This window comes from Macrobrachium rosenbergii, chromosome 6 (genome assembly GCF_040412425.1).
Source record: "Macrobrachium rosenbergii isolate ZJJX-2024 chromosome 6, ASM4041242v1, whole genome shotgun sequence".
NCBI lineage: Eukaryota > Metazoa > Arthropoda > Malacostraca > Decapoda > Palaemonidae > Macrobrachium > Macrobrachium rosenbergii.
Genome location: NC_089746.1, coordinates 17,129,325 through 17,201,413, shown reverse-complemented (window position 1 = coordinate 17,201,413; position 72,089 = coordinate 17,129,325). Strand labels below are relative to the sequence as shown.

At 39.9% G+C, this 72,089-nt stretch overlaps 2 protein-coding genes across 3 annotated transcripts in view; both read left to right on the top strand.

Annotated features, from left to right (window-relative positions):
- LOC136839240 (uncharacterized) overlaps window positions 1-15,112 on the top strand; it is a 59,290-nt gene extending 44,178 nt beyond the window's left edge. Inside the window, exons 5-7 of the mRNA XM_067104998.1 lie at window positions 839-988; window positions 5,533-5,637; window positions 11,444-15,112. Of these exons, the coding sequence (XP_066961099.1) occupies window positions 839-988; window positions 5,533-5,637; window positions 11,444-11,704 (516 nt within the window). The 3' untranslated portion in view covers window positions 11,705-15,112. The remainder of the gene's footprint in view (window positions 1-838; window positions 989-5,532; window positions 5,638-11,443) is intronic.
- Window positions 15,113-34,284: 19,172 nt separating this feature from the next.
- Window positions 34,285-67,539, top strand: LOC136839238 (PX domain-containing protein kinase-like protein). 2 transcript variants are annotated; one of them, XM_067104996.1, is made up of 13 exons: window positions 34,309-34,523; window positions 48,437-48,628; window positions 50,075-50,171; window positions 50,664-50,890; window positions 51,802-51,879; window positions 52,175-52,337; window positions 53,193-53,435; window positions 53,970-54,061; window positions 61,333-61,446; window positions 62,308-62,382; window positions 62,516-62,567; window positions 62,788-62,815; window positions 65,724-67,539. In XM_067104996.1, exons 1-13 carry the CDS (start codon window positions 34,422-34,424, stop codon window positions 65,725-65,727), a joined length of 1,467 nt encoding a protein of 488 aa, XP_066961097.1. In that variant the 5' UTR covers window positions 34,309-34,421; the 3' UTR covers window positions 65,728-67,539. The 2 variants fall into 2 exon arrangements, with proteins under 2 accessions (XP_066961096.1, XP_066961097.1); XM_067104995.1 differs by lacking the exon at window positions 62,788-62,815 and having other exon boundaries at window positions 34,285-34,523.
- Window positions 67,540-72,089: the final 4,550 nt, after the last annotated feature.

Here is a 72,089-nt window from a genome sequence, read left to right as displayed (position 1 = left end):
CTCTGTAGTTTCATTTTACATTTTATTTCTCTGTCATTTTCTGTTACCTCGTATTTATTTATTTATCACGCGTTCCTATAATTTTTATCTCTCTGAAGGCTGATTTCCCTTTGGAGCCATCTTGGGTTTTCAGTCTGTTGACTCTACCAAAGAGGATTTTTTTTCAGCTGAAGATTTGAAGAAAGAAAGAGAGAAAGTTGTCTTCGAACTATATTTGTTATTTGATTAAAACATTTTAATATTCAATTCAGTATTTGATCTTTAGTTTAGTTTAGTTTAGTTCCAGATGTATCTGTTCCTTCCAGATATATCTGTGTTCCTTACAGATATATCTGTGTTTCTTCCAGATATATCTGTGTTCCTTATAGATATATCTGCGTTCCTTACAAATATATCTGCGTTCCTTCCAGATATATCTGCGTTCCTTCCAGATATATCTGTGTTCCTTCCAGATATATCTGTGTTTCTTCCAGATATATCTACGTTCACTCATAAAATCAACATAGATTTAACGTCAATATGTACTTCATAGGCCGTAGGTTCATGGTCTCGATTAACTTCCAAACAAAAGATGATTAGCTGAAGCATTATTCATTGACCTCAATATTTCACCTGGTACATTCGAATGGAATGGGATACAGAGTTTAGGCCAAAGGCCAAGCACTGGGACCTATGAGGCCAATCAGGGCTGGAGAGGAAACTGAGAGCAGGCAGGTTTGAAAGGTGTAGCAGGAGGAAGGCCTTGCAATTACGCTAAGAAATAATTGTTAGGAGAGGGTGGATAGCAAGAAGGAAGAAAGATAAGTGAGAATGAGTCAATACCTCCACATTCCCGTAGGTCAGGGGCGGCGAGGTCTACAGCCCGAGAGAGATCCTTCGTGACCTGCAGGACTGCACCGCCAGACAGGTGACCCTCTTGGTCGACGCGTCGTACGCCGGAGAAATTGTCAAAGCTTTCGCGGCTTCCAAGAAGCACAAGAATGTCCAGGTAAGTTGGGCTTTAAGGTGTTTCCGAATGGAATGACTCCCAGCTGTCAGGGAATGTTTTCAGTGTCGGTTCGAAAGTTGTTGATGATGGCAAGTACTGCTTCCTAAATTTTGGTTATAAAATTATTTCGGTTGTTATTATTCCATAGAATGTTCCCGTTTATATTATTATTATTATTATTATTATTATTATTATTATTATTATTATTGTTGTTGTTGTTGTTGTTGTTGCTGGAAAAATAAGGAAATGTATGTTTGATACAAATAAATAAAAAATGAAATACTTTAAACAACAACAACAACAACTAATAATAATAATAATAATAATAATAATAATAATAATAATAATAATAATAATAATAATTGTTATTATTTTTATCCATTATTATTATTTCTAAGTAGCAGTAGCGGCATTGTCAAAAACATTTTAAATAAATTTCGTTTGTAAAAATACAAATAAACAACAAATGAAATTTAAAGACACGTCCATGCAGAGCCGAATTCCTTCAGGCCACAAAATTCCTGTCGTCGCATGTTACGCTATCCTGGTCCTCACACCCCTTACAACTGCGCCCATTCATAAATCGGTCATTACGTCAGTGGCGATTACTATGCGCCCAGCTTGTGACGTCATACTTACAAGATTTTCGAGACGTCGATTGTACAGTTTGTAGCTCACCTCAATTTTCTTTTCGTGCCAATAGAAGTGTTTTGCTTTTTTTTCTTATAAATTAAGAATTTAAGCTGAACTGTAAAAAACTTTTGGTTTGATTCCGAAATCCAGTTCTTAAGTAAATTTTCTACTTCGAATTCACCACAGTTTGTTGATTAGTTATCTCAACTTATTCATAATAATAATAATAATAATAATAATAATAATAATAATAATAATAATAATAATAATAATAATAATAATAATAATAAATTTATTATTATTAGTTTTTTTTTATTATTATTAATATACTGGAACACGGATTTTGCTTTTATTGCTGCAACGCCAGATTATTTTAAACAGGTCAATCAAAGATCGATTATAGTAAGAAGCCATAGGCGTCTCTGAATGTATCGTCTCATTGCCAGAAACTTCCACAATTTCAACAGCATTGTTTTATTAACTGGAATTTCTGGCGTCCTACTCTCACTCTGCGCTGTGGAAAACCGTAATCCTCTTAGGAGTACACAGCTCAGTGACTTGTTAGCTTTCTGTAAAAGAAAACCATTGTGCCGGCTTTGTCTGTCCGTCCGCACTTTATTCTGTCCACACTTTTTTCTGTGCGCCCTCAGATCTTAAAAACTACTGAGGCTAGAGGGCTGCAAATTGGTATGTTGATCACCACCCTCCAATCATCAAACATATCAAATTGCAGCCCTTTAGCCTCAGTAGCTTTTATTTTACTTAAAGCTAAAGTTAGCCATAATCGTGCCTCTGGCAAAGCTATAGAATAGGCCACCACCCGGCCATGGTTAAAGTTTCATGGACCGCGGCTCATACAGCATTTTACCGAGACCACCGAAAGATCTGTTCTCGGTGGCCTTGATTATACGCTGTAGCGGCTGTACAGAAAACTCGATTGCGCCGAAGAAACTTCGGCGCATTTTTTTCGTTTTTCCTTCTGCTACCAAGCTTTGGAATTCTTCCTGCTTCTGTTTTTCCCGATACATAACTGTTCTTCCTTCGTGGTTAAGCACACCATTCTTCCGTACCTTTTTTATCCTAAGTCCTGGGCTAGGAAAGGGCATTGGAACCTTCATGCAAAAAAAAAAAAAAAGTTGGAACGTCAGATCATATTCTTTAGCATTGCAGAAGTTCGATGACATTTCTCTTACGCAAGTTCGATGCTCGCTCTGACAATCTTTCAGTAATATTCAAGTGTTAAAAATCAATCCGATTAACGTGGATTAACAATTTGAAAAACTAACATCTTTAATATCAGCGGAGAGAGAGAGAGAGAGAGAGAGAGAGAGAGAGAGAGAGAGAGAGAGAGAGAGAGAGAAACCTATTTACTTAAAACACGTGTTCCCCGTACGTTTATGAATGATCCGCATTTTCTTCAATCAACACCGCCCAGAAATAGCGCCATTGACTCTTGCATAACTCCCACATCTTCATTAACACCAGAGAGAGAGAGAGAGAGAGAGAGAGAGAGAGAGAGAGAGAGAAAAAAACAAAAAAAGAGAGAAATAACGAGGCGCGTGAATGAACCTCGCGGGTGCTCGAAGAGAGATTATTAATCAGTTGGGAGGAAATCCGCCGAGAATCTATTTTGGGGATTTGTGGCAGATCCCGTTTTATAAGTTCGTCGCCATTTTCCTTGTCATCATGGTGATTTGTTTTTCCGGGAACCAATGAAAACCCCCGCGTCTTTTGATGTCACCTACGTTTTATAGAAAACCTATACGACGTGTGACTTCGGACGCACGTATTCCCGGAAAACAGCGTATCGGCTAGGCTGCTTTTGTGCTCGTCTTCAAACTGGTTAATAGCCTCGGACAGTTAGGTTTAATAAATAATAATAATAATAATAATAATAATAATAATAATAATAATAATATTATTATTAATAATTATTATTATTATTATTATTATTATTATTATTATTATTATTATTATTATTATTATTATTATCGATATTCGTAATTATTAAATGCATTTTGACTCCATCGATTACGCTTTATAGAATTCCACATAGAACTTGAAAATGACGTTGAGAGAGAGAGAGAGAGAGAGAGAGAGAGAGAGAGAGAGAGAGAGAAGATTATACGAACAGGCTCATTTTATATAATAATCCTTCTCACAGACCTTAGCAATGCTTTTTCTCTGTCTGATTGACCGTTATTTTCCCAACTTCGCTCTAAGCTCGGATAGGGAAGGTTGGAGTCAGCAAGGGCATTCGTTCGTAAAACATCTGCCAAAACCAATTATGAAATGAGCCGTTCGGTGAGCGTTAGAAACACCTGGAAAACTCATCAAAAACAGCGACCCCGTCTTGGGATTAAGCTGGAGAAAAAGAAGACGCGAAGTCTTCACTATTAGATAGATGGTCAGTGTCTGTTGTATGATTCCTATTTCTCACTAACTCTAGCCTCGGTTCTGTGGCAGAGGTAGCGTCGCTTTTGAAGGTATCAGTGCCCCAGTCGCTTTCCCTTTTCAGGGGAGGCATCTCCGTTGCAGATGGATGTACAGCTCTTCGTTGGGAGAGTGGGTTCCGTTCTCAGCTAGCACTCTGCTGGCCGCGAGTTCGAATCTCCGACCGGCCAGCGAAGATAAGAGGAATTTATTTCTGGTAATAGAAATTCATTTCTCGCTATAATGTGGTTCGGATTCCACAATAAGGTGTAGGTCCCGTTGCTATGTAGCCAATTGGTTCTTAGCCACGTAAAATAAATCTAATCCTTCGGGCCAGCCCTAGGAGAGCTGTTAATCAGCTCAGTGGTCTGGTTAAACTAGGATATACTTAACTTAGCTCCTCTACTTTAGCCTCGTTTCGTATACAAAGCACGAATAACTTTCAGATCTTACTTGACCCATGCACTGAAAAGCATGGCACCCAAAAAGATATTTTTAGGGTGTGTTGCTTCAAAAGTAGTATACACCGGTATAGGTATCGCGGTAATTATAAGATGGATCATTAAATCTTACGGAGATCATGGAAACCGATGTCCAAAGGCCGAAGACTTTACATTAAATTTGGGTAGTGATTTTGGTGGAGGAAAACTGTCTCGCACTGAAGAGACTTGAATTTCTTCCGCTGATTAGTTTTTAATTATTAAATTTATTAACATCATTATTACATTGTATTTGCTGTTGTTGGAGACGTTATCAGTTGCCGTCATAATGATAGTGGATATTGACCAAGCATACTTCTAGTAGGGTATTTTTTTTTTAGTAATTTAATTAAAACAAAAAATCATGATGCTGACGTGGATTTATTTATTGCGAAAACATGTATTTCCACAAGAAGAACAGTAAGCTAAATATTATCTGTTTCTTGAAAGTGACGTACCCTACATTGAATGTATCCAATGCAAATTCATGTATATGTGCGATAACCACTCATTAACCCTTTTGTTAAAAGGTGTCATTCTTATGAGTTTTACAGCTAAGTGAATAAGTGAAAAACTTATTACACCGTTCGTATTGAGTTTATGGTTCTCTGAACATTTTATTCAGACTAGATCATTGTTGAATGAAGTGAATATTTTATTTTACAATTATAATGCTCAAATAGAAGATGAAATTGTTAAAAGTACAATCTACACATGAATGAGTATGGGACATGTATGTACTGACTATTAAAAATTGTCTCACTAATTTACATTAACAAAATACCTCTTTGTAAAGGTAAGAAACGAAAAAAATGAAATAAAGAGAAATAAGGAAACAAACAGTAATTCCACAGCCTTGGAAGCTTTCAGAGTAGACCCCCTTTTCAGTGGAAAGACTTTGCACCCGTTCTGTCCGCTGTTATTGTTGCAAATCTGTATTGCATCGGTCAAAAACTGCACACGGCATTTCTCTTTCTGTTTATTCTGTTTCCCCTGCAGGTTTACGCAGCTGGCGGTTCCGAGGACTACTCTTGGGGAAGGGAATTCACTAGCCACTGGGCCCACTACGCACATACGCACTCCTGCACCAAACATGTTCATCAGGTGAGTTGATGCCATTGCATGTCCATCTCTCTCTCTCTCTCTCTCTCTCTCTCTCTCTCTCTCTCTCTCTCTCTCGTATTTCTTTCTCCTTTTTTTTTTATCTAGTTTGGGCATCTCTCTCTCTCTCTCTCTCTCTCTCTCTCTCTCTCTCTCTCTCTCTCTCTCTCTCTCTTCTCTCTCTCTCTCTCGTATTTCTTTTCTCCTTTTTATCTAGTTTGGTCATCTCTCTCTCTCTCTCTCTCTCTCTCTCTCTCTCTCTCTCTCTCTCTCTCTCTTTATCTTTTTATCTAGTTTGGTCATTTCTCTCTCTCTCTCTCTCTCTCTCTCTCTCTCTCTCTCTCTCTCTCTCTCTCTCTCTCTCGTATTTCTTTCTACTTCTTGTCTAGTTTGGTCATCTCTCTATCTCTCTCTCCGTATTTTTTATCTATTTTGGTCATCTCTCTCTCTCTCTCTCTCTCTCTCTCTCTCTCTCTCTCTCTCTCTCTCTCTCTCTCTCTCTCTCTTATTTCTTTCTCATTTTTTTATCTAGTTCAGTCATCTCTCTCTCTCTCTCTCGTATTTCTTTCTACTTTTTATCTAGTTTGGTCATCTCTCTCTCTGTCTGTCTCTCTCTCTCCCTTTTTTTATCTAGTTTGGTCATTTCTCTCTCTCTCTCTCTTATTTCTTTCTCATTTTTTTTATCTAGTTTGGTCATCTCTCTCTCTCTCTCTCTCTCTCTCTCTTTTTTATCTAGTTTGGCCATCTCTCTCTCTCTCTCTCTCTCTCTCTCTCTCTCTCTCTCTCTCTCTCTCTCTCTCGTATTTCTTTCTCCTCTTTTGTCTAGTTTGGTCATTTCTCTCTCTCTCTCTCTCCCTCCCCTTTCTTTTTATCTAGTTTGGTCATTTCTCTCTCTCTCGTATTTCTTTCTCCTCTTTTGTCTAGTTTGGTCATCTCTCTCTCTCTCTCTCTCTCTCTCTCTCTCTCTCTCTCTCTCTCTCTCTCTCTCCTTTCTTTTTATCTAGTTTGGTCATTTCTCTCTCTCTCTCGTATATCTTTCTCCTTTTTAATCTAGTTTGGTCATCTCTCTCTCTCTCTCTCCTTTTTTATCTGGTTAGTTTTGTCCATTTATATTGTTTCAAGGCTTTTGGTAATCCGTTTCTCCTTTTGTCTGTTCTTATTATATATTATTATGTGTATTTTTCCCATTTCATTCCATGTGATACCACTTTCTTTTTCGTGTATTTTCTTCTACTTTTGTTTGGCTATTTCATTTCAATGCCTTGATTATTTTTTTCAAAATTTTCCTTTTTCTTTTCGTTTCGGTTACTCATCTCTTTCTTCAAGTCTTTCGTCATATATTAGTTTACTTGTTTTTGTTTTCTGCTCCATTTCCCTGCACTTTGTCCTATCATTTTCTCTTGTTTAATCCCTAAACTGCCTAGATTTTATGTTTCCTTGTTTACTTATAATTTCTCAATGCGCTCATGGTTTTCATACCTTGATTTTCTCTTATTCCTTCTTTTGTGTTTGCCAATTTTCATTTTTCTCTCTTTATTTCCTAATGTAGGCAATTACCTATTAACTTATATAAGTTACAGTCTTACTTTTTAAAAATCCTTCGATTCATTCATCAGTTTATTCACTGATGTTTGAGATGTCCCTCCAGAAAAATTAGGCTTTATTATTTATTACATTTGTGAAAACCCGTTTGCTTGTTGGTGTATTATCTGATGACCCCGTCATCTTCCTTATTTTTATTTAATTTAATATTTTTCTTTTTCTTGTTTATTTTCCCTTTATTCTTCTTACTCTTAATTGTTATAGTCTCTTTGTTTGTCAGCGTAATAAGTTTTTAAGTTAGTTTTTTCCAGAAAACTATTCTCTTTTATGTGGTAAAATACCAGACTATCCTTAAAACTGATTTTAACACATCCTTGTATTATTCTGCCCTCAAGATTTAAAAAAAAAATTGTCTGAAACTGTATTTTAGAACTCTTCCATAAAAGTATATTTAGAAGAAACTTTCGAGTATATTTGCATCATCTCACGATCAAAATCCTCCATCTAAGAAAATGTGGAAGCTATTGGGAGAGCTTTGGTGTGCTTTGGTCCCACAAGGAAGATTGGAGTATATATGATTCGTAAGCCTCGGCTATAAGAGGGATACTGAGAAACTTGACTACATGAAGTGAAAAATGTCTCAGAAGGTCCTCAATATTCAGGAAGCACGAGAATGTGTACAATATACAGGTCAGCAATGCATTATGTACGGGGAGGTCAACGTGCTAATACTGAGGCTCCTGTGTAAGTATATAGCGTGACTAATGATAGGAAAGCTAACTGGCCTGGGGATTCGGTTTATGTTCGACTCAGCAATTAACTGTCGAACGTAGTAGCGACTGTCACCTTATTTTCCTTGAACCACTCCCATTAGGAGAAATGGCAGTTTGGTGACAAACAGATACATTACATGAATACAACAACTAGTGCTTTTTTGCTATTCTCTGCTAATTAGCTTTGTTCATTTCTCTAACCACTGGAGCCAAGAAAACAGGTATTTCATTGACTCAATGATAACTCAGCCTTTGGCGTGCAGTATACCGTATAACCCGAATGTCTGTGAGGACCCTTTGTCCTGTTCCTGATAACACTGGAGATTCCAGATTCTAGATGACCTTGCATTCGTCTTCTCAGAATGAGAGTTGTTTTAAAAAAGCCAAGGGCCTCACCAAACCAGATTCTTTTTCGTGAATCTGTTATCATTTACATTTAGGTCCTCTGGGGGGCTGTATTGAATGGAGACCGCTCTTCATCTCATCTACCCAAGGATAATTCACTCTCAACATTTTTGCTGGCAGGAAGCATGCATGATCCTGCATCCTCCGACGAAGCAAGAAGCAGAGGCGACAAACCAAACAACAACAAAACCAACGGCAATTCCTTGTTCCTCGCTTGCTCTTTTAAACTCTCAAACAATTTTCAAAGACAAGGAGGTCCTTTACTTGAGAGCGCCTACCCTTGAGCTACGATTGTGTCTACAGATGAGATCTGCTAACAAAAAACTCGTCAATTTTTTTTTAAGGATGTATTGAAGGGCTTCAAACTTTATTTTTAGCTGCGTTGCGATTAGATAACCGTGACGTTTTCATTTTCAGATTTGTAGAACATAACGTTTAATGCCTCAGGTGGGACAAGGCGTAAGATACTAGTAGTGAAAGATATTTTACACTAAAGAGATTTCACGGGTGAATTCAGCGGCGTAGGTTATATCTATTTCTTCTCCTGTGCCCATGAAAGTTAGTCGTATCTCTCGTACATTAATAAACGCCATTGTTGTCCGCATTCGTAAATCAGTGGTAGCCAACGTTGGGTCTCCCGGACCACCCAAAGTAGTCCTCCCCCTCCTTCCCCTCCCTTCGTCCCCTTTCCACAGAAAACGACAAAGTGGCTCTCTCATCCAGCACTCAAGGACTCCTAATTAACCCGGGGAGGAAAAAAACTCTAGCCACTCACACCCAAGTGAACAACACTTCCTCGAGATTTTTTCGTTTTGCTTTATCTAATTATTCCATGGAATTCCACCCGCCCTTTACGTCTGTTTCTACAGGTCTTCCTTCCTCGGGCTGGCGCTAAGATTCTCAGTGCGGCCTCTTCTTTTTTTCTCTCCTTTTCTCGCTTTCTCGTAAGGTCAGACGGTTTATATTAATTTTGTAGATAGCTTTTACTCTCTTTGTCACTGTTTATTGTGGCTATTTTCATGACATTTATTTCCGTTTTAGAACTAGGCACGCTGAGTTTGAGTAAACGCCAACTGGGCATAAGTGATTTATATATTCAGCTGAACGATTCCTTTCACATTTCAGTTTTGTAGTGGCTATGTATTAGGAGTACTTTAGCTGTTCATTCTTCAAGAATATTTGGAGACAAATGTTTGATGAACGTGTTGACGAAAGAATTAAATGAAAATAAAACTAATATGGTAAAAGATCAGTTGCTGATAAACCTGGTTGAGAAACAAACAAACAGGTGAGAAATTGCAAAGGAAAACAACCAAACACACATCCAGCGTCCGGAGGAACCGATGGCTACCTTCCATGAATGTTATGTTCGGTTCTTTTTTAATTGTGTCGTGACCTGGACCGATGATTCTTGATCAGGAATCATACTGGAACAGCGATCTTCATGATTTACACCTGAGCATGCTGGAATAACATTGAGAAATAAGAACGCGTTCAAAATTTGGCGTGTGGTGACTTTTTTGTCAGATTGTCACAATACTTTTTATGAATGAATGCTTCACTAATAAAATCAACGTCACATTTGTAGTAAATCGATCTCAGACTTAAACTGCAGTTCACCTTTGCATTTTGCAAGCACCTCTGTTTTTTCCTGCTTGCTATGGCGTTTTTATTATATATTATATCCCTCTATTATCTTATTACTTCCTAAGTCTCCCTTTACTTTGCCCCTCCGATTTTCTTTATATGACTAAGCCATCCTGTCTCACTCCTCATTCAGTGCAAGCACATTTAATCTCGACAGCTTCCGTCCAGGTGGGTAGAGCTCTCGGCTAGCACGCTGTTGGCCCAGCGTTCGACTCTCCGACCGGCCAATGAAGAATTAGAGGAATTTATTTCTGGTGATAGAAATTCATTTGTCATAATGTGGTTCGCATTCCACAATAAGCTGTAGGTCCCGTTGCTAGGTAACCAGTTGGTTCTTAGCCAAGTAAAATAAGTCTAATCCTTCGGGCCAGCCCTAGGAGAGCTGTTAATCAGCTCAGTGGTCTGGTTAAACTAAGGTATACTTTTTTAAAATTTCAGTTATACATTCCAACCCTTTGCTTCTATTCCACATCTTTTGCAAACCTCCACCTTCCTTCTTTTGTTACTAATATAAGATTGACTTTTCTCACGCTCATGTGAGGGGATCCCCAGTTCGATCCCGACTTGTAGTAAAACTTTATTATCGTATATAGTATTCACTCCTCCGGCATACTACTTTAGTTGCACATTTTCTCCAAGGCTTCTACAACAGTTATTACCTTCGTAACTTTAAACACATATCGTCACTCGCTCCCCAGTCAAATTTTCTCACATATATTTATGAGAATTGATCTCTTCCCATCTTACAGCATCCCCTCACTAACATTCAGCCTTCTCACCAACAATCCCTTCCACCTCCCTCCACCTTTTCACCAGTCTCTGTGACTTCTGTCAGTCACCAATCAACAGGTACCGTTTGCAAAACGTCAGTCTTCTTTGTTACCATTCACACATTTTAATTTCCCTTCTTAAACTTGAACTCATTGGCCTCGTGTTATCCAGATTAGCCTCCTCGTTCCACCTGGAGATATATCAAATAGCCACAAAGACAGTTTCATGCTCAACTACTCTCACACTCCAGCTATATCGCAAAAACAAATTGATTTACTCTTCTCAAGCTTCTGCAACACTCTCTGTATTGTATATGCTACTGTTTTGTTTTTAACAAACTTTGCAAAATCTGTGTAGGCCACGTATAAGCTCCAGTGTAATCAAACGTTTTACTAACTATCCCAAAATAGATGTTTGTTCGATACAGTATCCTGCTTTCCTAAAACTGTACTGCTCTTTCCTATATTAAACCTCCTACAATGAGCTACACTTTCTTAATTGGTACGTTCCCGAAAGCATTTCCAATTACACTAAAACTGGAAACATTAAAAGTTGCAAACCAGCCCAGCTGTGTCATTAAAAATGAATACAAGTTAAACATATATTTATTAACTGAGATAATTTTATAAATTAAACCTAAACATGGTTAAACCCTGTCTCTCCTTTTTCAGGCCTCATTAAGCGGGGTTCACCTCTCCCATCCAACTTCTTATGATGGCTCCAACGGGGAGCTGCAACGGACAATCTTCGGTGCTCCCTGCGACGTCTCTCCCCCGTTCTCTTGGAAGGAACTGCACCATCGTTACCTCGGATGTCAGAACACACCAACGGCTATTTGGGTGCGTTCATTTCCACCGCATTTCTCCCCACCAACTGTTTCAGACATCACGGATGAATTCTATCTGCCAGAGATGGATTTCGTCGAATACTGAAATAAGCATTAACTCCAATGTAGGTTACGGATGTGTGAATGTGCGCGTGTGAGAGAAATAATGTGAGAGAGAGAATTCTATGTCATCTATCCCAGTTGGTCTTAGTGTTTAGAAGAATTACGCTGGACAGAGTAATTGTGAATAATTTATAAATTTCTGGAATATGATCGTAACAAAGAAGCAATCGTTCCTCATCAAAGTTAACAGCTATATTTGCAACTTTGAAAAGAGACCTTATTCTTAATCAAAAGCTTTAAATGTTTCTGTAATGAAACCGTTACGTAAATGAGAGAGAGAGAGAGAGAGAGAGAGAGAGAGAGAGAGAGAGAGAGGGGGAGTTATATAATCGTACTTAACTAGATGTATCATATTCTTTCCAAACTTAATGTATGCGTGTCACATATGCACCCTGTTAGAGTTCGTTCCGCTCCACGTTCATAATCAAACCAGAGAGGTATAAAGTGTGTGTAGTTTTTACTCTTAAGAAGTTTCACTTCTTCTCCCACTACGGTTTATAATACTCATGTGAAGAGATATTTAGTCACCAGGCATCGTAACTCGCATGACATGTCATTTGATTTCACAGTACTTCATCATGATATATGTAACCATTGTTTTGATTCTGCAGGACGATAGGAACAGCGTTTGTTAGTTTTTATTCATGCTGAAAATAAAAACACGGATTTTCCTGCCTTTTAATGAAGTCCAGCTAAGGGCTGATATTTTGCCTGTTTTTACTTATGGATTTCAGCGGAGGGAGCGAGCGAGTCTTATTTATTCGTACAGTAGTTCATTCGGTTAGCTGTGTTGCTTTCAAGATTAAAGTTCATTTTTCTAAATACGAGGGCAGAAGTGCGTACATGCACTTATTTAGTCGTGAAAGTATGATTTACCATAAAACGCTCGAAAAAATGCAGTTTCAAGTATTATAACTGACTTGACATCTTTCTACGCCAAGAGGCTACAACACTGCAACGTTCAACGTTGCAATTCAATCACTGTTTGTGTTTCTTCAAAACTCTTACCCTTACTTAGTTTACCTTTTCAGGTTGTGCATAAGGTAGCGGAGGGTTATTATAACAACATATTAAGTTCCATGTAACAGCAATAGATTTTTCTTCCTATTTCTAAATCTTCAAAGTTTCGCATGCGCCTCTGGCATGGCAGTACTGGGATCCTTATAAAACAGACAGGATTGCTACCTTTTAGATACATCAGCTAAAATTGCCAGTAATGTGAGGGTGCTACTACACAGCAGTAGAATATGTCATAAACACGTCGACAACCTGTGGCAGACCTGTCACAAAAAAGTTGAAAAAAAATTCAACGACTGTAATTGGCGAAAGAATTTTGGCAAATGCTGGATAATCATATAAAGCACTGGTTAGGACTACCAGTAAGTTGCTGACTTGCACTCGACTGTGTAGGATGTGCGTGCGATAGCTGCCGACGTGTTGATGACATGTTTACTGCAGTGTGGACACAACGTAAGAGTTCATTGTTGTTGGAGACTATTACCAGGAGTACTGCATTTTGTTAGAAAAAAAGACAGAAATCATCTAAAATTCAGATATAACTGTTCTAATGATTGATGTTTGCTCGATATTATACGATGATAAAATGAATCCTTTCTTAACATGTGTCTTTTGCAAACTAAAGAAATTACCGCATATTCCGGGTAGGTTAGCAGTCTCGTGGCTAGGTTGAAAACGGCTTTACGTTCAGGTAATTATCCCCTACTTTACTTTATCACGAGAACAGTAGACAGTCAGACTACTTTATCACGAGAACAATAGACAGTCAGACTTGTTTCACTTTTATAAAAAAAAGCTACGTTTGTGGAAAAAGGTCATAGACATCATTACCAAAGCTATCATTTTTATTCACTTAATTCTTTGTCTCTGATCAGTGTTTCTCGTTGCATCGTGCATCTCCTTGACTTCTTACCGCCTTTTATTAATATCAGTTCTTGTTTCATCAACGCCGTCATTCACCACAGTTTACAGAACATTTAACTACTTCGGTACCGAGAATATATTTAAAATGCCAGTCTACTAGCAGTTCTATTTTAACACCTTGGAGAAGTCGTTATATGTTTGGGAAAATTTCCATACTTGCAAGCACCCCCGCCAATCACTACTTTGTTGGCTATACAGTTTCTGCCACTTATCTTCGCACTTTCTTATTTGGATCAAGTTCTCAGACTCTTATGACCTTTGTTAACCAAATACCTCACAGTATCTTATCTTGTATATAGGAAATTAAGGTATTTTGTTGACGACTTGTAAATATGATCATAGTTACGCCTACCGTTCCTGCTCGTCATGCTCATTCAGATGGGTAACTCATGTAGCTAGATTAATTATGGCGTACCGCATCCTATGAATCCTAAAGTAGTTTCTCGGTTGGCTGTTGTCTGTTGTAGAAATATGATTACAATTACAGAGGTCTAGACTCTAGACTGTCGTCGTACACATTTTAGTCTAGTGTTAACGAGGGTTGATGCACCTCATATCTCTCTGAGTCTCGGTGTCTGTACATGAGCCTTCTCTTTGTATTTCTTTGAACTGTTTATAAACAAGAGACAAAGGCAAAGTTTCCAAGACTATAGGTTACGAACGGGGCGAACAAGTATTGTAACGGAAGTACGAAACCATCCTATTGTTGATTTTATAACATTTTTGGTGTGTTGTCAGACAACCTTGATTGGGATGGCTGATGATTTGGATGGAAAAAGTAAGTCTTAATGTCGGTATTTGTACCGTATAATAAATAAATTCTCAGTACAAGAGAACTTTCGAAGAAAGAACCTGGGAAATGTGATTTTGATGCTTCATAAGTTTTAAGAAAGTACATTTAAACGAAGGCAACATAGCCTACATCGCAGATTCAATTTGTAACCGATTTGTAAAACGGAGCACATTGTGCAAAGGACAAATAATTCTCTTCGGAGAGTGCATGGAATAAATAATAAATCTGCATGCATCAACCTAAACCTTGAAGGGATTGGCTTCCTGACTAGAGAGTCGGCTACATTAATACATTGAGAATATTAGAGCTGGTCAGTTATAGATAAACACTTAGTGTAGAAGAAAAAATCATGAAATGTTAAACCCTGTCATCCACAAATAAAAAAAGGGATATTGACTATAGTTGACAAGCAAATGTGATTTCGTCTAGTTTTGAATGCTAAAAGTAGGCCTATCTTCAGTCCTGCAGGGTGCTGCCTCCTCCAGCACCACGTGAGAAAGCTTTAACTTCTTAGACAACAGCACTAAAAATGGTTAATATGTGAATGGTGAATAAAATAAAGCAACTCATTCCAGTCGCATCCTTATCATTTTTCTTTAATACTCAATTCATGTAATCACTTAGGTATATTATACTCAACATTAAAAATCATAATTAGTCAGTCTTTTCTTGTCCTTCCGCTCTCTTCGTGTGTTACAAGGAACAACGCCAGTGGTCACAATAATTAGCGAAAGAAATTAATAAGTAAATAGGTAAGGCAAAGAAGGAAAGCCATTTTCTTGAGTTAGACTGTCAAAAGTGACATTTTTCTTCTTGGTTTCCTCATAATATCTTACTCGTCATTAAAGTGACACTTCCTTTCTTTGGTGCCAACTTTGTTTTTATGTTTAAAAGCTTTCTCATCTGTTGTTCAAACCGGACGACTAAAAAGGGACAGAGAAGAGGAATTTCTAAACACGGCATCTAGATAATAGGTGGGAGCAACTATAAGGACAAACTAAACGCTCGTTTTACTCGCAAACCTGACGTGTCTTTGTGAGTAGTGGTGGAGGTCGGACGTGTCCGCTTTTCGCTCCCGCATCTTGTGCTTAACAAACGGTGCTTGTGATTGTTTGGAAACAATACAGTGGCTCCTTAATGGTTAGGGCTAACCTAATATGATTATAAATAACATCTCACGATGAGTGTTTGGTGTTCGTCCCATGCGGGCGGTGGGAATGGGAGTGCCTGGGTAGGATCTACATTTTGTAGTAGGCCTACATAGGGCTCACGAGGTGTGCCGGTTTTGACGGAGCAGAAATCTACAAAAAGTAAACTGGATCCGGGCTATGCCTTGATGTCAAAAAAATGCTGAGAGATCTCCTGAAATAAGAGTCAGAAACTTTGAATTAGGGCTGACAGTTGATCAAACGTTGGTAACGGTGGATGAAGCGAAAGATGAGGTCATAAGAGAGGTATTCAATGCTGACGCATCAAATTACTCGTATGCTGACTGAGCAAGAAGAGGAAGAGTGGCAAGAAGGATCTTCGATTTTTGGGTCTAGCAGATAATGAGTGGAGTGAAAAAATATTGTGGTTGAGCTGTGTGGAGCTCAAGTTGCTGACAACCACTGGCGGATCCATAAAAAATAATGACAATAATAATACTGAAGATTTAGGTAATAATAACATAAATGAGAAATTAAAAATTGGAAAAAAATGTAAAATCTGTTATGGAAATAAAATCTTTAGAAAAAAAAATATATGTATATATATATATATATATATATATATATATATATATATATATATATATATATATATATATATATATATATATATATATATATGAAAATTATAGCAACCCCATGAAATTTTTCTGGATCCGCTAGTGCGGACAGCAGATTTACAGAGGAGCAGGAGTCCTTAAACTGCAATGGCCAGGTTTGACATAGCCATTTGATAGCCAGTATCACAAATGTTCGCACGGTAAGTCGACTCTATAAATTCCATTGCTAAAACAAGAGAGTCTTGATTTTGGTATGATATTACAGTGTAGTTAATGTCGTGCATCGTTCGGCATCTCTGGAGTTCATATACCAACAAATGCCAACGTTCATTTGAGCGTCGTTTTTCCCCTATTTCTTGTTTTTGAAGAAACTAAGGTAGATACCGATTCTTAAGTGAAGCAGGGACTCATGTCCAGTCTTCGGTATTATTCAGTCTTCAGTAATGGCCTTATTCCCCCAAAAAAGATGGGCACCTATGAGTTTCTTAGACTATCACCTTGAAATGAAATTAAAGCAGATCTTTGCAAGTACTGTACAGCAGTAGTGGTATTATTATTAGCAAAATTCATAATTAATAAGACGCATGCTCTAAAAATCTCAAGATTCCACGAAAAAATTCAAACTTTTGGCATCATATTGGGCAGAAAAGTAGGTCTTCCAATCCAATATTCCACCAAGACTGCGCCTAAAGGTAGTAAGTCTTTCATCAAAATATGAATCGAATGCTCAGTTCTAGGCCGATATTGATTTAGTATTGCAGTAGTGGTGACATGATAGGCTAAAGTTCAAAGACCTTCAAGTCCTGGAGTTGGCAAGCCCCTAAGTAACGTTTGATGTCCGTATGTGCGCTGGTTCTAAAGCCATATACAAAAGTTAAACAATATAGCTGAGTGGTTGCATCAATTCAAGGTTAAAGCATACTATAATGGAGTAGTATGTGATTGTATATATATGTATGTTTATATATAAATAATAAAGAAGTATGTCTTTCAGTTTCCTTCCTATTATATAAAAGCAATTCTGATATTTTGTTTACGAAAAACATTACCTAATTGTAGTGGGTAGATATTATTCTAGAGGGTGTTATACAGGTAGCATTTTCAACAGGTGTGTGAAATTAGTCACTGTGAATCCCTGTTGCAGAGTGCTTGGTTAAATGTTGATTTAGGCGATTCTCCTGAATTATCCATATTCTAGCGCATAATCGAAAATGCCATATTAACCAATCCTTTTCGCATTCCCTTGCCTACTTTAAGGTATTATTATAGATCAGTGTCAGTGTAATCTGGTAAGTCTGTCGAACTATGTACATTCATTAGTCTACAATGTTGTTATATCATGTTTGCCTATGTAATACCTATAGTTACCGGTGTTAGCCTATTAGCCTAATAGTAAAACCTCTGGTTGCTGTCCAATGAGTGGCAGCAGATTAACCACCCAGGGATGCATGTCCTAACTAAGACATAATATATCCATAGCCCGTCCCTTCCACGAAGTGATGAACAGTATCAATATAGGCCTAACTTAAGTACAGTATAACCTCATAAGTTTTAAGTAATGTTTGTCGGCCAAGTCATTACAAGTGGAGACGAACAGAAGCAGACCAGAATGTAAATTTCACCAAACCTCAGATAGACTGGAGAATTGGAGAGGTTTGCTATGAAATTGATTTTGGATGTAGGCCTAATCTCAGGTGCCGAGGTTATTCTGTACCTACCCTACCTATAAGTGTACCTGAGTTAGCCTAACTCTAAGTGGTAGAACTAAGTATTAGTAGTGTTTTGGTTGCCTGTCAAGAATTTACTGTCATTTTTTGTCCCTCGACTGTAATTAATCTCGGAACTAATTATATTTTTGCTATCACACATGCTCAGAGTTATAGGGGAACTTTTGGTAGAAAGTGGTTTCCTTCACCGGGGGTTCACCCACAGCTAAGTGACACAGCCTGCTAGGTTAAGTTAGGTAGGGTATGTTAGGTTAGTATGGTTCTTTTTTATAATAGATTTTCTTAGCCAATCCCTTCTTGAACGTATGGCACCCGAATGTCTCTTGTATTCACGGAACCATTCCATACAGTTCGTGCGGAGCTAATACTTAGAAATACTGGAATTACTTTCAGCAAAGCTGGAAACAGCCGTTAACTACCGTCTGGGAGATGGGGTCTCACCTGCCCAGATGTAAACATTCCAATTTGCTCTCAGCTGCCATTGGGTGTAGACGTGTTTTCTTTGCCATCTGCCCAGACTTCTGTTGAGCTTCCTTTTCCCGGTGGGATCTTTTTCTTGTTTTGTGCTTTAATGATGGAAGCCCTTGATAAACCCTGTAAGCCTGCCTTCCCCCAGAGTGTGTGTCCAGGGGTGGGCGGTAAGAAGTGTAATAGCTTTCACTCTAGTATTGACATGCCACACACCCTTTGCTCTTCTTGCAGGGGGCGTGTGTGTTCATGTACTTCACCTTGTTCTTAGTGTTGTTCCTAGTCTGCCAAGCAGTGGGTGAAGTTTGAGGGGAGGAGACAGTACCAATGGAAGCCTGCTGAAGCGTCATCCGAGGGTTACACACCCCCGATGACTCCCTTGGTGTCTGGTCCGTTGGGATCGTTTCTCCCTCCTGGCAAGCTTCCCCTTCTTGCTGCCTCTCCTTTGGGTGAGGACTCCCCTTTGTCTTCTTTGCTCGCTTCGTCAGATGTTGAAGGCCATGGGTGAATGGATGATCAGGACATCCTCTCAGGGCCTCTCCTCGCTGTGGTGGACTTTTCCCCTGTAGCGAATGGAGTCTCCCTTTATTGACCCGACTTTGTCTTCAGATTTGGCGGTAGAGACTTCTCTTGGGGAGCAGGCTCCAGACTCACTTCTACCTGGCTCCACCTGGGTCTGCCGAGCATCCCATCTCTGGAGGGTCTGCTCTTTCACCTGTCTGGCGTGCCAGTGGTGACCCATGCCGCAGCTACAGCTACTGCGTACACCGTCAGTATGACTGCCTTCGCCAAGATGCCGGTGACTGTCGCCTCTCACCTGGGTACCCACCACGCTGGCCTCGTTATCCCAGCCAGGTCCCTCCAGTATGGTGACTTCAACTGTGCCCTATCTCACAGTTCCTGCTCCTGCTGTTGCCGACTCCGCATGTTCCCCACTCCGGTCCTGGCTCCTGACTTACCTGGCTCTTGGCCCAACCTGGCTCCTGCATCTGCCCTGCCTGTGCCGGCAGCTTGTGTTGCGGCTCCTGGCTTCCCTGCCTCCCGTGCTGCATGGACTGCCAAGGTCACCTCTGGCTTGCAGCCCGAGGCTCCAGCAGGACTGGCTGGGATTGCCTGATCCTCCTCGCCTGTCCCCTCAACCTCCTGGGCTTTCCCTGTTGGTGCCCTCTGGACAGGGGAACCTGAGTCATCTCCTGAAGCTCGACTATAAAGTCCTATGCTCCTGGCTTGGTCCTTGGATCAACCAGATTGTATGCGTCTTCATAGTGCAGGATGGATCTCATTTGCCTAGGTTCTCCCTCCTGCCGGGAAAGTAGATCGGGAGGACTGTGCCCTGAAGGACTTGAGGGTCCTCTCCCCTCCACCCCCAAGATGAAAACCTTTGCAGAGGTCATTGTGCTGATTTGTTAGGACAACGACCTTGGGGAAGGGGGAGGCCTCATCTGTGGATCGTCCTTTGCGTCCAAATCCTTCTGGGGACCCAAGATGGAACCCAAGGTTGAACCCCTGGGCTGCCGTGGTCCACACTTGCCAAGGGTTCTTGATCAGGTGAATAGTCTTGTGTCTGGGCAAGACATTCGTTGTTCAAACCGCCGGAAAAATCCACTTCTAACTCTGCCTGTGTCAAAGCGATTCTGCACACCCTCGGAGGAGGCATTGCTGCCTAAACATGTTGACCCAGACCTGGTGCGTCTAGGCCTGGGACTCTCATTGCAGCAACTTACTGCAGAAGGTATCTCCCTTTTGTAGCAAGAGGCAGCAACCCTGGAAGTCACCCCCATGGCAGCTCTCCAGGCAGTCTCCTGGTTGGATCTGTGGTCGTTCACAGCATCCAAAGTGGCTGCCTCCTCAGGCACTATCATACCTAGGGAGGACTCCACTTTTGGGGGACTGTGCCAGTCTGGAGGTAGAGCCATTTCCTGCCCCGCCCACCAGACGGCATACCTGTGGGCCAACCTGGTTCTCAAGCCAAGAGACACTGTTCTTTCTTGCTTCACCAGGTCTGTGGGACCCAAGCTGGCAGTGACCCTATGGAACTGACTGTTGCTGGGTTCTACCTCTCTCTTCCCTAGGGAGTTGGTAGATGCTGCAGTGGACAAACGCTGGGCCAATGGCAGTGACCATCTTGTCCACCAGGCTGTGGCTAAGACCTCTGGGCCTTCGCGCTCCACTGCAGCCCTAAGTGGAGCAAATTTGACATGCTTTTTGTAATAGAACCAGCTGACAAAATATTTGAATCCCACCACTGCATGTATATACATATATATGTAATATGTACAATCACTCAAAAAAGTTTTGCAACACGCTTCAAAACTTTTTGGACAACAGATCAATAGATTGTATATATCATGTGCAGGATTTGGATCTCAGTTGGGTCTGAAACAACTGAACACTAGTGGTGGGTCCGAGAAATTAATCGCAGGACTTAAGCAGGGCTTTTTCTGATACTGCTTACTGTTGTCATGTTTTACTTAATTAAAGGATGTTACTACACCCTTCAGAGGTCAGCTGTTCTTATGTTTTAATATTTTCATCTCCAACTGCCATCACTATCGTTGTTTTATCTCCTTCATATGTGTGAACTTTGTAGACATAGGCCTACGACTGTTACAAGTTGAACTGTTAGTCTTATTAACATCAACAAATCCGACTTTTGTAAGATTTGCTTCACATTATTATTAATTAAATTTTTGAATGACAAGGGGTTACCTATTGTGAACTAGTGAAACTTAATATAGAATATACTGAACTAGACTAACAGATTTCACGTCTATTTTTTGTAATACATAGAATATAATCCCCACCTGCCACACATACATACATACACACACACACACACACACACAGGCATATATATATATATATATATATACCCAGATATATATATATATATATATATATATATATATATATATATATAATGCCGTTATCTGTGTAATTTCTCATTTCTTTCATTGCTACTTAGGCCTATCATTTTGATGCCTCTATGAAGTTAACTGAATATATAACCCTTTTTGTATTTCTTATTATCTAAGTTTCTAAAGAATTAAAATTAGCTAGAAATTCAACATTAATTTAGTTAATGCTAAATGCCAGCAGTGAAGAAGACTACCATGCTCATCAGTGGAGAATGTCTCCTCCTCATTGCAAAAGATGACTGTGTACAGAAATCATGGCCACTGGATTATATTATAACGCAAACCCCAGACCTCTATTCTTTGTGGCTGATATGAAGTGTTTCTTGGCAGGAGTATGATGAAATAATATCTTGGTCTCATGTAGCCTGTTACAGGATGGTTTGAGCAGCAACTTGAAGGGAGAGCAATGACCCTATAGCAACATCGGTAGTCAGGGGAGTTAGGGCGGAGCTCCTTCCCAGTGATCATCCGATGATGATACTTAACAGTAGTGCAACAATGAGGTTGTCCTCCAGTTTTTACAATGAATTTATCATGTTTCCTCAGTTCTCTCTGTTGTTGTATTCCTCTATACATGGTTGTTTTATTTACGCTAAGCCTGAGTGGAGCAATATCTGACGATAGAAACATTTGTCTTATGCAAGCTAATGACTGTGGTCGGCTTAGTGACTGAGACAGTTTAAACTTTTCCTGCCCGAATGTGGAGTCACACGATAACATACGACGTTATGAGATTTTTTTCTTTTCTGTTTTTGACAACGATAATGGTTGAATTCTTTCTTTCTTTATTTATACATAATTTCATTGATGGTTATTCAATATTATTTTATTAGTCAAAAAGCTTTTATCTGGATTCGGAATATAGTTTCTTCTTTGACTCTTTTGCCCAATCATCTCAAGTGAAATTTTTCAAAATGTTTCGTCATTTTTCGTAATATGAATTTTTCACTCACCATTCTTTTTTATATTGTTAACCGTATGATTAATAACCAAAATCGAATAAGAAAATTACATTTCCTTGTAAATATCAAAAGAACAAATTACTGTTAGGTGAACGAAAACTTCTGGAACATGTTGCAAAACATTTTTGAGTGACTGTACATATATATATATATATATATATATATATATATATATAATATATATATATATAATATATATATAAATAGTTTATCAAAATATAAGTATACTATGCATGATAAATTTAAGGTCAAATGATAAAAGAATCGTTGTTGAAACGAAAAATTGAATTACATGGAAGCAAGAGATTAAGAATTAATTAAACGTAATATCAAACGTATCCCATTAAATATACATGCATATTTAAATTTACACGTATTGGCATAGTTACATATATATATATATATATATATATATATATATATATATATATATATATATATATATATATATATATATATATATATATATATATATATATATAAATGTTTGCATAGCCATGGGGTTTTTAAGGGATGGCTCTAAGAATGATCAGGACAACAGCAGTACTGACTTTCAAAGGGGGCTATGCTCTGGTAACAGGAAAGTGTGTACAGTAATAGTGATTATGTTTAAAATACCACAAAGTCAAGGATTAAGGCAAGCTTGGATGTCCACTAAAATTATAATTCACTAGAAAATCAGATGTAAATATTTACAGGGCTAGCTATGGAGCCCCATGGCATTAACAAACTACATTAAATAAACACAATCATCAAACTAAGTGCCACAGAAAACAAATGCAAGCTAAATCACTATGCCTTTGCTAGGCAAGCATAAGCATAAATATGGGGATGGATTGGCTTAGAACATATGGGATGAAGAATAGTAGGTGAGGTTAGGACTACACTTGGTCCAAGGAAATCTTGATCTGGTATGGCACCTATAAGGTTTGCAGATGAATGTCACTGTTGATACAGGGATGATCACACAACAGGCACTTGGTACACAGATCTGCAAAAACAGGTACATTGTAATTCAAAATAATGGATGAAATGACACGTTATTTTGGAATACATAAGCAAACTAGGAAATGCGTTTTGCTCTGAGTTTAACACTTGAGAATAGTTATGTATATATGTTAACATTAGTATTGCAATGCAAAGTTATTCACAGTATCAACGTACTTATCACTTGAGTTGCTTAAGGAGAAAATGAAAAATGTAGCATGAAACTGGAAGAACTGAACGAAAGAAATCAGTCAAAGATTTGAATGGTGAGGCTGATCTAACAACTTCCATGAGTTGCTTAAGGAGGATGTGAAAAATGTAGCATGAAACTGGGAGAACTGAACGAAAGAAATCAGTCAAAGATTTAAATGGTGAGGCCAATCACAACAACCTTTAGTCCGTGGATGAGACTTGAAGGACATCAGAGCCAGGTTCCTGCAAATGGGGATCAATGGAAGTTGCATCACATACTATTCCCTACCAGAGGAAATAAACTGATGTCAAAGGGTGCTGGGTCTACAAGGGCATGAGTGCATAGTAGGGGGGGCGGCAGAGGTCACCACCTTCAGAGTGACAGCATTAGGGCGAAGTCCAGGAAGAGTTCGGGGATGGTCCCAATAAGGTTAGCCTTCTGGGAGAAGGGGCGTCCCGAGTCAGGCCCGCTCCGACGGGGGCCCAAGGCAACAGAACGGTATGGTTGATCCACAGTACTCTCGACTTACTGAACTGAACACAGGAGTCTGTCACTGGCTGGTTTTATACCACTTCATCATCGTCGGGGGCATGTTGTGACAGTTCTCTCTTAATTGGGGCAGCTATTGTCCTCGTCTCAGGTCATGGCACTAAGCTGGCCAGATATCTGAAAGGTTGTTGAAAAGTTGGCTGATAAAATGTTCGAGGAAGGGTTGAGGACAATACAGATACATTAGAGCGAGGGAGTGAGAATGAGTAAGTTGGATGCAGGTGTGCGACCGGTCAAGACGTTGACCCTTAATGGTGCGACAGGTAGAAAAATGGAGGGAAAGATCTTAAGCCAACTCATGTGACGGAAATTGGCTGGGAACTTCTAACAATGTATAGGTCTCAAAGGGTCAGTGAAAATCTGCAATGGGCTACCGATTTTCCCCTCGAGTGGGATTGATACGGTCAGGCAAAGGGGTTTTATTTTATTTATCAAAACAGTTTAACCAGACCACTGAGCTGACTATCAGCTCTCATAGGGCTGGCCTGAAGAATCTGGATGAAATGACGGGTCTGGGGAGACGCCTAACTCTGGGACCAAATAGGTCAAACTTGGTGATGCAGTTATGAATTGTGCCGATTGATGCTGATGAGGTTGTACCTAGAGTGTTACCGCATCTTAATGAGCAAATTACAACAGTCGTGGTCTTGAATCGCCTATGTGCGACGCGGGCATAAATGTCATAAATTGGGGACAAGATAATGTACATAAGTAGTACCTGTTATGATTGACAAACAAAAAATGAAAGATTGCAGAAAAATAAGACAGTTACAAACACTGGGAATCGAAAGGAATAACATGTAAACAGGGTGTATGTATCCCCCCAAATTCCTCAACCGTCCATCACTGTGAGAGAGATCTTGATCCCTCCAGATAACCACATTTCCTCCAACTCCCCTTGACCTTTATGCCCTCATCACACATTGGTGATTCAAGACTGCGACCGTCGTAATTTTTGCTCAATATGATGCGGTAACGCTCTAAGTACAACCAAATCGGCATGATTTGTAACCGCGTCGCCGAGTTTGACGACGTCCGCCAAGTGATGGCGGATGTGCAAGGCTGCACAGCACCTACGTGGTCGAGTCACGACGACTGTCAAAAGTCGCCATGTCATGCCACACGATGCAACTGTGTTGTAATGTCATCACGACTGGCGAGACGGCGTCAGCATTTGATTGTCAGACGTAACTAGCAGTGTCAACATGCGCCATCCAGTACGCCATACGCCATGTGCTTGGCAACATGCGCAATAGGCCTGTCTGTGTCACGTGTTTCTGTTTCTGTAAGTGATAGTTTTTTTCAGTGTATAGCCATTCCAGATATTTATACTAAAGGTAACTAGTTTATGTATTGGAGATATCATGCACTCAGGCTCAACTTGTATGTCACTGGAAATCTCGTTTTTTGTCATGTATCACTAGGTCAATGGTATGGTTCAATAATGATGTCGGTGTTTTTGCAACATGTACGAGGTCTTGGCTTTCAAGTAACTAAAGATTGACATATTTGTCATCGTTATCATCCAGATGTAGGTTGAAGTCACCACAAATCAGTATATATTTGATAGCCAGCTAGTCGAGGAAGTCACTGAATTGGTCTAGGAACGATCTCTTGTGCCTGGTGGTTTATAGACTGTTATGATTTTTATGTGTGTGTGTAATTTTGGTGCTGATGTATCAAAATGTACTGAACACATTTTGGTTCATTATAGATACTTTGCACACTTTTTTTGACAAAGATTTCCACTCCATCACCGTTTTTTTTCTTGGTACATGGGAAAAGTTGTGAGACCCTGGCGTCATTTCGTTTATTTTAGAATAATCATTTATTATTGCTTAGCCAAGTCTCCGTTAGCATGCATATATCTAGATTTTTATCATTTATAAGATTTCTAATAGTGTTAGTTTTATTTCCTACGGACTGTATGTTTATAAAATTGCATAGAAGATTATTAATGAAAGCCATGATCCGTATTATTTTTTACTTTTGACACATTCTTTATATACTATGCACTTATTGCCATCATATGTTTTATGTTTAGTATCACTATGGCCTTTCTTTACACAATTTTTATACTTTAAGGTGATGCTAACATTCATTTGATTTGTGATTTTCACCACATCTAGGGCAAACTTGGTCATTTTTACAATTTGTTGCGCTATGACCAAATTCCTGACATTAGGCTATAGCGGTGACAGGGCGTGTAACAGTCTTATACTTTGCAACGGCTATACAGTGTACACAATTTGTTACCTCTGTCACAGGTAGCCTTTCGTATTTGTAGTGTGCAATTGATGATATAGTGCTAATATTTGTCATCTTTGGCTTTCATTTCCTTTACAATTTTCAGGTCGTCATTTTCAGAAATGAGATTACCTATCTACGGATTTTTCTTTACAATGTTCTTGACAGTGTCATCTTCGTCCTTCGGGATATATACTACTTTTATTTTTGGTTTAAGTTTACCCTTCTCATTTACTGATATATTGCTGATTTCCTGAATCTCCTTTTTTGCCTTTTCTAAGTTTTTCCTGTCTGGAAATCGTACAAATAAGTGTCCATCTCTTGTTGTTTTAACCTGTTCAACTGGCGCCGTTGTTTTGCTCTTAATTTACCTCTTTTCATTTTCTGCTGTGCTCTCTTCGTCTGTAGATTTGATCAGAAGCACTTTTTTTGTCTTTAGTGATTCAACGTAAGTTTTGTCCATGTTTGTCATAGTCTATATATTGATCAACATTTTCAATTTTGTTTTGAATTTCATCTGTGTTCATCATTACGTCACTAGTTTTCTGAGTCGAATCCTGAATCAACTTTGCTAATATCTCTGCTTTTATTTCTTCAAATTCATCTGCAATGAGTTTTTTGTCTGTTCTTTGTTCAGGCCTTTTGCAACTGTTACAGATGTATATGTTGTCACACCGAAGTATGGATGTGTATCTGTCCTCAGTACCTGAACATTAATGGAACCATGTATCACACATTTCACAGCAGCAAGTTCCTTCGTCATCAACTTCATCAGAGCAGTGTCCGCAAGTTGCTGACTCTGTCTCGATTTGGATTGACTCATCCTCCTCCAGAATTTTCTTTATTGTTCCATCTTTACGTGCTGCTTCGATAATTATGAGACAATGTTCATATGATAGTGTGATGTTTCTTCTACTTGATTTAATTTCTACAGTGTGATGTTTCCTCTACTTGATTTAATTTCTACAGTATTTGTTTTTCTTTTCTCTTCATCGTATTCACTTTGAACATCGCTTAAGTCAGGCACTTTTCACAGAACACTTAACAGACACATCCTACTCTCACGAAAGCTTCTTGGTAATGTCGCACATGGAAAACCAATTAATATAAAGCACTGATGTCAGTGATTAGACATGATGGCTTTTATTGCCCATCCGATAGGGGTCAAGATAAGGAGAAGTCAGAACGGTATCTTACAATGAGGTTTCTTGAATGGCACCATGAAATTGAAGTGGCTCTGCTGATTCGTTATTCCAGGGCCCTGTAGTACATTAGGGAGTGAAAATGTGTAAACTAATTATTTGTTTCTATCGCGTGAATGGTATTTATCATATTTAGAAAAACCATGGTTATGCAAGTGTCATTTTTCTAGGAAAAGTGCCCAAGAATCCTTGACTTTCGTAGCTGGTAACAATTATAAATTTAATCGATGTAAAGGGGCAGTGGCGATTGTATGTGCATGACAAGTGCTCCGGCCTATAACGCAAACCACTGTAATTTTTCCTTTTGCTGAAACTTGAGCTTCTTGTCGTTTATGGAAAACTACTTAAAGCGCGATTGTGGGTGGTAAGGCATTATTGCTATTAGAATGCGAACGTTAGTTCTATATTGCTAATCCAATAGGATAAAGGAGAAGGGCAGTATGTGAATGCAATGTAACGGTATCACAGAAGTGAGGTTTCTTGGGAGGCATCGGGAAATTGGAAGTGGCTCTGTCGTATTCAACGGCCATATATATACATTAGTGAAGGAAGGTGGCATGCAAGCTGATTTTTAGCTTCTTGTTAGTATCGCACGAAGGCTTTTTATTATATTTCGAAAACCGATTTTTACTTTATTTTAGACATCTTACATTTGTTTCTCTTTGTTATATCGTTTAAGATGAAGTTTCCTCCATGCTACTGAAGAGGAGTTATTTGTAGAGTAACTTTTAAAAGCCTACTCTAGTCCCTTCGTATGTAATGGCCATATACTATGTTGAGTCTTCTTTTCATATTATTAACCAAATTTGTCACTTCTTTCTAGACTCTCTCACCCAGTTATTTCTGCAAGTGTCGTTTCTCTTGGTAAAGTGCCCCAAAATCCTTTAAATTTAATTGTTAGTAACAATTGCCAATTCGTTAATTGATGTCAAGAACCAACTCGTTAATTGATGTAAGAGCGGCGAAAGCGAACGAAAGCACTTGACAAGTGCACATGCATGCCACGCAAACCAACCCACGCTAGAGTTCCTTCTATCGCTGAAACTGGCTATGCCGTTCACTGAATAGGTAGTTTAAAGCGCAATAACCACTGATAAGGAGTTTTGGCAGTTAGAATGTGAACGTTATTTGCCCACTGGCAATCTAATACGGGGGGGGGAGGGGAATAAGAATAGGAGAGGATGACTAACTTAGGGTATCATAGAAACTGAGGTTTGTCGAATGGCCTCAGGAAATTGAAGTGGCACTACCGTATTTATTTTTCCAAGTCTCCATACATTAGTGAATAAAAATCAATTATAAAATAAACTTCTGATTAATAGAATAAGCAGGATGCTGTGATTGCTGACGGGGATGCTAAGGTTGTTTAGCAGAATGAAAACATTGCAAACCTTCAGAGAATGCGAGAAGAGACACGGCATTACATGACGAATTTTCCCAGCATCGTTGATTTATTTCAGTGATTCCATTGCAGAGTACTGGAAAATTAGCTACCGAGAGGATAGCTAGTAATATAGGGAGAGAAACATAGGCCGATAAAGTTACAGAATAGGATTTGTGTGTGATAAATCTACACTGCCTTTGTGAAGGATCACTGCGAGGAGAAGTGTAACTTGCATGTGCTCCAAAGGGGATGTCAGAGTGCTAGATAATTTTCTGTAGACAATCAATTAACATGATTTGAAGAGTGAAAGGAGATCGTCAGATGTCAATAAAATGATATAGCTAAGCTTCTTTTAATGTTTAATATCTGTAGACTGAATTAATGAAAAATATACTTCAATACAGTCTGATTATAAGCGGATCTTTTCTGTTGTCATAATGTGAGCGAGTTTATCCATATGAGTGAGGGTATCGAAATGAAAATGGTTTAGAAACAAATAGCAATGTTATTTAGGTGTCTTAATTAAGGGGCCTTAATTACTGCCTGTATTAATTAGGGTTCTGTTGTGATTTGTGAATGAGGGATTAAGTTACTGGACAGTTTCTCAGACTAATGCTTTTGGTCACAATCTCCTCATGGTAGTCCTTAAACTAATGTAATAGGTAAAACTTGTCAGATTATGATGTATCAGTAAAAGTAATGAGTATGGTGCCTGTGTTATAAATAGGTATTTAATGCATAAAGCATAATTGTGGGTTTTATCACTGGAATAGGTAGGCTACCCGAAACTGTCATGTATTGGAATTCCTTTGTGAAACCCATACTGGGTATCATTCATTATTGCATTATTTATCCAATGCATAAAATTGGGTCCCCTTATTTGTGCCAATCCCTAGCCAGTACATGTATTGGAAAAACGGCTGATAACAGTTTAAAACTGATTATGGCAATCCATGTGGAACCTAAATTGGATACTGGTCATCGTGCCTGTAACTGCCGAATGCAGTAAAGTGGTACATAATCGTTCCAGTACATGCATTGGGATGATTATGGATCGTATGTAAAGGCCCAAAATTGTTTCGATACAGTGCCGTTAGTGGCCGGGTGAGCAAACGGAAAATGGATATAAATTGGACCAATGCTTCTGACCATTTTGGGGAGTATTGTGCCAAAGTCCAAGAGTCAGGAAGTCCAGTGCTAGACCAATGTGTGACCAATACTTGTGTGTTTGCTGGGAATTTATTTGGGAAACACGTGTAATTATAACTGAGGGCAGTAGTGAAATTCATATATTGCTAGAAATAACATAGGGAAATATTAATTAAGAATAATGTGACACCGCTTTCCTCGCGTGTTACTTTACAATCGTGACAAACTTTTGGTGATATGTAAAATATAAAAAAAAACCTTAATTAGTAAAAGAACACCAATGAGCCTTGCAATGAATGAAAATGTAGATTATGTAAAAAAAAAATTCCAAAATTATGAATGACTTGACGTACGAGAGAGAGAGTGTGTTAACTGGAATTAGTTCATATTGAAATAGATTGAATTTCCGGTCCCATACCTTCACACATGATAATCCCTTATCGCTTAGAAAAGAAGTCATAACAACAAATGAATGAAAAATAAATCATAAAATATCCCTGGGCGATATAATAATGCGTTGTCAGTTTAAATTTTCTCACGTTCTACTGCAGGGTGTAATGTCAATTTTTTCAAGTATATTTTTTTTGCAAAGGAGTTTCCTGAACACCTTGCTTTGCCGCAGTATCGCATCAATATCGCTTCCACTGCTATTTACCTACGGCGTTGATATCGTAGATCGAAGAAGTGCTGTCATTTACACTAACGTTCATTTCGTTTGCATCATTTCCAGTGTTTATAGTTGCGTTATCGCTGCAAAGTATGAGCACATTGATTATTTTTCATCACCAGTCTGCTGTACAGGTCGCCATGGGATTTTTTTTTTTTTTATGTATGTGGGAATCCCCTTTCGAATAGGATGGAAATCCATTGAGCATGTCATTTGATTTTACATCAGCCGCTAACCGAGACTTAATACTGAACTTGCATGGCTGGCTGGCAATATACTACAATATACGTTTCGTATAACTGCTCATCCACGGTTATATTCTCGGGTGGTCTATAGTAAACAATGCTTCAGAAATCAACGCAAATCCATCAGTTTGCAATCGAGTGGATCGTGTTGACCTGACATCAGATCTGAGAAATCTCAAAATTTCTTTAAAACGATTTCTCACGTCGTCGGAAAAATTGAGGTCCTCAGGTCTTTTCATCAAAGATGTTATACTGGCTGTCACAGACATCACTGAATGGGAAACTGGACTAAAATAGCATTGACTTCGTCACATGAGAAAAAGGTTCAGTTTGGGGATAGATTGGTATTAAATCGTATCTTTAGTCATATATATTTTTAAAATTTCCCCTCATTGTCGTAATTTTAAGTTCGTTTTCCTTAAAAATATTCGTCCGCTGCGAATTTTCATAAAAGGAATGTTCTTTATATTTAAAAATCTATAAAATACTCATATTTTTATTATAAAAGGATATCTACATAAATATTGTTAAAACTAATTTTATAAAATACAACTGTATTTTATTGTATAAAATAAATAATTTTCAAGGCTTCCTGGTCTCACTGTTTTGGTAACTGAGACAGCAGACGAATTTCTGAAGAGATCGAACTGTAATTTGATTAAAACTGATTTATGGTGAAGTGGAAGTGGAGAAAATGAAGTGGAAAGAAAGAATAAAAGGAGTTGGAAGGAATATAATGTAGTGGAAGAATAAGTGGGAGGAAAAACTGAAGTAGAAAATCTAAAGAGGGATGAAGTGGAACTGGAGAAAAGCGAAGTGGGAGGAATAAAATTCAGTGAAAGTGGATAAAAATGGAGTGGGAAGAATAAAGTGAGGTGGAAAAATAAAGTGGGAGGAATAAAAGGAAATGGGCGTGGAGGAAAATGGAGTGGAGATAAAAGAAAATTAGTGGGAGGAATAAAATGAAGTGGAAGGAAAAAATGAAGAGGAAAACTAAAGAGCGAAATGGAAGAGAGAGAGAGAAGCACACACACAGGCGGGAAGAGAGAGAGATGAACAGTTACTTTAGAAAAAATAAAAATATTAAGACAATTATCTCTAAATAATCAGGAATTATTTAACGATAATTACTTTGTTATATATATAAATTTTAAAAAATCTTAAAAATACCGTAATTATAACAAATGACGAACCGTTACTTGTAAAGTAATTAATAACGATTCTATAAAAAGAAAATAATTATGCAATGCTTCGGAAATTATTGCAATATTAAAAACGAACATTATATATAACAATTAGTATTATCATAAATGACATAATAAAAAAGACTGGTCATTCTGAACAGCTGAAGCCATGAGGTGCTGTGGGAGGAAAGAGAGAAGGAAGGGATTAATTTCAGGGTTTATGTGTGTGTGTAAGGGATGGAGTAAGGAAGGAAAGAAGGGCGGAAGAAAGGGAGGGAGGGACGAAGGATGGAAGAAAGGGAGGAAGGAACGGAGGGATGGAGTACGGAAGGGAGGAAGGAAGAAAGGGAGGGAGGGACAAAGAATGGAAGAGAGGAAGGAAGAAAGGGATGGAGGAAGGAACGGAGGGATGGAGTAAGGAAGGGAGGAATAAGGAAAGGGAGGGATAAAGAAAGGAAGAGAGGTAGGGAGGAAGGAAGGAATGGAGGAATGAAGAAAGGGAGGAAGGAAGAGAGGAAGGGAGGGAGGGGAGGAAGGAAGGATTCTCTTCTCTCTCTCTCATGAAAACGTTGAATCACGCTTAGCGACAGTATCAGAGAATTGTCATCTTCATGTCCCCGTACCGTAAGGTTGGGAATTGCGAATCTCACTCCTAAGCTGTTCATTAAATTCGTCTTGTTTTTCTTTCATAATTCTCGTTGTTCACAAGAAAGTTTGATTTTCCTACCGTATTTTAGTGATAAATTCTGAGAACAAATAGGTTTGTCAAATAAGTCCCACTCCCACTTTTTTATAAATATAACTGAGTGATAACACCAAATTGAATACACAAATTAATTTAAACTAAGTATAGTTAGTTTATTTATATCAGCAATCTGAATGTTTGTACTCTGTGTCACCTTATACCACACAACAATAGGATATTAGCGGATTCTCTCTCTCCTCAGCAGAGACACTTACAGACCTTTTAATCCCCTGATAACTCCTTCGGGAGATTAGAACCCAGTGGTCTGCTTGGACGCCTCAGTTGCAAATAGCTGCCCGGAGGCATATTCCTTTAATGGCTCGCCTTACTTAGTGGGTCCTCACATATAGTCTGTAGAGACTTTTAATATATTCAAAGGTAAGTGGAATCTCTCTAAAGTCTCAAGGCCTTCCTTAAGTAGAAAAAGGTAAAAAGCAATGGTCTAAACTTTAAGTTACTCTCGACCGAAGCTTACGGGTGTATAGCCTACAGTTAAAACGTGCATTCATATGTGAAATGAGAGATGTTATGTTAAAGTTTGTTACTGACTATTAGAACTTCTAAGCAGAGAGAACCATGCTTCTAAGTAATACGATACTAATGTTGAATCTGCTACAAACCTAATTTTTACTGAGGCCCGAAGTGAAAGGCGATGTTCACAGTTTTCATTTAGACATAAAGTACTTTTATAGGCAGGAATATTAATATGAATTTATTTGCATAAATAAGCGGGAGCTTACCTTTTCATCTCCGCCATCTTTATGCTTGTGATGCAGGTGATTGTTTCTTTGGTCAAATTCCTTCGCATTGCTACAGACTGAAAAGTAATTGTATGGTTTCCATTGTTAGACATAGGCCTTCTCCTCTCGTGGGACCCGGAAATGTTCCCAAATTTGCGAACATATTTTTTTTTTTTGTTCATATATCTCAAAATGTGCTAGGGTTCAGTTGTGGCGTTACTCTTCCGGATATTTCCCCTCATCGTCAAGTAGTATACAAGTTGAATTTCCTGAACCCAATTATAACTGCAGTAGCGCAGCACGGTAAGAAATGTCAAAATTTCCTACTTGAGAAATGAGTAATACTTGATTAAGATGACAGAAGAAAGACGCTAAATTTTAAAATAATTAAGTAAATTATGTAAATTTAGTATGTTTTTTTTGTTGAAATGAGTATAATTAGTAAATTTAATGACAGAAAAAACGTTATAAGAATAGAAAGCAAAGGATATCCCTGAAAATTGATACCTGTCATTTAGGCGCCAAATTTTAAAATATTGAAGTAAAATATGTAAATTTATTAAGATTAATTAGTTTAAGTTATAATTTATGCTAATTATTTAAACGGAAAAACTTCATAACAATCAAAATCAAAGGAAATTATAAAAATTGCGATATGGTAATTAACGAAACATTACTAATTCTCAATAACGCTGTCTAATCCCTCGAAGCAAACGCCACACGGGCATCGAACGACCTCCCGTTAACCCCTGTTGTGTTGTGGTGGGTGTATTTACTTTTATCAGCTGTTCCCAGCGATGATGATGTCCTAGTAGAGCTCAGATAAACAACATGTCTGTGTTTGAAGTGAAGAGAGAGGACAAATTAGTGACAGACGACACGAAGCCGCTTAGATGTAATATACGAGACGCGCAGAATGCCGATGGCCACATAGTAAGTTGCCCAAAATTGGAGGGGCCCCCAGCGCCTGGCCCTAAGGGGTACCCTAGGTGAAATTCTACACCGTGTAAATCATCGACAATTGAATTCATCTTTAATTCTGGTATTTTCTAATCAGTCTACCCGTAATAACATCAGACAAGGTTGTGGGAATTCAAAATTGGAAGGCGTCCCAGCGTTTGGCCCTAAGTGATAGCATAGGCCTAGGTGAAATTTTTAACTGAATAAATTACCGACTATTTCATTCAGCTTTTAATTTTGGTGTTTTCTCACCAATCAACTTATAATAACATCAGACAAATCTGAGGGGCTGCATAGGGAAAGGAGGGTTTCAGTTTGCCCCAGTGCCCTAGCGTAGGTGAAGTTTTACTCTTTAAAGTACTGTTAATCAGATTCAGCTTTTAAAGTTGTGATTTTCAGTTATAAATGCTTTATTTACTCACCAGTATACTCATCATAACATCTAACAACCTTGGGGGATTTTAATGGGCCCAGCGCTGGCCCTACACTAACATAAGGGAAATTTTTATTATTTAAATCACCGATAGTTGAATTCAGCATTTGAGTTTATTTATGTTGTAAATGCTTCATTTACTCGTCAGTATACCCATAATATGTGTAACAACCTTTGGGGACTATCTTGGGCCAAGTGTTGGCCTGAAGCCATAGGCTGGTGTAGGTGAATTTTTATGGTTTAAATCCCCGATGATGGAATTCAGCTTTTGAATTTGGAAATTTCTGTTATAAGTGCTTCATTTACTCGTAAATCTACTTATAATAAATCTAACAACCTTTGGGGACATTAGTGGGAGAAATGGGTTTTCAGTGGCCCGGGCAAAAAACAGTGAAAGCAATTCGTGCATGGCACCCCAAGGTTATTACACTATTAAGTATCTCAACCCAACTGTTTGTAAGAGGACCCAATCTAGTGCTCCAGGTCGTACCTACTTCTGCTGGGAGCTTTCCCTGGACGCCCCAGTAATTTTTCATAAAATATGGGTTAGTCCCTCCTAGGCTTGTTTCAGTAGTTTGAGGGACCCACCTTAGAATTCCTTCCCCTTCCCCTTGAACATATTTAGCTTAATCCTATCTCATTAGTTTTATTTTTATATAAGCCTAGGTTAGGCTTAATATATGTATCAGTACTAGCCAACTTATTCAGGAGCTCATAAACTAAATCAGAGTGACTGCAGAGTGAGAGGTCAGGGCTACTATAGGCATAGTAGGTAGTTCTGTAGTAGGCATTTCAGAGGGAATATGACCTAACCAGAGTTATGTTAACCTAACCTAACCTGAAACACTGTGCCCTAACCTGGCTAAATCATTGGGTCGCACTTAGCATGTCTAAGACAGTTCTTCCATTTGAAAGGTTATGAATTTCTATGTTCAGCTTGTGGCACTTCTCTCTAGATTCTGGAATGTCTGAAAGTCAGGTGTTTAATGTATGACAGCTTTATACATATTGATTTTAAATGTGTAATGCAGTGTAAATGTTGGGTATTGCTTTTCTGATATTTCTTTATATGAATTTAGATAAATTTGAAAATTCATTTCTATCAGAAATGATTGTCTAACCATAAAGAGAGACCACATTGGGAAACTGTTTTATTCCTGTGGGGATACAAACACTGCCCCTTTCAGATATGTAGTATCCTTCTGTGCATGTGCCAGAAGGATACTCCGTATATGGAAGGCTACAGGTTATATACCTAGGAAAAACGCAAATTAGTTTGGTTTAGAAATTTGACATTTTTGGATGATATTCCTAACCAAAACTGGTGAAGTGCAATTTTGCATCCTAACCAAATGTTTCTTAGCCTAACCTAACCTAGGAAGTAGCTTTATGCCAGGCGATTAAATAAAAACTAATATATCTGTTAAATTTATTTACATTATACTGTATTGGTTTAATATCATGTGCAACTTTTGTGGATTAGAAAGTGGTAAAATATGTATCAGTTTTCAATGAATAGATAGAGAACTTTATACTGCTTGCAGAGTTTTGAGGATTTTTATATAAGTGACTTACCAAGCAATACATAGATACTAGCTTTCTACACGGCAGTCTATCAAAATTCAAATTTTCACGGTGGTGCTACCATTGCTTGTGTAGGTGACAGGGTCCCTCCCACTTTTGGGACTGATAGGTACAACTCAGCAGAGAGCTTCAATTCGTTTTCTGCCAGCTCCCGATTAACATCAGTAGTCTTGTGCAGTAGCTGCTTCATCTTTTTTTAATTATGCCCTGTATTTTCAAACTTAGTAATATTGTTAGCATTAGTTAACTTTATTCCTAAAGATAATCAGTATGCCAGACTCCAGCTCTTCAAGCATTCATTATAGCATTGAGGGGTGTAAGACTAGACTAACTAAGGTGACTTATGATTCGCACACCAAGTGTGTCAAGAGTGGGGGGCAGGAATGTAGTGGAAAGCTTACATGTCTGGAGTGTCAGGATTGGGAAGGTAGTAAATGGAAGACTTTGAAGTTCCATCTGGACAAATTAGACTGAGATAAAAAAAGGAAAGCAGCCCTTAGAGCCGAAAGTAGAGCTAGTCAAGAGATTCCGTCTTTACCTAATGTAGTAGAAGGTAGCTCTGTTTCCTCTTCTTTGAGTCATGCTATGTCTCCCATTCTTAGCCCTTCAACACCTTTACCCCAGAGTTCTTTACCAGGTTCCCTAGCTTCTGATCCCAACACTGTTGCTAGTCTTGAAGCAAAATTTTATAAATTTGAATTTTTGGCCAATACTGTTATGGAGTTAGATTCCTCTTTTTAGGGATTTTGTGTTGGAAATGGCCTCCAATATTCCAAGTGTCATTGTTGCACCTAGTGACAGTGTTGTGGGTGTTGAGGAGGTGGCTGCCCATCCCACTGGTTCTCCTAGACAAAGGTCACTGTCCCACTCCCCGTCACCGGGGAGAAGACGTACCGGAAGTTCAAGGGAGGTCAGTGGGGTTTGCCCACAGACAGTCGCCCCATCTGTCGAGCCTGTTGCATGGTCCCAGGCTGTGACAGAGTGCCATTGGAAAGGGGTCTCGTTCAGCTCTTCTCATCTGTCGTCGGATTTGGAAGACACTTTGCTGGACGTGAGACTTCAGCGGCATTGATCTTCCATCTCTTGGCCTTTGAAGAGGCAGACAGCTCCCCTCTTCCTGTCAAGACTGGTGAGTGTTAGTCCTCAGCCCTCCTGCAGTTTTGCCATTCCCCTGCTACCGCTTCTTCTGCTTGTCATCAACCCTCATGGGATAGTCTGGAACTTCTCTCGAGTTGCGAGCTCCCTATATTGGTCTCAAAGCGACGTGATTTCCTCGAGTAAGCGCCCATCACCATCTGCTAAGTGCTCTCTCAGCTTGGAACGCCACTCTCCTTTGACTCGCTTGGCGCCCACTTTGCCGCTTTAGTCTTCTGCACCCGACTACTCAGTGCCAACTGTGGAGTGTTCGGCGCCAACATTTGGGCACTCGGCACCAACTGTGGTGGGATGCTTGGTGCCTCTTCCTTCTTCTTCAGCTCAGGAAGATTCTGCTTTATCCCTGATTAAGCGTCAGCTTGAAGAATTCATGGGCTTTTTAAAGAAGAAGACTGTCGTTTCCAAGAGCAAGGACACCACCTTATCACCTGTCTCTTCTGACGAGGACAAACCTGAATAAGATACCACTCCTTCATCTGCTTATTCATTGTTGCTGAGATTTTTTTCTGGCTAATTTTCTAGACTTCTTTGAGCCTGCCGCTCCTGATTCCCTAGCCTCGACCTTCCTTATGAGGAAACAGACTGCTGACATCGCTTGTCCCCAAGCTAGTGCTTTCCTCCTCTTTGAAGAAAGTTCTTTGAGAAGTGGACGAGTGGCTGGCTATGAAGAGGGACCAAGGTAAAGCCACCTTTGCCTTCCCTTCTTTCAGACTTCTCAAGAAGTATCGCTTCTATGCCACTGGGGAAGCTCCCTCCTTGGGAGGCTCTGTCTCCTCCCAGAGGGACTTCTCTGGTTTGATTGACGCTACACGTTGTTCTGTGTTCTCCGCAGCCAAGATTTCCTTCTCTTTGCCTGAACTGGACCATCCCGTCAAGAACCTGTTCAAGGTATTAGAGATTTTTAGCTTTCTCAATTGAACGGGGGGGGCTTTAGCAAGAAAAATCAAGGATTGTCCGGTCCTGGCTGAAAAGTTCTCTTCTGACTGGTTGGGGGTATTGTCTTGTGCAGACAGGGCAGTCAGGGATGGTTCTTCCAAGCTTGCCTCCCTGTTTTCAATGGGGATCTTGAAGAAGCAAGAGCTGTGGTGCTTCTTTGCCACTAAAGGGGTCACCACAACACAGAAGTCAGCTCTCTTGTTCTCTCCATTAAACAGATCCAATCTCTTCCCCCAAGACACTGTTACGGAGATCCTGTCCTGATCTTGAGGAGAAATATACAACTGATCTTCTGGCTCAATCTTCCAAGCAACCTAAGGAATCTCCTGGAACAGCAACCAAGTCCTTCTCTCCTCTACAGCCTCAGCCCTTTGAGGAGGAAGGTCTATACCTCAGACCAACTTGTGTCCCCTGTCTAGATCGATCAAGAAGTTGTCATTTAAACCAACTGCTAAGAAATGAGAACACAGTCCATCGTGCCAAGGTTGGAGCCAAGCTGCACTTCTTTTGGGAGGAATGGAGCCGCAGAGGGGCAAAATCTTGGGTAGTCCAAGTGTTGAGGGAAGGATATTCCATCCCTTTCCAAGAGAAGCCCCCCCTTATCTAAGTTGTCGATCAACTTGACTGCGTACTCAGCTCACTCCGAGAAGTTTTCCGCTCTTTCTCAAGATGCCGAGGCTCTTCTTCGCAAAAGGGCAGTAGAGGAGGTTTTGGATCTCAACTCGGAGGGAAACTACAAACGTCTCTTTGTGGTCCCCAAGTCATCGGGGTGCTGGAGACCAGTTTTGGATGTCAGCACCCTGAATTGTTTCGTGCTGAAAACCAAATTGCATATGGAGGCCAACCACTCTGTCATGTCCTCTCTCCATCAGGGCGACTGGATGGTCACTCTGGACATGCAGGTCGCCTATTTCCATGTCCTGATACATCCAGATTCAAGAAAGTTTCTGCATTTTGTGTTTTGCGGAAAAGTTATCGGGTTTCAGGCCTTGTGCTTCAGCCTGTCCACTGCCCCACAAGTGTTCACTCGTATCATCGCTCCTCTTGGGAAATGGCTTCACCTTCTTGACGTCAACATTCGTCTACATCTCGACGATTGGCTTTGCACTCCTTGGGGAAGTGCGCAGGGGACTTTTACAAGACTTTGCCTGATGCAGAAATTGAGTATTTTGGTCAGCTTGCAGAACTCGCAATTAGTTCTGACCTGGAAGATTCCCTATTTAGGAATGAATCTAGACTGTCAAACTTTTCGGGTTTTTCTATCCCCCAAATGGATCGACTCATATCTCCAGACTGTCTGGGAGTTCCTAGACCTCAGAACTTGCTCAGCAGTTCAGTGGATGAGTCTACTGGGGACCTTGGCCTCAGTAAAACCGTTTGTGAAGTTGGTCAGGCTTCACATGAGGCCTCTTCAGTTTTATCTGAAAGCATGCTGGAGCAGGAAAACCCAACCTGACTCCTTCATTTTCCCCATCTCCTCAGAGATCAAGGCAGACCTTCAGTGGTGGTTGTCCATAGAAAGACTTTGAGAAGGAGGTCTCTTCTACCTTTGCACCCCAGCCTAGAATTTTATTCCAACACTTCAGATCTAGGTTGGGGAGCCCTTCTACGGAGTGGAAAGATCTCTGGGATGTGATCAGTAGATCAGTGTGAATGAACTAAAGGCCATTCTCCTAGGTCTCCAGGCCTTCTCTGTAGTTTCCGGCAAAGTAGTAGCGGTTTACACGGACAACACCATGGCGCTGTCTTATGTCTGCAAACAAGAGAACACCCACTCCTTCACTCTCTACAAGATGGTGAAAGACCTCATTCTCTGGGCGGAGCAGTACCAGGTGAAGATTATCACTCGCTTCGTTCAGGGAAAAATGAATGTCCTCGCAGATGAATTCAGTCACTGCAATCAGGTTTTGCCAACGGAGTGGACCCTGGACTCCCTTGTATGTGATGATCTCTAGAAACTTTGGGGCAAACTAGCTGTGGACCTCTTCGCAACATCAAGAAATCATTGTCTGCCTCTCCTCTCTTTTGCTTCCCAGTCCCGGACCCTCTCACATGGGCGATGGATGCCACACTGTTGGACTGGACGGGCCTGGATTTTTATATAAGCTACTTACCAAGTAATTACATAGCTATTAGTTTCTATTAACCGGCAGCCAGAATTTTGAAATTCATGGTAGCGCCACTTTTGTTTTGGCTAGGTGAGTGACCCCGCCCACTTAGCAAGCGAGCTCAATATGTTTCTGCCGGCTGATGGCTGTGGTTACAGTGATTGGCAGCAGCGGTTTTTTAAAATTTCTCTTCTCTGTTGATCTTGGATCTTTGGTGAAGTATTCACTTTATGGTAGCCTATTTGGCACAATTAGTTAGTGTCAGGTTTTCAGTATTACTGAATTTGACAATTATTTGGACTTCCTTTGACTCGACTTGTCAGCATGTCCGATTCGGGCTCTCAAAGTGTTAGCTATTGCAGTAAAGGCTGCAATACGAGACTGATTAAAGCCTGTTATGACCCTCATACTCTCTTCTTGCAGGGGTCAAATATGTTCCCCTGAATTGACCTGTAATGAATGTGTCTATTGGGATCCAAAAATGTGGAAGACCTTGAATAGTCATTTGACGAAATTAGACGGATAAAAAGAGAAAAGCAGCGGCTAGAGCTAGTAGTAAGAAGACTTTAGCTAGTCAGGTGTTGGCAAAATCTTTGTCTGATAATTCTGATTCTTTATCTTTTGTTCCACCTGATCCCATGTCTCAATCTGTACCAATTACTCCACACCCTGGCTCCCTTACTCCCGATCCCGACCTCATTACCAGCCTTGAATTGAGAATTAATCTTAAGTTTGGATTACTCATTGACAATATGGAGAAAATTAGTGCATCTGTTAAAGTCCTAATGGACAAAGTGAATGTGAAAGGTGATAGTGAAGTGTTAGTGGAGGAGGGGGCTGTCTGTCCCACTGATTCTCCTAGGCCAAGGTCCCTGGCAAACTCCCCTAAACCTGGGAGGAGCCAAACTAGCAGCCCAAAGGAGGTCGGTGGGGTCTGCCCTCAGGCAGTCGCCCTCTCAGTTGTACCTGTTGCTGATTCCCAGGTTACGACAGAGCGCCACGGGACAGGTGTCTCTATGAAAGTGGATCGTCTGTCCTCTAGTATTTCCAGCAGTGACTCCAGTCCTAGGCGCCAATGTCAAGGCGAATCTCGTCCTCTGAAACCTTCTGCTGTTCCGATTAAGAAGACTAAAGAGGCTTCTCTAGAACGTCTTCCTTCCTGTAGCTTCTGGGACAGTCCAGAATGTTTCTCCCAGGACCAACCAGTGTTAGTGGGACAAGTTCTACCTTCTAAGCACGCTACTTAACGGAAGCGCTCTTCAGCATTGAGAACTTGGTCTTCTTCTAAGCGCACATTTTGCTTTGGAGGACTTGACAAGTTGTGATGTCAGAACGCTCTCCAGCTCCCTTGCGCCCAGCTCTTGTTCTTGTAGTGCCTGTACAATCTACTTTTCCTGAATCTTTGTTGGCGGAGAAGTCGTCTGTGGCACCAAGGCGCCCAGTGGTGCCAGAACTTCCTTCTCCAATGGTTCATGGTGCTTCTTCTGTTGTGGCTCCCTCCGAGCGCCATTCATCTGTTGTGCGTCCATCGTCTCCAGAACACCCCTTTGATGTGCGCTCTTTTGGCTTCTGAGCGTCCGTCAACTCCCGAGCACTCATCAGGTTCCGAGCACCCATTGGCATCTGAGCGCCCATCGGCTCCCGAGTGCCCACCAACTCCCAAATGCCCATTGGCGCCCATTCCCCTCTTGCAGCAAGAGGCTAATTCCGCTTCCAAGCGCCTGATTTCGTCCGTTTCTTTGGCAGCGCCTGTGTCTTCTTTGGTTCTACCTGCTCCGGCTACGACAGTTGCACCTTCTGTTTTGGATCCTTCTGTTCAGTCAATCCACTGCAAATTGGACAGTATCCTGGGCTTAATTCAGAAACCCCATCGGTACCCCAGCCCATTGCAGATCTGTCGTCAATCTCTTCGGAGGAAGAGGAAGTAGCAGTCCCTGTTTCCCCTCTGTCGGCATACGCCTCCTTCCTCAATTTTCTGCTGGTGACTTTTCCTGATCGCTTCTCTCCTGCAGCTCTGGCATCTCCGGCTTCGATGTATATAATGGATAACCCGACGCCTTCTTCAAGACTGCCTGAAATGGTACTGTCCTCTTCAGCTAAGAAGGCTCTCTGTGAAGTGGAGAACTGGCTCTCAAGCAAGAGGGAGCAGGGAAGAGCCTCCTTTTCTTGCCCTCCGTCTAGGCTGTCGCAGAGAAGATATCTTTTGTGTGCAACTGGAGAGGCTCCTTCCATGGGAGCACCTGCCTCCTCCCAGGGAGACTTCTCTGGTTTAGTTGACTCCTCCAGATGTTCGGCGTTCAATGCAGCCAAGATTTTGTTCTCGTCCTCAGAATTGGACCATCTGATCAAGCATTTGTTCAAAGTCTTGGAAGTGCTCAGCTTTCTCGACTGGGCAGTAGGAGCCCTTGCTCTTAAAGTGAAGGAGTGCCCTCATATCCCTGAAGACTTCTCTTCGGATTATTTTGGGAGTCATCTCTTGCCTGGATAAGGGTATTAGAGATGGCTCTTTTGAGTTATCCTCCCTTGTTTGCAATGGGTATCCTCAAGAAAAGGGAGCTTTGGTGTTCATACACCATGAAGGGAGTTTCTTCCTCCCAGAAGTCCACACTCCTTTTCTCGCCTCTGGACAAGAAGCACCTTTTTCCTCAGTCGACTGTGCTACAGATTGTGACTGATCTACAACAGAAGTCTACGCAAGACCTCCTCACACAATCAACGAGACGGCCTAGAGAGTCTCCAGCTTTTCCCCTTGACAGTTTCTCCTGTCCAACCCCAGCCCTTTCGGGGTAGAGGCAGACAAAGAAGCTTCCCCAGACCTCGTGGAAATGCTTGTTTCACCCCCAGAGCTATCAAGAAGTCCTCCTACAAACCACCTGCACATAAGTGAGGATCTAGTCCCCTGCACACCTGTGGGGGCGAGGCTCCTACATTTTTGGGAGCGTTGGGAAGAAAGAGGAGCGGAGAGTTGGATTGTCCAAGTTCTAAGAGAAGGCTACTCGATCCCAATTTCTGGAAAAACCCCCCTTAAGCAACAACCCTGTTTTATTGACGACCTGCTCGGCAAACTCTTAGAAGTTTTCAGCCCTCTCCCAAGAAGTGAGAGCTCTCCTCGTAAAAGCAGCAGTCGAGCTAGTCAAGGACACCTCATCTCCGGGGTTCTACAATCGACTGTTTGTTGTCCCCAAATCATCGGGGGGCTGGAGGCCAGTTCTGGATCTAAGTGCCCTGAACTTGTATGTACAGAAAACCAAATTCAAGATGGAGGCGTCCCAGTCCATCCTTGCATCCATTCATCTGGAAGATGGGATGATCTCGATAGACATGAAAGGTGCCTACTTCCATGTCCCAGTTCATCGGGATTCGAGGAAGTTTTTAAGGTTTGTGTTCCAGCGAAAAGTGTACCAGTTCAGAGCCCTTTGCTTCGGTTTGTCGACAGCCCCACAGGTATTCACACGTGTTCTTGTCCCAATGGCAAAGTGGTTACATCTGATGGGAGTCAACGTTTCTTTGTATCTCGACGATTGGCTTATTAGCTCCCAGTTGAAGGAAAAATGTGCGGAGGACCATCACAAGACCCTTCTCACCCAGGATTTGAGCCTCTTGTTGAATTTCCAAAAATCTCAACTGACTCCTTCTCAGGAGATAACTTATTTGGGGATGAGGATAAACACTCGGAGTTTTCGGGTTTTTCCCTCCCCCCAAAGGACAAACTCCTGCCTTCAGAAAATAAACAAATTTCTCGTCCTCCAGTCTTGTTCTGTGAACAGTTGGATGAGCCTGTTGGTGACTCTCTCGTCCATGGAGCAGTTCCTGTCCCCAGGAAGGCTTCACATGAGAAACCTACAGTTCTTCCTGAAAGTCAACTGGAAGAGGAAGGAACACCCGGATTCTTTCGTTTTTCCGATAACGAAGGAAATAAAAGAAGATCTGGCCTGGTGGAATTCAAAAGACAAGCTCTCTCAAGGGAAGTCACTTCTCCCTCTGAACCCTGACCTAGTGTTTTATTCAGACGCATCAGACCTAGGTTGGGGTGTCCTCCTGGGAGACAAAGAAGTTCCAGGCCTGTGGACTTCGGAACAGATGAAGTGGCACATCAACGTGAAGGAATTGATGGCAATTCACTGGGGATTGCAAGTGTTTGCATTGGAGGTGTCCTGCAAGACAGTGTCCATCCATTCGGACAACACCATGGCTCTATCCTATATAAGAAAACAAGGGGGAACTCATTCTTTCTCCCTTTGCCAAGCAGCAAGAGCTCTTCTCATTTGGGCGGATCAGAATCGAACCCACATCCTAACCAGATTCATTCAAGGGAAATGCAACGTTTTAGCAGACGAACTCAGCCATCGAAGACAAGTTCTTCCCACGGGGTAGACTCTAGACCCTCTAGTTTGTATAGAGTTATGGAAGCTGTGGGGAAGACCGATTCTAGATCTGTTTGCGATCGCAAAAAATCATCGTCTCTCCCTGTATTGTTCGCCAGCGCCAGATCCACAAGCTTGGGCGACAGATGCGATGCTTCTGGATTGGTCGAACATGGATCTTTACGCCTTTCCCCCATTCAAGATGGTGAGAGAAGTGTTAAACAAGTTCTGAAATCATCGGAATGTAAAGATGACGTTAGTAGCCCCATTCTGGCCAGCCCGAGAATGGTTCCCGGATTTGCTGGAGCTACTTGTAGATTTTCCAAGACTATTACCTCTAAAAAAAACCCAGTCTACTCAGACAACCACATTTCAGAAAGTTCCATCAAGGACTGTCCACTCTGGCTCTGACCGCATTCAGACTATCTTCAGATTGCTGCGAGCAAAAGGATTTTCAAACGCAGTTGCAGATGCTATTGCTCGTTGTAGACGACTTTCCTCGAGCAAAGATTACCAAGCCAAGTCTTCCGTGACTGGTGCAGGAGAAACAACATCTCGTCTTCTAAGACGTCTATAGCGGAAGTCGGTGATTTCCTTCTATATTTGAAGTCTACCAGGAACCTTTCCACTTCACCATTAAAGGATGCAAAGCAATGTTGAGCTCTGATTTTAGACAGAGGTTTAGATCTCCTCTGATAAGGACCTTTCTGATCTAATCAAGTCGTTTGATACGACCAAGCAAAAAGAAAATAGGCTAGTAGCCTAGAATTTAGACATGGTACTGAAGTGGCTGTTGCAACCACGCCTTGAGCCTCTGCACTCTCTCTCCTTAAGGGACCTTACTAGGAAAACTCTGTTCCTAGTAGTGGTTAGTGACTGCCAAGAGAGTCAGTGAGCTTCACGCTTTGGATAGAAAGGTTGGTTTCTCTCAAGGTAATGCAATCTGCTCATTTACCTTAGGAATTTTAGCTAAGAATGAGTCTCCTGCCAACCCGTGGCCTCGCTCATTTGTTGTTAAAATTTTGATAGCTATCCTAGGTCCGGACGAAGTAGAAAGAACCCTTTGCCCTGTAAAGGCATTAAGATACCATTTACTGAGAACAGAAAAGATCCGTGGGCCATCGAGCAACCTTTGGTGCTCAGTTAAGGATCTTTCTCTCCCTCTTTCGAAAAATGCATTGGCATTTTTCATTAAGGATTTAATTCTAGAAGTGTACTCACAAATTGACGAAGATATGTTGCCCATAGTGAAAGTCAAAGCGCATGAAGTAAGGGCAGTTGCCACATCCCTGGCTTTTAGGCATAATTTGTCTATTGCCTCTATCATTCAAACAACATTTTGGAAATGCAAATTAGTTTTTGCAACTCATTATTTGCTTGACATTGAAACTGTCTATGAAAATTGCAGTACCTTGGGTCATATTTCGATTGCTGGTATGGTGTTGGGAGAAGGAGTGTAGGAAGCTTCCTTTATCTCCCCTATTTTTTCACCTTGATTCATGGTATCGAGTCGTAGGGGAACCTGGGGTTACTTGATATTTGGAGTGCTCACCAATTTTTATCCACAATGGTTGGGTAATGGTATGCTGTAATGTTTGGCTATAGGCAATTGTATTTTGTTTTATTTATTCTCTGGTTGTGTTTTTTCTGGTACTGTGCCCAGGGCAGGGGTGAACTGATTATTCTTTGTATGCAATTGGACACTCCTTTGCAACAAAGGAATCCCACTATGTAGCAGGCGACTCCTTGCTATACCGCCACGCCGCTATATGTTGAGATGAGCGCCATCCAGAGGCAGTACTTTCCTGTAGCAGTTCTCTCAACAGACAAGGGACCAGCAAGCATTTTAACTAATGCCAGCAATATTCTATTTCTTTACATTACTAATTTTAATGTATTGGATAGATAACCCATGCATCCCACCACCTATAATGTGAGATTCAGCTATGTAATTACTTGGTAAGTAGCTTATATAAAAATGACATTTTTATAATAAAATAAAGCTTTATATATACTTACCAAGTAATTACATGATCAAAGCCCTCCCTCCTCCCCTCGCATGGTTGGAAGGCATAAACATATTGAGGTCGTTTGCTAAGCTGGTTCCTCTCTTACCCCAAAAGTGGGTGGGGTCACTTACCTAGCTAAAACAAAAGTATCGCTACCTCGAATTTTAAAATTCTAGCTGCCGGTTAATAGAAACTAATAGCTATGTAATTACTTGGTAAATATATATAAAACTTTATTTTATTATAAAAATGTCATGTTTACGCTTTTCCACCTTTCGGGCTGATCAGCGAGGTGATCAAAAAGTTCTTCTCTCACCAGAATGTCTCAGTGACCCTGATCGCTCTGTTCTGGCCCAGCAAGGAATGGTTTCCAGATCTGCTGAAACTGTTAGTGGACTTCCCAAGACTCCTGCTGTTGCAATGTCTCCGGCTTTTTGACAAAATGTGTCTCTCTAGAACATTCTACAATCAACATTTTGGAAGTGTAGATTGGTTTTTGTTTCGCATTATCTTAAAGATGTGGAAACTGTGTTTGATAACTGTTGTACTTTGGGTCTGTTATCCATGGCTGGCATGGTGTTGGGAAAGGAAGCACAGAGGAGTTTCTGTCCCTCTGCTGTCCTCTCGCCTTGATGTTAGGTGTTGGAAGTGGTACATTGTACCTGGAGTACCCTCCAGTTTTTTAATGGTTGGGGTGTGGATTTTTATTCTAGTGTAGGTGACAGCATTGTTTTATATTCTGGTCATCGTCCAGGACAAGAGCACACTTTTTTTAGTCTTTGTTAGCCATCGGTGAACTTCCATGGCTGCAAAGTCCCCACTGAAGTAGGGGTGATTCTTGACCACACTACCACATCCTCTACAGGTTAAGATGAACGCTGACCAGAAGCAGTACCCACCTGAAGCAGCTCTCTTACCAGGTAAGGTACAACAAGCATTGACCCAATGCTAGCAACCTTCCTAGCTCAAAGTCATTATCTTTGTTAATGTTTTGGATTAGAACATGTCCATGGTTCCCGCCTCCGTTCAGTGTGGAATCAGCTGTGTAATTGCTTGGTAAGTCACTTATATAAAAATGACATTTTTATGATAAAATAAAGTTTTTTTATATACTTACCAGGCAATTATGAAAATTTGAATTTTGTTAGACTGCTGTGTAGAAAGCTAGTAGCTATGTAATTGCTTGGTAAGTATATATAAGACATTATTTTATCATAAAAATGGCATTTTTCCTTCCTTTTATTTATACTTTCTTGGTATGCAATGTTTTATTCAATTTAAGTATTTTTATCTGTAGGAATATTCACTGGAAGTCTTCCGAGCACCAGACATTGAAACAAGATGGACCGTAAGTCACCGATACTCAGATTTTGCTCAGCTTCATGCTTTGCTAAAAGTTGTTACTGCTCCCCTGCCGTCACTTCCACCGAAAAGAGTCTTTGGGAACACAGACAGGGACTTCATAAATGACAGAAAAGCTGCTCTGCAGGTGAGGAAATACTTAGATTTGTAAGGTATAGCAATTATCCCTATAGATAATTACTTTCTTATAATGTAAGGTCATATGCACAAAAAAATGATTTGTCATTGGGAAAGTTCTTTGATTTGGAGGGTAATGTATTTATCTTTGTTTGTATGAACAAGTTGTATTTGAACAAGTGAATTTATTAACATTATAATTATGGATGTTTATGCAAATAGAATTTCAAATTGACTTGAAGCCAAGTAGTCTGAAGTTGTGATGTGTGCATGAGTTTGTGTATCACATCCACCACTGTTGTAGATTTGCTGTCTATTGTTAAGGTTAGGTGTGAAGTACAAGGCTCTACTATAATGGTCACTCTTCAAGTGTATAGACCACCAATATTTACAGTATATGATGGGGGAATTACCACTGTTTTTTGTTAAATATTTAAAGCTAGGTTTAATTCTTTTTGAAAAAATATTGACTAACTTGTAATTAGAGGCTCATACCATATAAAAGTTTAGAGTTGATAAAAGCATTGTCTGTCATAGAAATAACCTGTTCCCAATCTTATTTAGGTTGGGTGTAGAACAAGTATTCAGCTGCAGGTGATGGATTAATAAGTATGTTGTGAAAGAAATAAACATGGTCCAAGTGGAGGACTTAAGTGGGAGGAAATGCAGAACGCATAATGAGTTTGCAGATTTGTGGTCAGACCTTAAAACAAAATGGCCAAAGACTATTGGAATCGAATACTGATGTCTTTACTCTGTCATGGAATGCAAGAATAGGCAATTCACTTGTTGTAGATATAGAGATGGGTTATTTGCAATGAAAGTATAGGGAAGTAACATGGGAATTTCCAGTACAGTAGCCTGGTTAATTCCTCGTTGCAGGTGTTCTGAATCCGAAGAGGGGCCAGCTTTTGAAAATTACAGGGGTTTACTGTATTATACTTTTCAGTGTTGTTTTAGGATTTGCATTGTATATTTTGAGTGCAGTTGAAATAGTGAGCTATACCTTGAGAATAATGCAGCTGAGATTTACAGATCAGTGTCATCATCATTACCACTTTTATTTTAAATTTTATTTTTAGAGGGTTAGACATAGTAAACTCTCTCTCTCTCTCTCTCTCTCTCTCTCTCTCTCTCTCTCTCTCTCTCTCTCTCTCTCTCTCTCTCTCTCTCTCTCTCTCTCTCTCTCTCTCTCTCTGTTTTATCTTGTGCACTTTCTGCTGTGTTCATTTTCATCTGGCTTAGGTCTTTGTTTATGCCCTCATTCCATTGTTTTCTGTGTCATCTCTATCCTTTTCTTGCTACTTATATCATACTACTTTTCACCTGGTGTACAGCTCATTCCATTAAATTAGAAGTATAGTATTTTGATAAACAGTTGGGCTATGTTCACATTATCCCAGTTTTCTCACTTGCGTATATTGATGGTACTTCCGTTATCTGATTTCTTTTTCAGAAATACATCAATAAGATTCTTTCTGATGAACTTCTGGCCAGTTCATTACCTGTGAGGCAGTTCTTAGACCCCAAAAACTACAGCAGAAATTTCCAAGGTAGTTGACTTTCAATTTATCTGTGTACTGTGAATTTCTCTTAGTGTTCCATCTTTTTCAAGACTAACTCACTGGGACTCTGTTTATATCAGTCAGTTATAGGTTTAATGATTTTTATGGCATGACTAACCAAAAGAATGTGACAGAATGTAGGGGAATACCTGTAGATAGGCCAGTCCAGGAGTCAAATTTAAATGCAATATAGGTTGATTACATTTGAAGTAAGGGTGTTAATTTGTATGGTTTAATTTGACATTGTATGAAAATTATTTCAATTATATACAGTGTATGATACTGTCTTAAAAAAATGTGAAACTTAGGAGGTAATGTACATAATCAAGCAATCTGTATTATGAGATGCCAGTCTGTTAAACTGTTAACTTATATATTTCTGTAAGCAGGTTTTAGTTGGGCTATTGTACAGGATGTATATTTTTCAAACTTATAAGTGGGCTTATTGTACCATAGAACTAAAATTACTTTAAATTTCAGAGGAAGGTCGACAAAACATACAAATAGTTCTTAGATCTGGAGGCAGTCATGAAGTCACAGAGCCCCTTCCCTCCATAGGCACACGTTTGTGCAAGTCATATTTCTTAGGGAATCCTCTTCGTGATACAAAGACTCACCACGTGCTGTGGTGGGCTCCTTTTGGTCCCGACAGAGCAACAAATCTCCGAGACACACATGCTACTCTAACAGCACTTTTGCAGTGCCAGGTATGTTCTGTTTTCAGTTAGTGCTTGTGGTTTTTTCATTTTTTAAACTTAGGCCCAAATATTCGTTAAACATCTGTTCAAGAATTCTAAAAACATCATTATGTAGTTAGCATAAAAAGTGCCCTCTTTAATTTATGTTCTGTTCCCTCCAGTTTTTTCTTTATAAACTCATGTAGGATAAGGACTTTTTCTTCCAGCCTCTTCTTTATGAAGTCTTGTAGGATAAGGACTGATACTTCAATAGGAAAGAAAAATTGGAATATTGATAATGTAGACATATGAGAACCGATATTCTTTGTTTCACTTTTTAATTATTGAATTTTAAAAAACTTCTGACTCTCAGTGTGCTGATTCCTTAGGTGTTTCTGAAAGTTATGTGAACAGAAGTCAGCATTCTTACTTGGTAAATGACTTCATCAACTTTTATCCAATTTTTACTTAACGATATCCTAGTGCAGCGGTCCCCCACCTATTCACAGTTCCAGATTCGCATCTTCGATTATTCGTGGAAAATTCTCCTATTCGCAGTATTTTTCATAGAGAAATATTCACTAATTATTGTATTTTCATATTTTCATGACTAAATGCATTTTTATGATAAAACTATTAAAAATACTCGGGTATAAGTGCTTTTAGAGGATTTTTTGGTGTTTGAACTATCAGAATAAACAGTTATAAGCTTTTTTTTAGTGGGTGTCGAGTATTCACGTATTTTAGCTATTCACAGGGATTGTGGTGCACATCCCCCATGAATATTGGGGGCTGATTGTACATCCATTCATACGGTAGACCTTGTGTATGTAACTTCTTGTTGATCTACTGTATTACATCTTTTACCCTTTTATTTATTCTAATTTATTTGAAAAATAAGATAGACAGTACTGTGAAATATGTCATGTTATTTTTTCCAGCATCCATACATAATTCCTGCAGCCAGCAGCATTGCAACAGAAGCTGGTGTATGTGTTATACGGCCTTGGTTTTCTCAGGTAAGAACTTGTATGTAAGTGAAAAATGTGACTTCTGAGAGTAGCATATTTCAGTATAGAATCTTAGTTATGTAAATAGTTAGACTGTCATTCTGTTAGCATGAAAAAAAAGTATAATTATGCAATGCAGTCTCATTCTGTTAGCTTTAAGAGCCAAAATATAATTTGGCATATGGAAAACATCCTTCTAATACTGTAATAGATTCTGGAGTTCTTGAAAATTTTTATTACTTTAACTGGATGTATAGTCTATTCATGTGCTTTTGCATAAGGTTGTTCCTCTTTTGCTTAACAGGGAACAGTTCGTGATATGATACACCAAGCAAAACCAAGATCACCAACTTTAGTAAAGTATTCTAGCGATAAACGCACAAACATTTCTCAGAAGGAAGTAGCTGTATATGGTCGCCAGATCCTTGAGGCTTTATTGTTTTTAAATGAAAAAGGCTTAGGACATGGTGAGTTAATATTTATGTACTTATAATGTTTTTAAAAATATACATCTTCATAATCATCACTGAGGATTGTACTTTAGGTTTTCCCTTTATGGGGTTTGACATGAAGGGAGTTTTGTCCACATTTTTTGTGTTGCATATTTCTGCCTGATTTAACAGTTAGGTCTAAGCCTTCAAGTTTGGCTTTTCTGTGATTTCTGGATCTTGCTATAGGTGCTTGTCCTGCTAATGCCATTTAAGTGCCCCTTCATTCTCATTACATGTGCTAACTGTCAGTTTTGTGTTAAAATTACCTTAGGCAGTGCTACAATATTCTTTGATACAGTACTCTATTCATACAATGTGCAGGTTTTAACTGTGACTCTATTCCAATTGTAGTTTATTTCAATGTTTTTGTTTATAAATTTTATTGTGAATGATAATAGATTGAATGTGAGTGAATTATATCAATATGGTGTTTTAGTGTGAATAGGAGTCCTCCTTATAATCAGACTGTGTACGTTGTAAGAGTTATTTAAAGAACTTTGTTATTGGAAAAGTCAGAAATTCACTTTAGGAGACTATCCTTTGTATTGAACACATGGATGATGTTTCCCAGTGGGCCATTCATTTGCATTGCCTTTAATTATGGCTACAGTATCCAGTTGGTTAAAGCTTACTGTTGACTGATCAACTGTCTGCTGTCCTGCCAAGTGTAGGTTAATGTAAATTGATGTAAAAGCTAGATTTTGTATAACGGATCAGTTTTTTAAAGCTGTCTATAAGTATATAGATATTTGTGACATAGAATCATTATCACTATACAATTTGGGCCTTTTTATTTTGGGATTATGTTAGAATTATTACTTTCTTTTGTAGGACATCTACACACTGGAAACCTGGTCATCGATAAGCATGTCTGTAGGCTCATTGACCTTGAAAATCAGGTGGTGGGGCTTCCGAATGCCCTGCGAGACCACATGACTTACCACAGGAAAATCAATAGCATGGAAGCACTCGACGTATATTGCTTCGGCCATGTCTTGTACGAAATGATGTTTCTAAAACGCCTCACCACCAGTACTTGTGATGAGTATCCTTCAGATTGTCCCCCATTACCAAGTAAGTTGCTTTTTCAGTGTTTTTGTTGTAAATTTTGCTGTTCTTGAGATTGATAGTGCCATCAGTGCACCTCACATGGTGCACTGTAGGCATTACTTAACGTTCTTTGCAGCGTCCCTTCAGGCCCTAGCTGCAACCCCTTTTGTTCCTTTGACTAGCACCATTCATATTCTCTTTCTTCCATCTTTTTCACCCTCTCCTAACAATTGTTTCATAGTGCAACTGCGAGATTTTCCTCCTGTTGCACCTTTATAACCTTTTCATTCTAAATTTCCCTTTGAGTGCTGAATGACCTCATCATAGGTCCCAACTCTTGGCCTTTGGCCTAAATTTTATTTTGCTGCTCTTGAGAGGAAGGCCAAGGTTATTTTGTGACAAGCTAAGATGAGCTTTTACAAAGGAAGATTATACTCAGTAATTTATGTTATATTTTTATTTAGACTACTATTAATTTTAGAATTGTGATTACATTTTATGAATTTATGAATTCATGGTAATATTTTTAATATTTTATCCTTCTCTCATTTCTTTTAGGATCTGTGTTAGAGAGTATATTAAGCACAGAAGCTTGTAAAAATGGTCTTCCTACTGTAGCTGGACTACTCACTCATCCATTTTTTAATCAGGTGAGATTTGATAGCCAGTATGATGTAAGTTCTACCAAGTTTACTTGTACACAAAGGAATAATTATTTGAAGACGTACCTGTTGGATTGTGGAACAGTCTATCAGAGAATCTTGTGCAATTGGAACCTCAGAAGTTGAAGTGAAGGTGCAATGCATTAGTAGTACCCTAAACAATTCTTGTACTTTTTAATTTAATTACATTATTATCTATCTATTTATTAATGTGTTAATTTATTTTTTCTTTTCTAATAACTGATATCTTTTTTCTGTATTTCCTATTACCTTCTGTTAGTAATTTCAAATGAACACCAAATTCTTTGGAAGCTTGAGTTTCACGTCAATGGCCCTGGTAGGCTTGTTCCATATGAACAGGGTTCGTATTCTTAATAATAATATTATTGATAATTATAATCATAATAATACAGGCAGTCCCTGGTAAATGGCGATCCGGTTTTACGGCGCATGTTTAGCAATGAAAATCAGCAGTTTTCAGTGCTGAAAATCACCGATTTTATCAGCACCGATAATTGGGTACTGGCACCAATACATTCCTAACAGAGGCGCTGATAACTGAAAATTGGCACTTTTCGGCGCCGATAAGCCCCGAAAATCACCGAAAAATCCTGAAAATCCGGCGACTTTTGGTTATCATCACACCTTCAGAACAGAACCCCCGCCAATAACCGGGGACTTCCTGTAATATTAATAATATGTACTATTGAAGGTGATTGCTGTGTCAGCTGTATTAATCTTGTAGAGAGTCTTCTCTATATTTCTGATTACTGCTTTTTCTCTGGCACTACATCTGGCGAGCAACGTGCCGATGTGATTCATCTTCCAAATGGGAAAGTCAGTATACGGGAATTTTGTTGATAATTACTGTGTGTATTTACAAAGTAAGTCAAGTAAGGAGGACATGATCCGTAGAATTATATATCTTATACAATATAGACAAATTTAGGTATTAGTCAGATCAATGATATGGCCAATGTTTCATTCGGCTTCAACCGATTATGATCATGGCAGTGGTTTGGAGTAGAATGATGACGCTGGTGGGATCTACTAATTTTTTAGTCAGTGGGTCAGCAGGGGGCAGGTCACATGCTGAATTTTCATTGGCTGGTGGCATGATGCTGGTCTCCTATTGGTTGGAGAAAGTTGCCTCTAAGCCACTTCTCAGGCTTGAAGGTTGTGTGGCTGCAGCCTTGTGGACCGATGAGGCTGGAGTGTGACATCATGGGGTGGTGCTTGATGTTGCATGATGTCACTGTTGTTTGAATTCTCATTGGCTGTTGGGCTGCTCGTCTCATTGGGTATTACAAGGCCGGGGGTTTCGCTTATTCTGGTATTACTTTTTGTCCTGGTATTATCTTCTCAAATTAGTAGGGAAGAAGAGCACTTCTTGTGTCCTGTTCAGTGGTGGTTTCTCATGCTGGATGAGTAGGGCTTCAAGCAAGCTCAGACATCGTTTGTCCGTAGCCCTCCTGATTATCTTGGTGTTCTGGATAATTTTGTCACAGGAGATGGCTTTGTGGTGTGAATTTCTTGTATTATTCCTTATTGCACCTTCATGCGCATGACATGAGATCCTCTTCGGCAGCTTCATGGCGGTCATTCCGATGTAAGTGCAGAGACATCCAGGGGCATGGCATGAAAACTGGTAGACCACGTTCGTCTGCTTCAGAGGGCCTCTTTTCGGCAGGGTTGGGTTATTATTCACAATTAGGTCCCTGGTGCTCTGATTCTGGTAGTAAATGATAAGTTTGAGTTCGGTGTCAACTTCGGTAGGGGTTACATTTTCCATAATGATCCTCTTCATTATGTCCTTGTCCTCTCGGTACTGCGAGTGCATTCTCGCCATGTAGAACAGCTTGATCTTGTTCTGGGGGTGGGACTGCGGTCTCTCTCTCTCACTGTACCACCGTTCCAGTGCTGTACGTACTTTTTGGATATATACTTATTTGAGTATCCATTATTGACAAGCACCTGGGTGACACGGTCGAGTTCTTGGTGAGTGTCCTGTCAGGAAGAACAGTGGGTGACGTACCTCTTGGCGTAGGCCTTAATGGTGGTGTTCTTAAACCTTGCAGGGCACTGCTTCGACCACATCCTCATCTTCTGCCTGCATGAAGATGTCGTCTATATATCTGGCATATTTACGGGGTTTCCCTATATGAGAGAAGACCCTCTCCTCCACTGTGCCCATGTAGAAGTTCGCAAATAAGGACACCCAAAGATGAACCAATCGCGACACCATTTTTCTGCCTGAACATCTGTCCCTTGTGGATAGAGAAGGGGACCTTCTTTGTACATATCTTGAGGATGGCCCTCAGAGATGCTTCTGGGATGTTCAGTTGGGGTGTAGTAGGGTCCCTGTAGACTTGGTCCATGATGATTTTGATGGTCTTGTCCACAGGCACATTCATAAATAGGGATTATACGTCCAAGGAGGCAATGGTTCCTGTCCCTGAGGAGTCTTGAATCTCTTTTAAAAACTCTGCTGAAGAGTGCAAGCTGTATCGATTTGGGACTTAGGGTGTCAGGATCTTGTTGAGTTGCTTGGCCAGTCCTTATGTGGGGGCGGGCATCTGGCTAATGATAGGGCAGAGGGGATATCTGTTTGTGTGAACTTTATGTTTCCATACAAATATCCCAAGCTGTAGTCTCTGATGATGGGCGGGAGGTGTACTGCATTGGTCGCTGCATTAACACTGCTGATGATGTCATTGGCTTCTTTCTTTATGCCATCGGTAGGGTTTCGGGAGAGGCACTTGAACTTGGTGTCGGACAAGATTGCATCCAGCTTCTGATGGTATTCTGCCTTGTTGATCAGGACCAAGGCTGCTGTCTTGTCTGCATGGTGCATGATGATGTCGTCTCTTTGTCGCAGTTTCCTGGCAGCCTTCTTTTACGGGAGAGTATACCGCTGTTATAGGTACCACGCTTCATGAGGGCTTCAGCAGGCAGGAGAGGCTGCAGGAGTCCAGATGAAGTTAGGGTTCTCATACTGCTTTAAGGAATCTAGCAGCAACTCAACCTCTAGATGCTTCTCTAGGGGTTTCGGCTTAACGTTGGTATGGCAGTTAAGTCCTAACCGTGACAGTTCATCTTCGTCAGGAGTAGGTTCATAGTTGGTGAGGTTAATATATCCTGTGATCTGTTGCAGCGTCTGGAGCTTACCCCCAGTGAGTGAAATGAGCTTCCGTGTGATGTCCCACAGAGGTCTTCTCCTATCCTTTTCTCCATGGTGGGTGAGGCATGCCTCAATGTTCTCAGTGTATCTCAGGTCTTGGATTGGTATGTCATCATCTTGTTGGTCATCTCCTTCTTGGACATCAAGAAGAGGATTGTTATGGAAAATGTAACCCCTACTGCAGTTGACACTGAACTTGAACTTATCATTTACTACCAGAATCGACACACCAGGGACCTAATTATGAAGAATAACCCGACCCTGCCAACAAGAGACCCCCTGAAGCAGACGAACGAGGTCTACCAGTTTTCATGCCTCGCCTGTGAATGTCTCTGCACTTACATCGGATTGACCACCATGAAGCTGTTGAAGAGGATCTCATGTCATGCGCAAGAAGGTGCAATAAGGAATCATACAAGAAATTCACACCACGAAGCCATCTCCTGCTAAAAAAATTATCCAGAACACCAAGATAATCGGGAGGGTCGCCGACCAGTGACATCTGTGCTTGCTTGAAACGCTACTCATCCAGCAGGAGAAACCACCACTGAACACAACGCAGGAAGTGCTCTTCCTTCCCACTAATTTGGGAAGAATAATATCAGGACAAGAAAGTAATACCAGAACGGGTGACACCCCCGGCATTGTAATTCTCAATGGGATGAGCAGCACTGCAGCTAATGGGAATTTGAGGAACAGCAACGTCACGCACCACCCCGTGACGTCATGCTCCAGCCTCGTTGGTTCGCACACAGTTGATTCTTTATTTGGGGATAGTGATAAATTCTCTGAATTTTCGGGCTTTTCCATCCCAACAAAGGATTCACAACTGTATTGCGAAAGTTCAAGAATTCATGCCTCTTCCGTCCTGCTCGGCAACGCTTAGATGAGCCTTGTGGGAACTCTGTCATCAGTCGAGAAGTTTGTACCTCTGGGCAGACTACACATCAGACCCCTTCAGTTCTATCTCAAAGCCAACTGGTGGAGAAAGATATTTCCAGATTTGTTTATCTTCAAAATCACCCCCGAAATCAAGGAGGACCTTCTGTGGATGCTGGCGGAGGACAGATTCGAGATAGGGATGTCACTGTCTCCTGTGAACCCCAACCTAATGTTGTACTCTGACTTGTCGGATCTGGGTTGGGGAGCCCCTCTCGAAGGCTTGGAAGTACAGTATCAGGTTTATGGTCCCTGACTGAAAGAGATTTGCACATAAATGTGAAAGAATTGAGGGTGATACTCCTGGCCCTTCATTTTTTTGAGACAGACCTTCAGGAAAACAGTGGCAGTACATTCAGACAGCATGACTGTACTGGCCTATATAAAGAAACAAGGGGGAACCCACTCTTTTTCACTGTGCGAAGCAGCCAAAAACTTAATTTTATGGCCACAAAACAACAGGACCATCGTTCTGACCCGCTTCTTCCAGGGCAAAATGAATGTTCTCGTGGATGAACTAAGTCGCTGCAAACAGGTACTAGCGACGGAATGGACACTCAATCCACAGGTGTTCACTGACCTGTGGAAACGGTGGGGAAAGCCTATGGTAGACCTGTTTGCAACATCAAGAAACCACCGTCTCCCTCTGTACTGTTCCCTGACTCCAGATCCGCAAGCGTGGGCGACAAATGCCATGTTGCAAGACTGGTCGGGTTTCGATGTCTTCGCCTTTCCTCCCTTCAACATGGTAAGAGAAGTGTTGAGGAAGTTCAGCACCCACAGCAATGTATCAGTGACCCTAGTGGCTCCCTTTTAGCTGCACAAGGAGTGGTTCCTGGACCTTCTAAGACTACTAGTAGACTATCCAAGGCTCCTACCACAGAAGAAAAATCTTCTCATACAGCCCAATTTTCTTTGTTTTCACTGAAGCTTACCCACTCTCACTCTGACAGGTTTCAGACTGTCAGGAAACCTGTCAGAGCGAAAGGGTTTTCAAGGAAGGCTGCAAAAGCTATTGCAGGATGTAGGCGACGATCTTCAGCTGCAGTCTACCAGTCGAAGTGGACAATCTTTTGGAGCTGGTGTTGAGACAGAAATATATCCTCTACTCAAACAACTATACTCAGATCGCAGATTTTTTGCTGTTCCTCAGATCCTCGAAAGGTCTAGCCACGTCAACCATCAAGGGATACAGATCTATGCTGAATTCTGTCTTCAAGCACAGAGGAATAGACCTTGCATAAAACCAGGACTAAAGTGATTTAATAAAATCCCTGAATACTACTAAGCAAGATAGAAGCCCAGCTCTTGCATGGAATTTGGATATCTTCCTCAAATGACTTTTGGGCCCTCCCTTTGAGCCTCTAGAAGCCTCCTTTCATAAAGATCTGTCAAGAAAGACGATTTTTCTTATGGCCTTAGCGACGGCGAAGAGGGTTAGCGAGCTACATGCCTTTGATAAGAGAGTAGGTTCTCGCAAGGTGACGCTGTCTGCTCCTTGACCTTAGGTTTTATGGCAAAGAACGAAGACCCCTCTGGTCCCTGGCCACTCTCCTGTACAGTCAAGAGCCTGGCTAACATTCTAGGCCAAGCAGATCAAGGAAGACTCCTCTGTCCAGTTCGTTCTCTTCACGAGTATTTACAAAGAACCAAAGAAGTTAGAGGCCCTTCTCTGAATCTGTGGTGTTCAGTTAAAAACCCAGTTGGCCATTATCCAAGAATGCCTCACATTCTTTTTAAGAACTGTGATTTCTGAATCACACTTCAAGATCCAGGAGGATGTTTTTCCTTTATACAAGGTTAAAGCACATGAAATTAGAGCAGTAGCGACATTCTTGGCCTTCAAGCACAATCTATTGCTGTCTTCTCTCCTGCAATCCACATATTGGACATGCAGATCAGTTTTTGCAATGTTCTACCTGTGTGATGTGGAAACAACTCACGAAAATTGCAGCACTCTAGGCCAGTTTTTCGCAGCTGGCATGGTGTTGGGTGAAGAGGGATAGGAGGAATTTCTTATTTTTCCTCTATCCACCCTCCTAGAATGAGGATTGGTGTTTTCTTGGGAAGCCTAATTGGTACTGTGTTATGAGTACCATCAGGTGGTGTGATTTTTAACAAGTTTGTGGTGTAAGTTTTTAAAATTTTGGTCATATTTTGTACTGCACCCAGGGCAAGGCCACACACACACATTTCGATATGTCTTGTTTGGATTGTTAGCTTTGGCAACCTGCGATTAACTCCTATGTTGCAAAGCACCCACTGAAGTAGAGGCAACTCTTGGCTCTGCCACCACACCACTACAGGTCGAGCAGAGCTCCGACCAGAGGCAGTACCCACCTGCCGTAGCTCCCTCACCAGGTAAGGTTACAATAAGCATTTCACGATGCTAGCTAAGTTTCCTATTTCAAAATCATCTCCATCCCTGAGTGTTTTTGAGTAGTTTTGTCCATGTATCCCACCTTATGTCAATGTGGGATTCAGCTATGTAATTATTTGGTAAGTTACATATATAAAAATGACATTTTTATAATAAAATAAAGTTTTATATATACGTACCAAATAATTACATGATCAGAGCCCTCCCTCCTCCCCTCTCATGGACATAGAGCATAAACAAACTTTGCTCTTTGGCTGTGTTGTACCTATCCTTCCCTGAAAGTGGACTGGGCAGCATAACTACAATTAAACAAATGAGCACTACCGCGAATTTTAAATTTTGAGCTGCCCTGTAAAGTAGAAACAGTAGCTATGTAATTATTTGGTAAATATATATAAAACTTTATTTTATTATAAAAATATCATATCTTGTCCTCCTTACTTGACTTAGTTTGTAAATACATAATTATCGACGAAATTCCTGTATATTGACTTCTTCCTTTGGAAGATGAATCACATCACCACATTACTCACCAGATGTAGTACCAGAGAGAAAGCAGCAATCAGAAATATAGAGAAGACTCTCTACAAGATGAATGCAGCTGGCTCAGCAGTCACCTTCAACAGTACATGTATGAAAGAAGGTCTCTTGCCAATAATAATAATAATAATAATAATGTTAGTTATTTGCAGTAACCTGTATGAGATAAAGGATAAGTTTTGTATTCTTTATGATTTGGCATTGCAAATTTTTTTCCAGATTCCTCTCCATAGTTATGAGAAACCTAGTCTTCGCCTTCCTTCCTCAGTCAAGCAAGCAATTGCATCAATACATGAAACTACATTTACAAGACTAGCGGCAGATCAGAAGAAAGTAAGGACAACTATAATTTTTGTTCATATTTGCATTGGGTTCGTGGTTTTAAAATAGAGATGGCTTCAAAAGCATTATTGGTGAAACAGCTTGCAGGTTATTGAAATCTCATAATGAGTTGTATGTAGGATTTGATCTGCTTCTGTCTTAGATGGAATGGTAAAAGAGTTTTGACATTCAGGTTGTTAACTTCTTTGGGAGAAAGGTTAATCTAGATTAGTAAAACTTTCAGAGGTACAGTTAGTTTTCCCCCTATAATGGTCAAGTGCAAAAAATAGGACTTTGAGTTCCAGGGAACAGAACAGACATCTTTATGAGGGGCCTATTTTTCCATAACTACTGTTGCTATGAGTCTTTTCTTTTTGTTTTGACTGTGTGGTCTTTGATTCATGATGCTTTGTCCTTCCAAGAGTCTGCCCAGTTTTTACTAATAACATAGCCACTTGAGGATTGAAGATCAAGCCAGTTTGAGTAAGTCAGGCTTAGACTTGCAATGCTATTTTATCAGTTGCTGTTTGTGAGGTTTTGGAGGTGTTTGAAGTAATGTGGCTCACTTTTGTACATCTATAAATTGATCTTTCAAGGCATTTAAGGCTTAATAGATAATATTTTAATAAAAGGTTTTAACCTAAAAAGCCGGAATTCATTGTTTTGTACTGTACACAGTACTGTACTGAAAAAGATTATACTTTTAGCCCTTTATCTTGAAGTTAAAGATTCATATATATTTAAAATCAACTGTCCTCAGTAATGCTGTTGTTACACAATTAGGAGTATAAAGAATAATTAATGTTTTAGGTTTGTCTTTTGTATTTGCACTTGGATTTCTCAGCTTCAATTTAATTATCATGTTCTTTTCAGATTCGCCAGCAGCGAAAGCTATCCAAAGCTGAAGCCTTTATTTCCCAGAATACCACAAAGGGTCGGTCAAAGAAGGTAAGTATTCCAATATCACATAACCTTTTTGACTTTCACTCTTGTGTATTTGTGATTTATATCGTAATTGTTAATGTTTAATCCGATTAATGAAGTTTTTGAGTGCTTTTGTAATACAAATTTGGCATTGCAGAATGTACATGAGACAAATGGCATATGCTCACCTGAAACTACATCCACTAATGGTAAGTGTTCATGTGTCATATGTTTATAAACAAGTACAGGTCCTTAGGTGGCTGTATGCATCATACGAGCCATAAGGTATTTCACATACTGTATTTTAAAATTTTACATTCTCAGTCATTCATTTGACTAAACATACCATTAAGTAATTGATTCAATAGTAATTATAAATTTCTCATTTTTGAGTTAATATATTTATGATTCTTTTGATTTTTCCCTTAGCTGTACGACATGATATGAACGGCAGACGGTCAGTAATTGCTATACTGTATATTTATTGCTGCATGATGGGGTTATGGTACTTAATGTATAATTTCTCATTTGCTTTCTGATGTCTACATATAGCTTGTCTGTACTTATTCATGAAGATGCTATGCTATATACTGTGCTTAGCTGAAACAGGCTTACAGTATTTGTTGGTAACTTAGCACGGTGAAAGGAAGTGTTAATATTTAGTCACCTTCTTTAGGGGAAAAGCATGATGCTTTACCTGTAGATTATGGTCTTTTTTTTGCAGGGGAATATGGTTGTTTTCGGTTTATTTCTATTTGTTAAACTATAGTTGCTTTCCTTCAATGTGTACTTTTCTGTGTCTTCAAAGCCTTAAGAATCTTCATTTTCTTATTTCTCTGCACTTTCTCTCCCACTTTTATGTGGGGTCAATGTTTCTGACAGCTTTTCTCCACCTAGCTTGGTCATACACATTGTCCTTTGACAGATGTTTGTCTCTCAGATCTTGAACAACATTCAGCTGCCTTTGCTTCAGTCTTCATCCCCCTCTCCCATCAGATACCTCCATCTGCATCACTCTCCTCTCTACATATGCCTCCTTCCTTCTCATCACATGGCTTAAGAATGAGGTTTCTTTATTACATTGTTATACTAGAGCCAGCTGAAAACATAAGGGCGATGCTGTTCCAGTCTAGTAATGCTTTAGAACATAATTTACATGTTGTTTTATTAGTAATTTAAATATCTTTATGCTTTAGATGACTGTGAACAGCATAAATCATCACAACGTGTATCTACACTTCTATGCTCACCATTTTACCTTCTCCACAAATCTCAAAATTTTTCAACCTTTACATTTCATCTTATTTCACACATACTATACAAACAAGTTGTATCACACATACTGTGCAAACAAGTCCTATCAACGACTTAATTTTCTTTAATGCTTTATATGACTGTGAACATTGCAAGTCATCACAACCTGCACTGACACTTTCATGTACACTAACCATTTCACCTCTTCTATGTATCTCAATATTTTTCACACTCATTTTGAATTAGTTCACATATATTTTGCAAATAATTCTTCTCAGCAGCTTAAATTTTCTTTGTATCATTCATTTTAAACATCCACATTTCACTTTCTTAAAGGAGGGCAGGTTCAACAATTTTGTCATAAATTTTTATCTTGGTTTCTAGGACACTTCAAATCTCCCCTCAGTACTTAGCACACGCCCAGCTGCCTTCCATGCTTCACCTTTTGTTATTTACAACTTTCATCCTACCTTATTATCTATTACTTGTTGCTAATGCAAACTCATCAGTTTACAACAGTCTTTCCTTTGGTCAGCAGCTCTCTCAGACACACTTCAAAAAAGAAGTCTCACTAGGCCAGAAATGCATCAGTGGAAATCAGCACCCTAGTGGTGGTTCCCTCACTCCTTGGCACTTTTGTGCCTGTATTTTGATATAGTTCCCATTATTGTCTTTACGGTATCTCCTTTTTTCATGAGTGATTTCCATATGGATTCCCATCTTTATTTGTCTTTATGGTATCTCCTTTTTTCATGAGTGATTTCCATATGGATTCCCATCTTTATGCCATCATATTGCATGGTGCTGTCACTTTTTCTCATAACCTGGATTCTCTCTCTCTCTCTCTCTCTCTCTCTCTCTCTCTCTCTCTCTCTCTCTCTCTCTCTCTCTCAGCAAGAGTTTAATAATTTCTTCTATTTATTTTTATAGTTTGTTTTATTGTGCTGTACTTCTTTTCCATTTTATAATTTTCCTTTGTTTATTGGTCTTTCCTATCACAAGTATTTGAGTTTAGTGGGTTCTTCATTGGCACTGAAGAGGCTCTTCCAGCACTTTGAGAAGATGGTTCCTTTAGGAGCACTTCAGTTTCTTGATTGTGACCTTCCCTAGTTCTTGAGAGTCTTACCAAGCCTCCATACAAACTTTTTCAATAGGCATCATTGCTGGATCTCACTGGTGACTCTTTTGTGGGCGTATTTAGGGGTTGTGCTAGTGGTCAGTCATCGATGGAACTGTCGTTTGCACCTGGTGTCACGATGAAAACAGCCTTCATCATCCTTTCCCTGTCATCTGTCACAGGTAGTGAGGAGGACCTCCAGAAAGTAGTATCTGACACAGTCTGTAAAGAACCAGAGATTACAGGGTTGATGTCTCCTGGCAATTCCTCTCTAAAGTACAGTAAAGCAGATTACATTGAGTACAACCTCTCATGGATAAGGTCAATTATATGAGAGCCTACATGCAGACACCCGTGGGCCTTTACCAGCGTAGCCTTCCACTTGTATTGCCAAACAAGCATATATACAATAAGTAGATTGTTAAGAAACAAATGACTTTATAACACAAAACTTTTTCTTCATAAACCCATTAATCACGTAATGAGTTCCCTCTTGCTACCCATGAATCTTCCTGCTTCATTTCTGAACTTAGCAAAATGAGGTGATTGATACAAACCTGTGGTTCTAGGTTGTGCCTGTATTATTAGACTGCCGTACTCCTTTTGTTTGTTAGACAAAAGATTGTGATTTTAGAAACTTGAGTGGCCATGAATATTTGCAAATATATGAGTGATGGCTTTGTATAAAAAGATGACAGTAGCTTTGTCATGTAAGAACTAACTTTTCTAAATAATGTTTAGTGATTTCTTGTATATCATAGCAGCTGACATTATTACTTTTATTATTGTATCAAGTCTCCTGCAAGGACTTTTAAAATAAAGGTTGTAAGCTTTTACTTACTGTAAGTGCCATAATGTTATATGTCTGCAACTGTTGTAAACATGTGATACCTCTGAATCACGTAAGGACTCACTGTCAGAGTACAATGTTATTATCTTTAAGACTTACATAAGTGAGAGCTAAGAATATTTTGTCTTGCTTTCCACCTCACAGGTAGTTCCCCTGGCCATTCAAGTAATACCCTTTCCACAGCCACTACTCCAGTACCTTCCATTCCTACTTCATCCCCAACAACGCCTGTTCCTCCCCCACCACCACCTCCTCCACCTCCTCCACTACCTACTGCCTCAGGTCCTCCAGTTTCCCCACCATTAGAACTGCCAAGACCATCTTCTTCTTGCACCCCTAATTCCAAGGACCTTGGCAAGGAACGTGCAGCGCTACTCTCGTCCATCTCTTCATTCAAGAAGAACAACTTGAAGAAAGCAGAGTGTAATGATCGAAGTGTGCCACGTTTATAGATGTGTGTAAGGTAGTACTTTTTCTTACTAACAATGAAGAATCCTGGAAATGTTTTAATATTTCCCTGCTGTGTAGCTCAGACTTGAACAAGTTCAAGGTTAAAACTCGAGTTCTTCATGTAAGCCATTTTATTGATTTGATTTCTTTTCATTTATCATCATTTAAAAAGTCATGTGATTTTTTCAGAACTTTTACTTGTTTTTAATTTTGCCCACCATTTTACTACTCATAGCAAGCTCAGTTGTACAGGATGTGGCATCCATCTGTCAAAATGTTAATTAACTTGAGTTTGTTTATTTGTTTAGAGAAAAAGAAACTCAGTGATCTGTGATCTGTGGAGCTTCTCTAGCTAAAAGAAAAGATGGAAAATATTACTAAAAATCATGAAATTTTATAGGCAACTATTTGAAACCTGATTTTCAAATGTCAGTTGGCAGCCTGATTGAAAAAATTCTTGTTATCAATGTGGTAAATGATTTTTGGCATTGCCCAAGGTAGTAGTTTGCAAGAACCAGGGAGACTTTTTGTAATTTTCCTGTTTATGTAACATTTCCTTTAAATTTGTTCTTTCATCGTTGATAAAGGGCATTTCTCAGGTGTCCTTATTGGGATGAATCTTGAACATTGCCCTTCCAAACTTCAGTGACTGTCTGTGCTATACAGTAGAATGGGTAATTATTCACTACTATATTTTGTATAAGATATATAAAGGCTCTGATTATTTATCATGGAAATGAAAATTCCATTTGAATATGTCTAGCTTTAGAAGTTGGATGACTGTTACAGACCTCCATTGGTTGGAATAACTCTGCAAAGTGGAATGTTTACTTTCCAGCAGTGTTGTTTTATCCTAACTTCTGAGCTATACAACACATTTCATACATAACGGTTAGTTAGATCCAATAGGAAACTTGATCAAAAGTGGCTCTTGATATATTTATATATATAATGCTAATAGGTTTTACAATTTTTATATGGTCAGAACAATCTGTCACAAAATATATTTTGATATCATAGCTTATTCATTTTTCAATTTTATTTCTGAATCAGTTACATTTAAGTGCATGACTAAAAGGATCAAATATATTATGTAGGTGAAGGTCACTGAATTAATTTTGTGCTCAAAACCAGAAGTTGAAAAGGACTGGTTGTGATAAGCTGTAAGGAAACCAAACTTGACAAATGTATCTAGTCATATACGGAATTATTGACCAGTCTGATGCTGTTCCTTTATGATTAAATAAATCTTTGTTTGTGATAAAAGAAAGTGATTCTACTGGTAGTTGTATAATTAGTTGTGAATTTTTTTTCCGCAAAAAATATTTTTTGTTCAAGTCATATATTTTGTTATGATAGATTTCTAATATTAATTTGAAATGTTATTATTTTGCTATGAAAGATTTGTTATTGATAGAGTATATTAGTTATATGATTATCTGTATAAGTGCATTCAACCATATATGCATTTGTCATAATTTTTGATGCATTAAAGGAATGTGGAAACTGACAACACCTTGATTTAAGAACCACTACCTTCGCATAATTCTTTCTAAATGGTTATGGAGGTTTTGAGAGTGTTTACCTGTATCCTGAAAAAGCCTAGCTGCAGTCAGGAAAGTGTAAGAGCTCATTTAAGTTTTTACATCCATTTAATTTAATTCACTGTTAGATATTGAAGCATTTTATTTTTTGTTTCTTTGTAAAATTGGTATCCTCTTTGGTACACTAGCCATTTTACCTTCAAGAATAAAAATATGATCATTACCCTCTAGAATAACCAAATATGACAAGATTAATTGTTGTTTTTTATTACTGTATTAAATTTTGAAGAGTAGGTGCAATAATGATTACATTGTATGTTATACAGCAATAAGATCTTTCTAATGTTTGCTGTATTTTTGTCAGTTTGTGTAGGTGTGTACTTCCGATGTCAAGGACCTGTTGTGTTGATACTTATATTGCTTTGCACTCACCTCACTTGTTTAATAGCTCTCCAAGTGTACTTCTTGTGAGTTAAAAATATTGGGTGCGATCCATTATGGTGGGGGGATGCCTGGCGAGTCACTAGGCTATGTGGCAGATGCACAGAGCGGAACCGTGGGTAGTAGATGTCCTTTGGGTAGGGTATCTACTTCCTTTCGACTTCCCTCCTCTTCTCTCCGATCAACCTCTCCTACACCTGACTTACACCCAAGGCTCTCAGAAGTACTTAGCTCTCCAAGAGAAAGTGAGGAAGATGATGGACAAAGGGGCAGTGGAAAAGGTAGTTCGTCCTTCTCCGGGGTTCTGCAGTCAAGTTTTCCTGGTACCGAAAGCCACTGGTAATTGGAGACCAGTGACAGATCTCTTAACTCTGAACCTTTTCGTCAGGAAGACGAAGTTCAGAATGGAGACGGCCTGGACAGTCTTAGCAGCCATAAGGGATGACGACTTCATGTTGACTGTTGACTTGAAGGACGTCTACTTTCAGATTCCTATCCACCCTTCGTCCAGGAAGTTCCTCCGCTTCAGTCTTGGGGAGCAAGTGTTCCAGTTCAAGGTCCTTTCCTTCGGACTGACAACAGCTCCACAAGTGTTCACAACAGTCTTTACCCTGGTGTCGAAATGGGCTTGTGCTTGGGAATTGCCTGTTGATATATCTCAACGATTGGTTGGTCTTATCAAGTTCCCAGGAAAGGCTGATTTGGGACAGGGACCGTCTTCTCCAGCTTTGTCACAACCTAGGCATCGTGATAAATCTGGAAAAGTCCAATTTTCTTTTAGCCAGAGGATTCTGTACCTGGGAATGGTGATAGACATAGCCTTGTCGAGAGTTTGTTGGACCAGAGGATAGAGAGGTTCAGGGCAGTAGCTTGCTTCTTCCTTTTGAAGAAGGAGCAACCAGCTCACCAGTGGTCTGGATTATGACGTTAAACATACCAGGGGTTGGAGGTCTGTGGCTTTCAAATTTGTCCCAGAATTCATGGCTAAGACTCAAAATCCCTCGATTCATGATGACAGATTTGCCTTGTTTTCCATTTCTTCCCCTAGGGATTTTGTTGACAGCAATCCTCAGGAGTTACTGCTTTGCCCCGTCAGAGCACTGCGCTTTTATCTGAAAAGGATTCATCACCTATGGCCTGGGTGCCGTAGACTTTTTGTTAGCACAGGCCGAGCCAAGAAAGAAGAGTCCAAGAATACTGTTTTGTTTTGGCTGTGTGAGGTAATTAGGCGAGCCTATGCTTCATTGCAAGTTCTGTGTCCAATACTGTGCATGCTAAGGCACATGACATCAAAGGAATAAGTTCCTCTCTGGTATTTAAGAAGAATTTGTCTGTTCATAGGATTTTGAATGCTGGTTCTTGGCTTTGTCAGATCACTTACACTTCCTTCCACATGAAGGACATTGCCCACAGATTCTTGGACACTTATTCCTTGAGTCGGGTGGTGGCTGCTCAACACGTTGTGTAGTCATCCAGTGCCCCTGGCGGAACTGTTTGTATCTTGCCAAAGGTGATAGTGTGGAAGAGAGAATGAGGGAGATGATTGGTCTCTTTTTCTTTCCCTTTTTCCTTTCTTCTCTACCCATGGGCAGTTTTGAAGAATAAGACACATCATACGCTGGAACTGGCTTAATGCAGGTGGGTGTTGCAGCCATACTGTTACAGCATTTTTATGCTCCATACAACATACAAATTTGCTTCTCAGTAGCCTGTACTTCTCTCTCCAGCAAGGGGAATGAGAAGAGGTGACAAACCCGTTACGTGTGGCTGACATGGTTTGTTGCTTGAACAGATATAGTTCTCTTAGACTTCCATATATGCAGTGTGTCTAACATGCTGCATTGTATTTTAACCCAGTGGACTGGGTGTTAGATACCTACTTATCTAACAACTCAGAGGCTTAGGTCCTCTTCTCTAGAACTCTAATTCTAGGAAGAGTGATCAGGTGTGCCAAACCTCCAGTCAGTTCAGGATTCTCATACCTCCCTCCAAGTGTGAGTCTATCCTAATGTTGAGACCAAAGGTTTGTTCTGAGTGTGAACAAATGACAGATTTTTAATTAATTATGTGTATTTTTCGTAGCAAACAAACCTGGGGTCTTAACATAGACTGCCCACCTGTAGCCACCCCTCTTAATTCTTATCCTGGGTTGGAAGAAAGCCTGAATGCGTCACAAGGTTCCAGCTGGGTCTCTGACCTGCTTCCACCTCATCTGCATATCAAATGCCAGTTGCCACAGATTCCTTGCATATACGATTTTTTATTGTTTTAAACCGGTTTCCAGCTGGCGCCAGAAGATTTATCCTAATGTTAAGACTGAAGTTCGTTAGTTATAAATGATTTGTTTAACCAGACCTCTGAACTCTTTTAGGGTTCTTCTCGGGCTGGAAGTTAAGACTGAAGGTTTGTTAGCTATGAAAAATACAAATGAAAAATGTGTCATTTTTGCTACAGTTAGGGTATTTGAAGCTTATTTCAGTTTACAATAGTTTTATATTGTATGTGAAAATTTTATGTGGTTCTTTTTATTTTCAGAATATGGAAGCCAAATTTACAGCTAAACGTCAAAAATAGCATTAAGAAGTTAGATCCAGTTCTTATTGAAATTCTGAGGTCATCAGAATTAAATGTGTACAGATTGAAAGTAGTGAACCCTCTTTGCCATGAGTAGCAACCATGCAGTGTGCACTAAAGATGCAGGCAAGTGACTGACTGGCAAAAAAATAACTTTTAGATAAAAGAAAAAAAAATATTTACAAGGATTCACCATTGTCTATTTATAGAGCCGAAAGAATTTTTGATTTGGCAAATGTTAACAATATTTCTTCTAGTGTAGTAATGGACTTGTTTGTTCCTGCGGGGATACAAACCCTCGCTTTTCATAAGTGTAGTTGTCTTGTGTACATGCGTGCAGATGGCTGTGTCTTGACTTGGAAAACACAAGAATAACTCGGTTGGCATGGGGCGTGAAGCCCATTCCTTCTCGGCCTACCTATGCCTTTATGATTCCAGCCTGTGATTGTATGTTGAATGACTGCTTATATCGAGGCACGATAAACATGTTCTGGCATCCTGTGTTTTTGAACATTCTGTGGCAAATGTTGCATGGTGTGATGAGATATTGGCCCATAGCAGTGAGATTGTACCAATAGTGTGCTACTGTGAGTATTACAACCCTACAGCAAATTGATTGGAATACAGTGCAGTGAGTGTGACATGTGCTAGACACCCTGCTTAGAGTTGTAGAATGGGGAAGAAATTGGAGTTTCACAGTTGTGAAGGAAAGGACAAGGCTTGCAATAAGTTTGTCTCCTGTGGCAGTTGACCTGTGCTCAGACCTTCTTCAGGTGTAGGATTCGCTACTATATCATCAAATAAAATATACCATTTCTTGTACCTAATACTGTAGTGCTCCTGATTTCACAGCAGAATGTTTGCAATAGGATGAACTGTTATTAAAATATGCCACCACAGAAACTTTTAATATTCAGTGACTAGAATTCCTACAGAAGCCTTCCAAAGGGTTTTCACAACTGCAAATTTTCCATATTCTGTTAGCTTTTTTGTCAAGCAAACATCTTGCATTTCATATTAATTTTCTTTATTTATTAGTTTTTCAACATTTATTTCTTCTTTGCCTTGTTCTTTTTAGTTTTAATTTCTCTATTTTTATCTTTTGTGTATATTGTTGACTTTATGCCAACAATATACTGGTAGGAAGACATCTTCACAGTATCTGTAATTTCAAAATGCATGTTTGTTTTTCTCATGTTAACTAAATTGAGTTCTTTGTCTGCTTGGGAAAGCTTTGAATTGTGGTAGGAGTTCTACCAGGTTGAGGAAGGAGTATCAGGTGAGTTAAAAAATGGCATATGGGTGGTTGCTTTTGTTTCAGATAAATCTTGCTTGGATTCTTCTTGGCTTGTCCATAGTAGGCAAAAGGCGAAGGCTTTACTTACAAAGTAACAGGTAAAACCTCTCATATTTCAGTGCTGTAGAGAGATCTTTTGTGTTGGTGAGAACTTGAAAAGGGACAATTACATTGTCTGTCTCAGGAACAGCCACTTGTGGTGTA

Coding starts and splice junctions, on each gene's coding strand:
- LOC136839238 (XM_067104995.1), top strand. CDS start 34,422: ATGTCTGTGTTTGAAGTGAAGAGAGAGGACAAATTAGTGACAGACGAC. Junction 61,447..62,307: donor TAGCGGCAGATCAGAAGAAA/GTAAGGACAACT, acceptor TGTTCTTTTCAG/ATTCGCCAGCAGCGAAAGCT. Junction 62,568..65,723: donor TGAAACTACATCCACTAATG/GTAAGTGTTCAT, acceptor TCCACCTCACAG/GTAGTTCCCCTGGCCATTCA.